Source organism: Dreissena polymorpha, chromosome 10 (assembly GCF_020536995.1).
Source record: "Dreissena polymorpha isolate Duluth1 chromosome 10, UMN_Dpol_1.0, whole genome shotgun sequence".
Lineage (NCBI taxonomy): Eukaryota > Metazoa > Mollusca > Bivalvia > Myida > Dreissenidae > Dreissena > Dreissena polymorpha.
The window spans coordinates 61,414,537-61,486,625 of NC_068364.1; the positions used below are offsets into that span (position 1 = coordinate 61,414,537).

Consider the following 72,089-nt stretch of genomic DNA (forward strand, 5'->3'; position numbering starts at 1 on the left):
CTTTTGTTTAGGCAGCCCAATGATCATGTTTTAAGTTTGTAAGAAACTAACAAACAAACACCAACAGCTTTAGAGCAAATTTGGTACAATTTGGTACAGCAAATCAAGATACAAAATTAAAACTGTTTATGGTTATAATTAATGTTTTTCTTCTATGAAGACTAGTTACTTTATTTTATCAGTGCGGTTTAATTTAATATTATCCTATTAGAAACCTTGGTTTCTTTATAGGCTGTACTAAAGAAACATATATGAATAGGTTTTCGTTCTCAGGCTTTTCCACGTTGATGGTAATGCTCGCCGGAGGAGAGCACGATTTCACCGAGCTTTGGGGTAGAACCGGTGGTTACAATGATCCAAGTAGTAACAAACACACATTGCCATTGCAAGACATAGTTCCGAATGGGAATTTCCGCAGTGCTATTGTTGACAACTGGACAAACGCACAATTTGATACGGTATTTCGCATTTTGGCGAACCACTTACAGTATAACTTAATTTCAAGATAAGTGTGAACTATTCAAACGTCCAATATGTTTCATTTTATAAACATATTTTGAATCTCATCAATAATCAAATGCATTTTCCAGCATGATACGTTCAAAGCAACGACCAACGTAGAAATAGCTAACACTTCTATTACATGCATTTTTTATCATTCAAATTGAATTTTATGATAAACGACACAGGGCGGTTTGATTTACGTATGTCGAAATGAACAGACACACAATACTGTAGGGTTATATGTCATGTTTTACAAAATGTTCTTATTTGAAACCTATATCGTCAAATGCATTATATATATATATATATATATATATATATATATATATATATATATATATATATATATATATATATATATATATATATATATATATATATATATATATATATATATATATATATAACCCGTCTCAAAAATCTACCGAGACCACTTAAGTATATTAATTAGATGTAACTGGTATAACTATATCTTGAAATGTTAAAAAACAACAACAAGGTATTGACATTAACAGCTAGAATTGTTCACAGATTGTCGTGAGTGGTACAAACATGTACGGTGACGTGTTTTGGGAAATGGGTTTCAACTTCACGGGTACAACTCAGAGTCTTACGTCCTGGATGACCGCATCGAATGTGAAGTATTCAACGCATGGTGACATTGCGAATATTCAGATTATATGGAGGTATTGTAGATGATAGTTGTACATATTACACGACCATTTTTAAAACGTTCATGATACACACAATACAGAACAACATTCACGTTGTAGTAATAACAGTATGCAAGTCTAAAAAATGCGACGGTCAGAATTAACACATAATTAATGATTGTTTGTAAAAATGAATAAACGACATAAATTCATCATTTGAATACCACCAGGGGTTACGTTTGTTTCAGTGTCTCTAACTATAACGTAAGAGTGACAACCATGACAGACACAGAATTGAATTGGTTCGCCGTTACATCGGCTCACACTTCATATAATGGAATGCCAAAAATGTTTGCACCCAGAAAAGCAAATACGGCATTTACCAAACCAACAGTTAACGACGGTAAATAAATACATGAATAATATAAATAAATAAATAAATACATAAATAAATAGATGAATGAATAAATAAATAAATAAATAAATAAATAAATAAATAAATAAATAAATATATATATATATATATATATATATATATATATATATATATATATATATATATACACAGGTGGCTAGCGTGTGGCTACGATATTAATTAGTGAAAACATCATTTTGAATGATAAATAATCATATTATAACGGAAAATCAACTTTTCTGAAAAATAAAATTTCTCTATCAAATATAAATATATATATATATATATAATATATATATATATATATATATATATATATATATATATATATATATATGTAACAAGGTATTCAACTCGATTTCACCCGAAAACAGGGTGCATCGCTTTAAACAGTCATTACTTCGACAATTTTGCAACGATTGTCACGAACCCGGTCTTATTCAACGCAGAGATGAATTTCCTTCTGGAAATGCCTGGAAATCATGTTATATGTCTACACATGCTGGGTTAAATTTTAAGAAATAAAACGATACACAATTCGCTTGACCCAGTTGACACCGATCAGACAAAATTCATGAATGAAAACTCCAGTTGTAAAGACACACCTTCGCATTGGACCAATGAAATCACTCGTGTGTTTAAAATGTCAGTAAGTTGAAATGTATGTAAACAAAGGTTTCAAACGGCGCTGGATAGTTAGTTTTGATGCATAATGCAACGGCAAGCACGGTAAGAATGTTTTTTCATACGTTTTATTGAATTATAATATCGAGGTCCGTAAACATTGCAGGGAAAATGCCTTTTACTCCGTGAAGATTTCAGTTTGAGATACTGTCTGATCGGTGCCAACTGGGTCAAGCGAATTGTGTATCGTTATATTTCTTAAAATTTGACCCAGCATGTGTTGAAATATAACAAGATTTATATATTTCCAGAAAGGAAATTCATGTCTGCGTTGAATAAGACCGGGTTCGTGAAAATCGCTTCAAAATTGTTGAAGTAATGGCAGTTTAAAGCGAAGCACCCTACTTTCGGGTGATTTCGAGTTGAATACCTTGTTATATATATATTTGATAGTGAATTGTGTTTGAGAAAAGCTGATTTTTCGATATAATATGAGTATTTATTAGTTAAAATGTTTTCACTAATTAATATCATAGCCACACGCTAACCACCTGTGTAAATAAACAGATGACATCGTTTATCGTTTTCTTAATACTTATGAAATAAACGGCATAGTACATAGAAGTACATAGATGTAACACATTCTTCTTTGAACATTAGGATATCTCGGATGCTGGGCCAGATCTGAACTCGAAATTATCCCCGGAAATTTTACGCACATATCGATGACTTCCAGCATGTGCGTGAATTATTGCTGGGCAAGATCGTCTGTCGCTTACATTTCGGTAAACCGGTCCTGTATAACAAAGTTGTAATTTAAAATAATTTACTCTACACACACACATATATATTAAATTCGTTGTCGCAACGATTGTATCATGCCACATTACCGAGCTATGCGTCGATTAATCAAGTTCATGCAGGCAACGTTTTATGGAGCCAAATTGCGTTGCCGTGTAACGTTATGATTTTATCACGGTCGAATTATTTGTCCGTTCAATGTGCTTTCATGCAAGGTTACTTTCCATCAGAGTAGATTATTTTACATGCAAAGCGACTCTTAATCAAGGTGCAGTGATTGTCCATAAAAATCGACGTCCAAAAAGAACATTTTATTTATACACTTTATGTTTATAATGTTACACCTATACATGAAATGAAGGCGTAAATTGAAATAACAGTGTCTTTCATACATGAATGCGATTGTGACGTTACGAACGCAACATATTGGCACTTGCTTAAAACTCTTTACATATTTTGATATATTTTTTAAATATTGTGTATACTTGATTGAACAATGCCTCTTAGCTTAAATGAAATAACACGTTTTACCTTTTACATTGATTCTCCACGAAATGTCAAGTTTAAACAAGGACCATTCGGCTACGTGTTATCACCATTGTATATGGAACGCCATTACTGACTTCATATGACTGCTGTCGTTGTTTGCAGTACATTAATCATTATTTTCAGTGGAATATACATTATGCGTTGTGCAATTCTCTTTACGTTCGGTACATTCGTCATTTTATGCAGTAGTTAAAGCATTACGCGAAGTAGCAACAACATTATGTTCTGCCCAAACTTCTTGACGTTATGTACATTCAACATTATGTGTAGTAGTTTTATCATTATGCGCTGTGCAAACGTCTTAAATTCGGTACATTCGTCATTACGTGCAGCAGTTACACCATTAAGTGCAGTAGTAACAACATAACGTGCTGTGCAAACTTCTTTTCGTTCGGTACATTCGTCATTTTTTATGTGTAGCGCATAATGATAAAACTACTACACATAATGTCGAAATTACGGAACGTCAAGAAGTTTGGACAGAACATAATGTTGTTACTACTTCGCGTAATGCTTTAACTACTGCATATAATGACGAATGTACCGAACGTAAAGAAAATTGCACAAAGCACACTGTATATTCCACTGAAAATAATGATTAATGTACTTCAAACAACGACACCAGTCATATGAAGTCAGTAATGGCGTTCCATAATTGTAACTGATCATTTTTATCTTATGGGCAGCGCTCTGTGAAAAGGGGCATTAATTCATGTGCGTAAAGCGTCGTCCAATATTAGCCAGTGCAGTCCGCGGGCAAATCTGGGACGACACTTTACGCACATGCATTAAACCCCTCATCCACAGAGCACGGCCCATATAAGCAGTTTATAAAACAAGAACCTTTGTTTAAAATCTTACTTTTAATTTAGAAAGTGTGTGTTATTTGTGTTTCATCTATAAAATGAGGATATATGAACCCTTATTTTCTATGCAGACAAGTTTTTTACAATTTAAATGTAATGAATTAAGTCACATTGAGAGTGCAAATAAATCTACATATCTCAGACTGATAACTAAATGATGTTATGCTTACAGCAAATAGCCGATTGCGTCTGTGCCAATGTACTCAATGAACAGCCAGTGGACGTTCCTACACAATGTACGGAGTTTTGTGCAGACTGGCTCAGCCCATGCGGCGGTTCGACCAGTACTTACGGCAGTGCTTATCACGTACAAGGTGCGAACAAATTATACTATCCGTCAATTTGTATTGTCAAAATGTATTATTTATCATGCAAAATAGTAGGTGAATTAATGATTACAAATTATTTTAATGTAAGCTTCATTATCATTTATCAAGTTTTGATGTAGTTATTCATAGATGGTTAGTGTGTGGCTATGATATAAATTAGAAAAACCATCATTTTGGCTGAAATATAATTAAAGTATAACGAAAAATAAACTTCTTTGAACAAAAAGTTCGTTGGTCACGCGAGTTGAATATTTTTTTTAATTTGGCACAGCATTTGTTAAAATGTAACAAGATAGGTACACTTCCAGAAAGAAAATGCATTTTGTTTATGGAAATCGCTGCACAACTAATTAAGTTATGTTTGTTCAAAGCGATGCACCCTGTTTTCGAGTGATTTTGAGTTGAATACCTTGTTATATATATGTGTGATAGCAAACTTTCCTTTCAGAGAAGTTGAATTTTCGTTATAATTTGATCATTTTTCGTATTTTTCAATAATTAATATCATAGCCACACGCTTTTTAATAATTAATATTATAGCCACACGCTAACCACCTGTGTAGTTATTATTTATATAGCGCGAACATTTTTCGGTTATACAAACGCTTAATTGCGTACACGCTTCCGGAAGCTTTTACTTTGAATATTATATATTAAGTTTAATGATTTCCCTAATTGTTATGCATGTATGTATATTACAAGATAAGTATTGATTTTAAGCATCAAAGGGCGTCGGGAATTTCAGTGTAAAAGGCACTCAATGAAGTTACATGAGACCATTTTTTTTCTGCTGTAAATATATTGGCCGATTATTTTTAACAAAATAGAAAAAGATACTGGTATAACCATTATCTATAATTTTGTGTTATAATCCCCAAATAACCATTATTTATGATGTTGTGTTATAACCCCCAAATAATCATTATCTATGATTTTGTGTTGTAATCACCAAATATTTCATAGTTCATTTTATTTACATTGGTTTCCTTTGTTTACTGGCATCCGTGTGCAGTTTGCATTAATGGAACAGAACTGTGTAGGTTTTAAAAAATCTGCTTCATCTTGTAAGCGTAATTTCATATTTTTCTCAACTTCAAGGGGAGATGATTCTGAACTTATTCTTACGTTGCTCATCTACGATAGGGGTTGAGTACTGATTAATATGAAAACACTGTAAAAGTTTGAAATAAAATTGAATGAAAACTGTAAATTGCAAAAAAAGCTGCATTTTACAATACTTTGAAATTCAGTTAAAGATCATAATAGATTTATTGCTCCGATATTCATCATTGTCAATAGGGTTCGAGTAATACTGATATAAAAAAACTTAACAAGTTTGGAAAGATTCAGACGAAAGTTGTGAAATCTTTTAAACAATTGGAAATTGTTTATTTTGTCAAATTTAATAGAAAAAAATTCTGGACTTATTGTCCCGATGTTTCTCATTTTTAATGAGGTAAAAATGCTCATTAATATGAAGACACTGTAAGTTTGAAAAAAAAATCTGATACAAAATGTTGACAAAATCACCTACCACAAGCAGTTTTTCACTTTTATTTTTAAATTCAAAGAGACATAACTCTGGACTTATGGTCCGATATTGCTCATATAGAGAGTTTGGGTTGGGTCCTCATTGTTAAAAAACCTGTGCAAGTTTGGGAACAATCGGATGAAAATTTTGGACTTCGAACAACGATTTCAAAATTTCTCAAATTCTAATGAAGATAACTATGGACGTAATGGTCGGATAATGCTAAAGGGCCCATACCACCTGGATAGTAATACGTGTCGCGCTTCGCGCTCTATATGTGGTTCTTAAAAAAAACTCCGAGGAGTGCTTGACTCTGGGGAAACGGGTTGCTGGGACACAGCTCCTCTTTGATAAGCGGCTGCTTCCTTTATCGCAACTCATTGTTACAATCAATAATACGTGTCGCGCTTCGCGCTCTATATGTGGTAGGGATAGAACTTAGGGCCTTTGATAGACAACCATAAAAATACATGGATAATAGATGTGTTGTTTGCATGTATTTGTTAATATAAAAACACGTGTATTTTTTTATAAGATATTTAAGTGATGTAAAAAATTTTAATTAACGTTGTCACCACGCGGCATCCATTAATTTTAATATAAATGTCTTATTGTAGTAAAATGGATTTTAAAATGTCTATATGAAATAAAGCTTTATTATATTTATTAACCTGACCCTAAAAAATGTCAGCCGCCGAACTGTTCCGTTCGTGCCGGAACCCGGGATTGAACAGGAGGCCTTAAGATGATTGTTGCGTAAACAACTTCAGTCTAACGCTCTCCCAACTGAGCTATTCCCACTGACATCGTTTAAGTACTGCTATTTGGTGAAGTTGTGTATAGCGATCGTTATTATATGTCTATTAATAAACTAATACATTGTACGTTTTCGTACCACTCCGCCTTCCAATAAACTTGCTTGCGCTATAGGTCGTCAAATATCGTACTACATTGATTCTGCACTAAATAAGCAAATTAGGAAAACCACAAAATAAATATATATTGATTATGTTTTGTTTTTATACAAAACCAGAAAGTTTCGCGTATTTGCCCAGTCCCTGTGATCTTTCCCCTGTGATCAGTTATGGATCAGTTATTAATTAAAACAATTAGCTTTGCATTATTGGCAATAAATGTTGTAATAAATGTAATAGGCATAAATGCAGTACTTATTTACACTAATTTACACAAAAAATCACCACTATGGAAGATATTCTTAAAACAAAAATATATACATTGATCCGTAAAATAACTTCTCCTCCCATAAGCGAAAATAATGCATTACATACTAGTCGCCGCTCTCCAGAGCGACGCCAATTATTATTATGTGCATTTTCATGTCCAGTACCATGTTTGATGTTTGAAGCTTTTTGGTTTCTCTGTAATACTTATCTGGTGGGGCAAAATCATGTCAGTTAAGATGATTATATAGTCGTGAAACACATTTGATATATTATTGGTTTGTCATTGTCCTCTAATATGATAATAGGTGCTACCTAATTTACGGGCAAATGCTTGGATATTTGATTACCATGTATTGTAGCAGATACATCGAAATTATTGTGTACACAACATTACAAGACTTTAAAAAAAGAAATTCATCCAAAGCATAAAATTACATTTTTTGCTTGATGATAAAAGTGTTTAATATCAACCAAGCTTTAGGATCTTATATCTTATTATTGCGTGCTTGTCTAGCCTCTGTTATTCCAAGCTGGTTTAGTGGCTTCAGCGTAGTTGATATGGTGTCCGCTTAGCGACTGTGGTGTCTTGGTATTGATCCCTAAGTGTGAGTTTTCTTTAGATTACCCTTAAGACCCAAGTACTGATCTTAGCCAGGAAACAGTTTGTTTCATTAAATGTCTCAATTCTATTAAATCTTGCTAAATTTGTTGATTCTAGCATAAACTGAACTAACATAAAATAATGCGATTTGTAGATTCAATTTTGATTATCAATGTATACTTATGTGGAACGGAAGGATAGCGTACTTGTTTTGCAATTGAAATATGTCATAAATACAGGCATCTGAAAGAATTTTACTTTCCATGGCAAAGTAGTGTCGCTTAGTTGAAATTTTGTTGCCACTAAACAACAAGCCATTGTGTAGCAATGCATAAATAACTGTCTAAACTGCATACAATTAGTTTGTAAGCAAACAAACAAAATGTTATATCATCTAGATTTTTATGCTTTTGATAGGGTGGAATATAGCAGTTGAACTGTCAGTTCGTCTTTCTGTCTGTCTTTGCGTCCGTCCGAAAACTTTAACATTGGCCATAACTTTTGCAATATTGAAGATAGCAACTTGATATTTGGCATGCATACATGTGTATCTCATAGAGTTGCACATTTTGAGTGGTGAAAGGTCAAGGTCATCCTTCAAGGTCAAAGGTCAAAAAACAAAATCAAAGGGAGTAACAAACTTTAAAGGGAGATATTTTCTATTTTATATCATTTTGCAGGTACAGATCATTTTCACAAGGGAAGTCATATTTTTTAAAGGGATATAACATTTTTTGTTATTCAAAGCCCCCCTAGGGGACATTGTGTTTCTGACAAACGCATCCCTTGTTTATTTATACATTTAAGTAACACATAAAACAAACATAGATGTATCAGTAATCATAAGAGCTTATTTAATAATGATTGTCTTTTTATGCTTAGCTGCTAGCAGAAGTATGTCAAAGATGTTAATATATTTAGTACATACATATACAAAGGTATATGGTAATGTTTGGATATTAAAACACGTTAATCACTTATTTGCATGTATACGAATAGTAACAAAATAAATCAATACTAAAACACTGTTATTAACTTACAAGAATATTTAGGTACATGTACTAACAAAGTGATGTTATCTTTTGAAAAACTGTGAAATCAATGGCTGATGTATCATAAACCATTAATACATGCGCGAACAATAAGTATAATACAGAACAGTATTCAATTTGTTTAAATCAATATCATATAAAATTGTATTACCTTTTTAAAAATACAAAATGCTGGTTTTGAACAAGCGTTTACAAATTTGATGCTACTGTTTAGAATTACACTGTCTTACTAAAATGATCAAAACACAGTGTTTTACATACTTAGTTTTTTATTGCTAGTTTAACATTGATTTGCATGCATTGGTGGACAAGCAGACTACGGGTGATTCGTATTTCTTCAACATGTTAATTGCCTTCTAATTGTTAATTTAACAACACTTTGACAATGTTTGAACATCTGATCTTCATAACAACGTAGCTGATTTTTGTGTACAGACAGACATATCGAGAATCTTCACAGTTCTATAAAAGTTCACATATGTTCCATCCAAGAAATTCAATGAACAAGATCAACATGGATTGTATCTTTCTTCCTTGGAAACTTTGATGTGAAGGATTCACTCATTTGTTGACTTCTGGAAACTGTCAGTTTTGCTCTTGAAATAGAATGGCTTGTGTGATGCCCAGCTCTTGGCAGAACAGCTTCTAAAAACGGAAAACGAAAAACCAACACAAAATTAAATCTTAAAATTTTATAAATGATGCAGACAATTGTTAATGTCCTGTTTTATTGTGGGTGCTGGCTTCGAACAATCCGGAAGATTTGTTACGAAAGATTTTGGTACGAAAATCCAACGGTATTAGATTTTTTTGGTTTTAGGCCTTAACTTTATAGTGATATGTAACCTTTTGGGATATCGGCAAAGTGCGAGCAGATGAGGTGTAAATAAGTTTAAAATTAGCTAAAATACTAACACGTTAAATCGGAATATCGTTAAATTTTGTGAATAAACGTGTTTCTGATTGGATAACAACCACAACTTATCAGAATATTGCTCATGATCACACGTAAAACTGCTTTCTGAGAGCGAATGGAAAATGCGTCACGAATTCTGTCAAGTAAACAGCAGGGTGGTTTTATTGAAATACCGCGAGAATACTGCGAGAATACTGCGAGAATACAGATGCCGATAATAATATTTCGAAAAAAAATGATTTTTTAATCAATCGTTTGTCAGGATAATAATAACAATATGATATCGAAACGATCAAAGCAAATAAATTCGAAAGAAATCGGGATTCAGGCAATACATTTTGGACGGGTTATGATGCTGAAATTGTGTGTGGAAAAGACTGCCACAATTTGTAGTGAACCAGTCTATGGCTTATACCCACTTAAGCCCGTGAAAAAGGAAACAGGAAGCGTAAACAAACGGGGATGGAAAATGTATATGTAGCGGAGAAAAACATATAATGCGAGAATATTAAGCGCGATTCGCAACACAATAATTATGTCATTTGTATACGTTTTCCTTAGGTATGAATTTACATGTGACTTAGCATTTGTCAAAGTGTTTTTGTTTTTTTCAAGGACATAAATAGCAACACGAAAATATATGTCGCGTAACGAATTTTTTTAGATGCATCCCTTGTCTATGTTTATGTCCAAATTTTCCATATGTATGAAGCGATCAACGCCCGTATACTTTTTTATCACGAACAAACATAAGCTTTTGAACATCAGTTCAGTTCCGTTTGCACAGATATGCATCACTTTGAAATTGGTTAACAACTTTGAAAATATTTACCGCATTAAAATTTATCCTGGAATCACGCAGAAAGGACATCGTCACAGTCGGATGTATAATTAAAAGATAATTGTCAGTCCCGCATAGTATTCTGTAAATTGATTGTGTTGTATTTTCTGTAATTTATTGTGAAAACAATGGCGCATGCGGATAGTGATGAAAAAGCTAGTGGTCTATGTTTATGTGGAGTTCATTTTGGGAGGAGGAATGAACTGATTAATGATGATGAATGAACTGGTGAATACAATAAGTGTTTTAATTAAGTTGTAAAGAAGTCATTTAAAAAAAATCACTTTTATGATGTCATTGTATATGTCTGTAATCGGCGTCTGTCCTCGTACGTTGTGCACAGCGAGTTGTTAGTCGTCAGCTCTCAGTTTGTTATTAGAAAATGCACGTGTAGCTCTATCTAGAATAAGGCTGGCCAGGATGTCTATCTTGACAACATTTAGGCCATGTTTGAAGCTGAGTGAAGTGGGATAAATAATTCTATCTTACCTTGGAAAAGTCAGACTTGTTAACACCCCTCCATGATAATAACGATACACCATGAAAAGGATTTTTGTTATTGGAAGTTATCATGCGGCCTTTTCAAAAAAAGATTCTTTAGACATAGATTTTTCCGCGAGCTTGTCTCGATTTATGCTTTGTTTGGTGAAACATTCGTATACAATTCAGTTTCGTTTTAGTTTGGAGCTTCTTTGTTTCCTTGCTTTAAATTGACATCAATTATTGTAATGGAAATTGCAAATATATATATTGTTTTCACTATATCTAGATTGTTTCTTGATCGGATAAACAAAAAATCGTGAATTAAGTAAATGATAATGAATTGCATGTCGAAGTTGATTTTTGTTTCAGGCCCAAAGTTGCCCGGCGAGTTGACTCCTATCGAGATGTATAACAAAAACTATTTGTCCAGCGACAACATTATCCTGGTATATCAATTAAACACGTTTAGTATACTTGTATATTGTAACAAATCGATTAAATAAGTTTTTAGTATTAAAATGATGCTGTTCTTGACTTTTATTTATATGTAAACTTAATACCATAAACTTACTCAGAAACAGTGTGCGTATATAAAGTGTGCATATATAAACTGAAACACATAACACGACTGAATGATGTTAAAAACGTTGTTAAATCAAAACAAACAATTCCAACAAACAATAATCTATATCCTTGGGTCATGTAAGAACAAGCAACTTGGAGAAGAAACAATGCCCGTACAAGCGCTTGCAAGTGTTTACGCAACATAGATTTTCTTGAAATAGTATTTGTTTGAAATTAACTTGGGGATTGGATATGTTACTTAAATACTTTCGTTGAGTACGAACTGATGATGTTCATAATGTTTTATATATTTATGACAGTTCATTTAATAAATAAAACAAGCAACACCATACGATATATCGATGATATATATGTTTAGTTTTGCACATTTATAGATAGATGAAGCTCAGATCAATTTCGGGACCGGTCCCCACATTATTACAAACATCGGAGTGCAGCATGAAAGCCTCTCACTTTTTGACGTTGCTTATAGCGATGATAACTGCAGTACTGCTACAGAGAAAAGCACCTTAATTATTATTTCTGGCACTGTACGTATATGATATACATTCATTAAATGATACTTTAAATACAACTATCATCACCACCACTACTACAACTGCAACTACTATTACTACTACTACTACTATTACTACTACTACTACTTCTACTACTACTACTACTACTACTACTACTACTACTACTACTACTACGACTACTACTACTACTACTACTACTACTACTACTACTACTACTACTACTACTACTACTACTACTACTACTACTACTACTACTACTTCTACTACTACTTCTACTTCTACTTTTATTACTTCTATTACTTCCACACTACTACTACTTCTTATACTAAGAGCTATAAGCTCACAGTCCGCTTAAAATTCGATTCTGTTGCCGTTAAATACATTTAACTTTTAAATTGTAACACTATTTGCGCAACTTAATGACTAAAACTACCGAATGGTTTCAGAACTTTGCAACAGATAACATCCTTTACAATGTGTCCAGTCTGCGAGTAGGTTGCATTCGCCTTTATGTCTCAGTGGTTATTGCTGCATTTCCGGTAACAGTTCGTCTTTACGGAGTAGAAGGTAGATACTATTTCGAAAAATGAAATTAAACATGCAATGACAACGATCATACTCTGTGTTACATGAACTTCTTACAATAGTTCTCAGTGGGTTAAATTATTTTGATGTATGCAATATTACAAATGCAACCATATACTACAGCAGTATTGGTGTCTGATGAAAGTTGAATATAATAAATAATTTTCAGTAATGGTAATAAGTGTAACTTACATGAAGTGAACTAATAGGCTGATATGATTATGTACATTTAGGGATTTGCCAATTAGATTTCGTTTTATGTAAATATGGTTATCATGTTTTAGATACCAATTATGTTGAGGTTGCTGTCATGGTTATTCAAGGAATATCGACAGTGCAAAGTATGTTTTTTTCATCAGTGTGCTTCGTTTGTAAAATCAGATAAGATTTAATTATTACATTTTATTTCGAAAACCAATAGAAAGTAAAACGTGCACTTTTTACGAACGATCCAGTACGCCGTGTATTGAAGTTATGTTTACAATTGTGCTTTTATCATCATTTTTATTTGTTCATCGCAATTCGGATTTGTAGTTATAAACATACAATAAGATAACGTGAGTCTGACATATGTTTGTAGAAACTGCTACAACCACCACCACAACAACTTCTAAAACAGTGTCTCCAACAACAACAGGGCCACCGACAACAACGGAGCCACCGACAACAACAGAGCCCCCGACAACAACAGTTCCATCGACAACAACAGTTCCCCCGACAACAACAGTTCCCCAGACAACAACAGTTCCACCGACAACAACAGTCCCCCCGACAACAACAGTTCCACCGACAACAACAGAGCCGCCGACAACAACAGTGACGTATGCATCAACAACTACCCTGTCAACAACCTCCGTGACGATATCGACCGATCAACAATCTACAGAGACTGCTACAACACCTGACATGTGTTATTGCCCGTGTAACATTTCCCTGTTCCAACTTAACATGACTGCGGAAGAGCTACAAGTAAGATGAGCAATGCGATACACGTTATTGTATAATCATAGAAAAAAATGTAATATTTCACAACCAGCGACTTTTCTAATCAACAAACTAAATTTGGGTTATTCTGCGACAAACCATGTGCTGATCCTAATGTTGTGAAAAATAGCCTGGACATTCCAAGATATTTGTCGGTAAAATGCATGTCTTAAAACGCGCAATTTAATAAATTTTGAAAAACAAATACTTCCTACGAGGTTAAGTGTAGAAAAATTATATAAGGAATACAAAATGCTATTTTATTGCTCAACAAATGCTTAAGTTTGATTAATTATGGATTCATTTTGCATTTAATGATATTATAGCTTTTAGCAATTTAGCAAAAAAAATATCTGCGATTTTTAATTAGCCGACTTCATTTTAAATTGTTTGGTGTGTTGAAGTCAGGGATAATATCAGTTGATATTCAACTGAGTTCGATAAGTATACTCATTTCAAAACTGTGTAGGTATAATGTAATGCTATCATCTACGCGTAAACACAAATTCAAGGCAGGTGGTTATATTTGCACGTTTTATTCATTCTTAGGAAAGGATCTTGCAGATTCAAAAACGCCTGTCGGTGAATGTATCGCAACTCTCTTCGACGATAAGAAAGCTAACCAGTGCGAAGGACGAACGCCCTTCAGCAATAAGCATCGGTTCCATGGGTGTACTTGTGCTGGTGTTGTTGTTCGCATCCATTATCTTCATCGACTCTGCGATGTTGTACAGGGACCTGAAAATGTTTTTTAATAATCTTCGGAACTTCGTGTGCTGCAAGCGAACACTTTCTAACTGACTTTTTTTTCATTTCTGTAACTACCTTTGGATCTTTTTAATCCCAGTTATTATCAGTTCTTTAGTGTTTTGTAAGTATTGTATGTTATTCCCTATTTTGAAGGCAACTGGCGCCTATGTATACGAGTTTCTCTTGACGTCTCCTGAGTTTCATATTTCGTATCTTTCTGATATGAATATTCTCAAAATATAAGACTCATGCTGTACAAAAAAACTTAACAAACGGGAGTATACTTACTCTTGGTGAAATGTGTAGCGTATTTAAAAGCATTCCAAATGTTAAATCAGGTATTCTACCGCATCAATAAATAGGTTTCAATACAAGTGTGAGGTTGAACGCTCTGAAACCGGTTGAAACCCCAAATGCCTTGCGTTTACCGTTCCAATGCGTTGACCCAAGCTGTATTCTTGTATGTGTGGATGTTGTCTCGTATTGGACCAACAAATTGTATATAATGAAAATGCAATACTGCTCCAGCAGCTGGAGTTTCACTTTTTTATATTCAATGAGCCCAATTAAAACAATATTTACAACAACAGAATAACGTGTAAAACACGATATTCCAGCGCAACTGTATTCATGCCGTACAGTTGATGTCAAGAAGGCACTCAGTTTAAGTTATAATGTACTAGAACCGTCATGTCACAATAATAATTATATCTGATTTACACACTAGACTTAAAATAATTTATTTAGCGTTTCTCTTATATTTAATGAAGGCTCGTAAATATACAAAAATAACAACAAATGAGGTTCAATTTTTTTCAATTGTCTTTATTTTTTCTTTATAATATATCATACATAAATTGTAGCATGTTTTTGGTAGAGCAATAAATAATTAAAAAGTATTGTAGTTTTGTGTTGGTTCCGAATGCTTTTAATAATGCACTTTTAATTTACTAGCTGCGCTGATTAATGAAAAAAATCGTTCACTTAGTGATGCAAGCATGAAACTTGGCATACATTACCTTTAGGTACCCCTTTCTTCAAAAAGCACGTTAGCCACTTGAAAAATCGAAATGGCGGCATTTTTTCAAGATGGCCGCCAATACTCTGTTTTTAGCAAGAAGTACTAGTACGGTCAACATATGAAATAATACCTTCATCCACCAAAAAATTGCTTAAAGGGTATTTTAACTGATTCTGGTAGGGTAGAAGGTCTTTTAACACATATCAAAAGTTTACCACAATCGGACCTCCGGAAATATTTTTTTTATCAAGATGGCCACCAAGATGGCCGCCAATTACCTATTAATAATCATAACTATGTAACTATACAATCAAATTTGATGAATGTGTTGTCTATACCTAAGTTTCAAGGGGCAAAGAACACATAAAGATCATCAGACATTGTTTAAGTTTACAATAGTACACACAAATCCAACATGGCGTCCAAAATGGCCGCCAAGATGGCCATCAAAACCTATAAATGATCATGACTATGTAAATATCCCCTCAAATTTGATTATTTTGGTGGCTATACATAGGTTTAAACGGGCAAAAACACATTAAGATAACCATACATTGTTTACGTTTATTATATTACACACAAATCCAACATGGCGTCCAAAATGGCCGCCCAAATGGCCACCAAAACATAATAATGGTCATAACTATCTAACTATCCACTCAAAATTTATGAATTTGATGTCTATACCTAGGTTTCAAGGGGCAAAGAACACATAAAGATCATCAGACATTGTTTAAGTTTACAATAGTACACACAAATCCAAAATGGCGTCTAAAATAGCCGCCAAGATGGCCGCCAAGATGGCCGCCAAGATGGCCGCCAAACCCTATTAATGATCATAACTATGTAAATATCCACTCAAATTTGATTATTTTGGTGGCTATACATAGGTTTCAAGGGGCAAAGAGCACATAAGAGATCATCAGACATAGTTTAAGTTCATTGCATTAAACACAAATCCAACATGGCGTCCAAAATGGCCTCCAATATGGCCACCTGAATCTATTAATGATCATACTTTTGTAACTTTCACAATTGATGATTTTGGTGTCTATACCGAAGTTTCGAGGGGCAAAGATCACATTACGATTGGCAGGCATAGTTTAAGTGTATTATGTTACACTGAAATCTCACATGGCGTTAAACGACACAATACGAAGGACCACAAGTCCTTTACTTTGGACGTGATGCTTGTTATGTGTAAGTAAATGCAATCCCCTTGGACCCTATCTGCATCATCCGAGCACAACAGTGGGATGCAGGATTTCACAGATCTGACCTATACTTCAATTCCACAACACAAAGATTCAACTGAGGCGTGCATCAAAGGGGATTCTTTTGATCTAGAGAAAATGCAGACACAGATTACAACCTTCTCTCCATACACAGATAACCCTACTCTGAGAAACAAGGTCAATAAGATAGTGGCTGGGTCAGATGTGAATGTTCATGCAGTTGAGGCGTTTGGGAAAACGATCATTAGAGAAATCATAGGAAACTCGGTCTTTGCTTATAAATTCACGAGAAAATACAGAGCCAAAGCTCTTGGGAATAGCTTGGCTGTTAAAATCGCTTCTGACCGTGCTTTTTATCCTGCTCTTCTGTTCCAGAGTTTCCTGGTGGTTTAAAAATCTGGAGATCATTCCCTTGCAGTCGTATCGCCTTTTGAACTGAGCCCCCTTCCTGCTGCCTTTTTTAAAACCAAGAATATACTGTGTACAGCAGATAAGCCTAAGATTGCTTAAGCAAGTTGAGAGTATGCTATAGACAAATCATGTGAGGCAGAGATGAACTGTATTCATGAAACAGATGCATGATGGTGGCACTTTGCTGAATCCTTGACCATGGAGAAGGGCGACTTATATAACGCAATAGCCGAGTCTTATGTAGATTCATAGAAAATGCATTACGCACAAGAGACAGTGGGATTCGATGGCTACGAAGACGGTCATTATAACAAAGACAACACGCACCGGAGACGATGAAACAAACGTGAATCATATTGTGAGTTTAGGCAAAGAAACAAAATGCTCATGTACAAAAGGAAGATGTTTTGTCTCGTGACAGAAACACGGCCGGCATGATTGCTCTGATCAGCACAACTCTGCCTTCAATGGGATGCTATATTGTTCTGTCTTCAGCGGATGCAGACGTTGAAATTGTTAAAGAAACAGTATAACGATCCCGTCGTAGCACCACACAGTTGTAGGGCGAGGAAACAGATTTGCTCATCTAGATCCTGCATTACTCCGAAAGGGACAATAAGACTATCTACTTCTGCTTTGATGTATATAAATTGTCAAAGGAACACAAAGTGTATTATATTAATCTTTTGGAAGAACTCATGCTTATTCGGGCTGTAATTAATATTCAATGATTTTCAGCAACGGTAAACAATGAAGTCTACAGAAGCTAGTAAAACCTGATCCTATTTTGAAGTCATGTGCTAGTTCATTCTCTCTTCCAAATGTCATAAATTGGAGTTTATGATTATTCAACTGCTTAATGATGATGTCTCTTAAACTATGGCGTTTTACATAACAACCATAACTTTTAAGTAACAACTTATGGACCTGTAGTCCTTCGTATTGTGTTAATGGCCATTTTGGTCGCCGTGTTGGATGTTTGTGTAACATAATTAGCTTACATTTTGTATGATGATATAAATGTGATATTTATGTGTTGTTTTCTCTCTGAAACCTGGGAATGGACACCAAATTAATCAAATTTGAGTGGACAGTAACATAGTCATATTTTATTATCGTAAATAGGTTTTGACCGCCATCTTGGCGGCCATTTTGGATTTGAGTGATATATAATAAACGTATAAAAAATGTCTGATGACGTTAATGTGTTTTTTTTTGCCCACTGAAACCTATATATAGACACTAAAATGTAGATCTGAAATTGAGTGGAAAGTAACATAGTTATGATCATTAATATGTTTTGGCGGCCATCTTAGCAGCCATTTTTGACACCATGTTGAATTTCTGTGTGACATTATTAACTTACACTTTGTCTGACGAAATAAATTCATGCGCAATCAAAGAAGTTCTTTGCAGATCTCTTTAACCCGCCTTGTAAATACAGAACATCACTATATAACATGACAGTGTCATAAAACGTGTAAAAAAATATTATTGAAGCAAAATTGCTTAGCATTGGCTACGACATAGTTTTTATTATTTTTTGCATATCGATGCGAGAATAAGTTCCTCACTTGACGGTCTAGGCCGAAAAGATACGAGTGTCTACGGAGACAGTAAGAAGAATTTTTTTCTGGTACATTTTGAAGACATTACATTTGGTATTAATAAACATATTTTAAGATATTGTTATTTTATTTTGCGTAAACGAGACATACAAAAAAAATGAAAAAACAATAAAAAAATATATTCATGATCATTCTCGGAAATATACGAAGTTACAGGATATGATATTTTACTGCGCAGATTGAGCGCGCAAAATCGAGCGCGAAAAGTTCTACGTGAGACAACTTACACAATCTGTACATCGTTCTTTATCAGGGTAAAAATCCAGTCTCACTATGATGCCGGCGGAGCCCCGGTGCGTGATCCGGGATCTACCGAGATGAACCGGGGCTCTACCGGGATAAACCGGGGCTCCATCGGGGTCGACCGGAATGAAACGGGGCTCTACCGGGATGAACCGGGAAATTATTAAAATGTTTAATATTCGGGATAAACTGGGAGTCACCGGGAAGGACCGGTAACGACCAGCGCGGCACCGGGAACAACCGGGACGGCACCGGGAACAACGGGGACGGCACCATAGCTCCACCGGGGCCCATACAGACCCCGGCAGAGCTAAAGCAACGCCTCGTAGAATGCCGTTAGAATCCCGGTATAGCTACGGTATATTAGAAAACCGGCGCTCTGCCGGAACGCCACCGGCATTCACCGGGGCTCCACCGGGCCATTACCGGCGGCGACCGGGCTGGAACCGGGGCGTTGCCGTAGCTCTGCCGGGGTCTGATGCCGGTATAGACACGGTGAGTGCCGGCGGTGTTACGGCATACCGTTGCTCTGCCTGGACGCTGTCGGTTTTTTTCGGGGCTCAACTGGGGCAGTACCGGCGACAACCGGGGCTATGCCGGGACGCTGCCGGCTTTCACCGGGGCACTACCGGCGACAACCGGTGCTCTGACGGGGCTTCACCGGGATAAACCGTAGCCAGTCCGGGTTGACCGCGACTCTGCCGGGCTGTTGACCGGCTTCAACCGGGGTGGCACCGGGAAATAGTGTGACTGCGTTAAAAAAATTCTACGAATCATCCCGGTTCTCGCCGGTCGACCGGCGTTAGCGAACCGGGATTGACCGGCAAAAGTGAGACTTGGGCTTAAGTTGATTTTCTTTTGTATACACATTACAAAGGAAGTATGAGTGTTTTCCTGATCTGTAAATTATTTAATAGAAAGCTATTTTAAGCTATTGAAAGTGATTTATTTTTACGCCAACAATACGAGTTTTTTTGCGGCCATGTTCTTCACTGCCTATGCAGACGAACCTCTACCAGATCTGAAGAGTTGAACAAAAGGTTATCGTTCCCACAACCAGTATCGTGTTGTCCTCCACCGTCTATGTACACTGTAGTATATACACAATTATTATCTTTTCTTACAGTCTCTGAGCTTCTGCACTCAACCGCTAGGGTCAATCCGTATAAATTCGGACAAAGCGAGAAATTCGGACAGAGCATCGTAAATGCATTTTACGTCACATTAAACCTCGCCCCAGGCCTTCAGCGCCTACAGCGCTTTGATCTTTTTTAAAAATTTTATTCTTGCATTGTACTGGAGCTCTTTGGTCCTGTTGTTTACATTGATCAATGTAAAGCATTTAATCACAAACTTCAAAAAGTGCCGAAATCTATGAACAATACATGTAAGTTATTAATGATTAAGGTCGAGTTTGATACTGTATCGTCTTATGTTTGTGATTACATATTGTTATTTATTAATGTTGTTTGGTTAGTGTTGTGATTCCAGTTAAGATTGTAAAAAAACCTGATGTTTATGCATATTTCTACAATCTATGTACCGGTACTTGGGTTTTGCCTTATTGCTTTACTTTATAAAATTTGACGTACACGGTAGGGATTGTAAAAACAAAATAATCTCTGTTAAAAGTGCGGTGACCCCCTTTTTATTTGTGTTTTATGATGACAATACTTAGATAAAAAAAATGAGAAGTTTCGCAGAAGTCTATTTGACAGAAAAAAATTAAATTCCATTTATGTGGTTAAATAGAAAAAATGACATTTTTGGGGGTGGCATAAAAATTATCAAAAAATTAATTTCTTAAAATTTAACAAATGTACTCCATTTTATTGGTAGTGTGTGGTTATATTAAATGGCATATGACGAATCTTAGCTTATATAATATCTACATGTTTCCAATTTCATATTAATTATTTTTACGCAATAAGAGATTTTTCAGTTTTTTTTGAAAAAGTACATGTTATATAATGGTAAATAAAATCATAACAAGGCCGGTGACCCTATGTTTTTATTTCATTTTTTATATAATATTAGTATATATATCTTCAATATAAATTTTGGACAAAATCTATTTGATTGCAGAAAATCAGCAAAACTTCAGCAACATCCCTTAAATCGTAAACCGGTCAAACGCTAATCATAAACTGAACAGCAATTTTATCCGAATAGCTTGCATTTGGAACCACCTTACCTTGAGCGAATAAGGTAAAACTTTACTAGAAACTTCCGGAAAAAAGCAAACCAATATGTAAGTGAGAAATAATGTACACCTTTTCAACGACATTAACAATACGATACTGTAAGTTTGTATGGTGTATTATGCATGTTCAAATTCTTGCCAAAGGTCAATTTTAACAAACGTTTGTTAAACATTTAAAAATATTTTTCCTTGAATGTAGAGTTCGATTAGTGAAATACACATGCAGATTTACATTCATAGGATACCAAATGCCACAGTGTCGTCTCTATTAATTAAATGATTAATGAAACTGTGTTTGACGTATACCTTGCATCAAAAGAATGTCAAAGCAATTGTTCATACCATCTTTCGCACATATTATGTCGTTATTATGAAAGATGCCGTCAATAAATTCAACCAAATATCATTTTTCTTTTATTCTCACAAGTTAGGTTTTGAATTTTGCTAGTCAAAGGAATTTTTAAATAGGTGGTCAGATACGTTTAAACACCAATTTGGATATTGCACCAGAAAAGCATTAATTGGAGTAAATACATACCAAGTAACGTATTGTCGGTCTTCTTTTCCGTTGAACACGCGGATATGATGCATGTTTGCATTATCTTGAATTGCTGTTTTTGTCTGGATTACTTTCATGTGAGAAAAAGAAAAAAAAGTAGTAAAGAAAGTAGCAGCTTTAGTACATGGCCCGCTAGGCATTATACAATAAATAAAACATGTATCATAATGTTCACTCGGTGTGTTTCGATTATGTGTTTTATCCTTATTGTCAAGACCCATATTCGCAAGAGGAAATCGATGCACATGTGGGCTCAGGATCGATACCTTGCTATCTAATGGAATTTAATGATCTAACATCATGAAATGGTTTAAGCTCTGAACACGACACCCATTAATGGATTCGTAGACGTTCACTTCCTGTGACGTTGTGGGTAAATTGCAATTGATACTTTCACTTGACATATAGATTGCTATAAACTCCATTTGGAGTATTGTTTGAATTATTAATATGACCATGTTTATTTAGTTTCGCGTCAACTGTTGTGCAACCTAGCAATTAACCATATAACCAATCGATACATTTGTTTAACGCCATCATTTTGCTTCCAAATGTATCTTAATTATCAATTTGTTTAACGCCATCATTTTGCTTCCAAGTGTATCTAAATTATCAAATATGCGTTTTTTAATTAAAGCTTTTTTTTACATATCATATATTATATCAACCTTTAGTTAGTACGCAAGTACTAGAGTTGTAAGCTTACGTTTTGAACGAACGCTGTGTTTAATTATTGAATTTGATCATTTGTAATGAAGTATTAAACTGAGACACTCACATTTATAAAACATCATAATCAATGTACGAATGTTAAAAATAGCACAATCGTCTTTCTGATAATTTAAATGATATAGAGGATATTTGTTGGATTCGGTGGATTATCGATTTTGATTCACGAGTGATTATAGAAAATAATATTTTCACGAATGGCGCATGCCACGAGTGAAAAAATATATTTTCTATGATCACGAGTAAATTAAAATCGATATTCCACCAAATCCTACAAATATTCTTTTTTATTTTATGCTTTTTTTCACAGTGTATATACAAAAGGGTTTTACTAAAGAATTTCGCTGGATAATGAAGTCATTTCGTCAAAAAATGACGTCATTGCACAGTAAACAGTGAAAATTATAAATTATTTTCACTGTTTGAAACAGTGGAATTATCAGTTTTAATTTACTGATATTTCTCTATAAACCATCAGAAAGCGTAAAATAAAATTACGATAATGCCTGTCAAATGAACTGGAATGAGCCGCATTTCCATTTAAAAAATCGTGTCATTAATTGCTAAGATGTTTATGTCTGCATAACAACTATGTGTTGCTTGAGTCTCTTATATTGTGTTACATATTATTGTGAAGACGAACATAGGTTTTCGTTTTCTAAATTTCATGATTGCTTTTTGGCAATAGTAACCTGGTTGTCATTTTTAAATTTCATGATTGCCTTTTGGCCATAGTTACCTGGCAAAACATACACTTTCGTATCTGTGATGAATTATTCCGCCAACATGTCGATCGTTTATATAAGACAATAAGACCATACGGAATTATCAATGTAAAAGCCCCTATTTCATCGATTCTTTAAGCGCTTTTTTAATCAATGTTGCAAATTTATATTAACTTTGTTGTGTGGTTTTTCTTAATAGAATATTGCATGATAACAATTACAATTTTAAATTTCAGCAGCAAATACATTTTAATGGTCTTAAATATCTATACTTTTTTTCGCAATATAAATGCTAATGGTTGATGTAAAAAGCCAAAAGGCACACTTGTTATGTTTGTTTACCTGTTGTTGTTTACATAATGTTATAACTCTTATGTTATGTATTTAAGATTTCTTAGTTTTTTATGACCTGATGCGTGATCAATATACGCGCGAAACCACTATAAACAGTGTTCATTTGGCTTATGAATAGAATTGACCAAATCAATCTCCAACCCAGTCGTATCATCAATCAATTATAATTAGATCCAAATGAAAATTAGAAAAATAATAGAAGCCTGAACTCTACAGAGAAACTCGCTTATTACCTGTGAACATCTGATTGATAACAGACCGAACGATAATTGCCTAAAATGACGGTTAAGTGGAATACGTATCATTCTGTCTGATGATTACTGCTGTCTGTAGGAAATTGACTGTGTTTCAAATATGGTCATGACACCATATCGGCGTCAAAAAGATATTATTATTGCAGCTCTGTTTAGATTGTATGTCGGTTCGTATTATTCTATTACAAAAATATGGACTTTTAATCACTGATGCAATTCATAATTGCATAAATACATAAATGTTCTTTTCATCATGTGGCAAACAATATCTGCTCGAACACTATATTTGCTCATAAGATTTTACAATAAGGAAGATGCATATGAAATAGAATTTTATACATTTTAATAGTTTTAAACCGTTCTTGAATTGTTAATGAGTCGTTCGAACATAAAGTATGCAATTTTAATCACATTTGCTTACTGAGGTAAAGCAGTTATCTTAAGTTATCGAGATGAATAAGATATTGAATTCCGAAATCTGCATGCAAGAGGGACAATGAAAACTCTGATCGTCTCCTTGCATTGCATACTCGCTGTGGATCGCTGATGATATTGGACGCGCACAATATTTTAAATTCATTTGTAAACTATATTCCATATCCGAAGGTGATGGACGCAATGAGTTGACAGTTCAATTTAACACAGAGGAGTGTTTTTTGGAATTTTGAAGTATGGCTTCACTAGGTAGGTCATCATATTGCGCATTTCCTTTTGTTTTGGCAGCCCAATAATCATTTATTAAGTTTGTTTGGAACTAACACACAAAAACTAACAGCTTAAGAACACAATTGGTTTAGGCAAATCGAGATAAAAATTACAACAGTTAATGTTTATAATTAATATTTTTCGTGTATGAAGACTAGTTACTTTATTTTATTAGTACGTGTATGCAGTTTAATTTAATATTTTCTTATTATCAACCTTGGTTTTTTATAGGATGTTAAAAGAAACATAAATGTATAGGTTTTCTTTCTCAGGCTTTTCCACGTTGATGGTAATGCTCGCCGGTGGAGAGCATGATTTCACCGAGCTTTGGGGTAAAACCGGTGGTTACAATGATCCAAGTAGCAACAAACACGCATTGCCATTGCAAGACATAGTTCTGAATGGGAATTTCCGCAGTGCTATTGTGGACAACTGGACCAACGTACAATTTGATACGGTATTTCGCATTTTGGCAAATCACTTACAGTATAACTTAATTTCAAGATAAGTGTGAACTATTCAAACGTTAAATACGTTTAATTTTATAAACATATTTTGAATCTCATCATTTATCATATGCATTTTGTAGCATGATCAAAGCAACAAACAACATAGAATTAGATAACAGTTCAGTGGCGTAGCTAGCTTTTTTTAGCTGTAGGCCCGGATATGATACATAACAAGAAATGTGTTTGTCAGAAACACTATGTCCCCTTCTGCGCCGCTTTGACTTAGTTTTTTTTACCTTTGACCTTGAAGGATGACCTTGAACGTGACCTTTTACTACTCAAAATAGTGGTAGGGGGACATAAAAACGGGGGATCTGGTGGTCCTTACCCTGATTTTTTTTTAATCCTATAACTTCTGTGATGAGATTTAAAGCAAATTTAGGCAAATAATAAGATAAGAAAATATAAGACTTTGGCCTGCTTTTCTTTGATATTGTACTGTTTTATCTCTAAGTCAAAGAACTATATTTTGTTTTTGTTCGGCATCAAGGAACCGAATCGATCCGGATTCAGTCAATGGATCAAGATACGGGAGCAAGTGCTCAATTTTAAATTTCCGCGGTCATAAACATCATTCAGAATGTTTCTTAAAAATCCAACGATAATCGATTACAAATTACTGTAGTGTTGAAAAGGAGAATAGTAGATCTACATGTAGATCTTTGTAAACTTGTAACGTGAAAAGAAGCGAGCTAGAATATCTGCACATATAAAGAACTAGAGTTGATAATTGGAAGATATGTCCTTTGAACACGACCAGGATCCATTGTCTGATGATGATGTTAATATGAAATGCAGATTTCTAACACCTCACCCCCTCACGGTCAACATTTTACATTTTTTGAAGTTGAAGCATTATTATTTTTAGCATGTTTAAAAACAATGTAGGCACAGTCCAGCTGTGCTTAATAGCAGCTACGCCCATGCAGTTGACTTCTGAGGTGTTGGCGTGATTAAAAAAAGCTTCCATTACAGTTTGAAACTTATATCGTCAAATTCTCTCTCTCTCTCTCTCTCTTGCAGAGCAAGAGCTAAATCTCACTAGAAGAAATATATGCTAGATGCTCTAGCGCGGTAGAGAGACGATATCGCTCGGCGAGAGAGCGGGATCTTCTCTCGCTCGTGATCTCTCACTCTATCCCCTCTGATCTCTCTCTCTCTCTCTCGTATGCTCTCTCGCTCTCTAGCTCTCTCTCTCTATCTACTATCTCTATCTCTATCTCTCTCTATAGCGCTCTCTCTCATCGTGTAATTCCGATAAGTGACCAATTGCATGTAAATTGTACAATAAAACATACAACAAACCCGTCACAAAAAATCTATAAAGACCACTTAAGTATATTAATGTCCGTAAATACTAGAAGTTCCTAGTATAATTTTATCTTGAACTGCTAAAAAAAATATTTCAAATAACAGCTTGAATTGTTCACAGATTGTCGTGAGTGGTACAAACATGTACGGCGACGTGTTTTGGGAAATGGGTTTCAACTTCGCGGGTACAAATCAGAGTCTTACGTCCTGGATGACCGCATCGAATGTGAAATATTCAACGCATGGTGACATTGCGAATATTCAGATTATATGGAGGTATTGTAGATGATTGTTGTACATATTACATGACCATTTTTAAAACTTTCATGATACACACAATACAGAACTACATTCACGTTGTAGCAACAACAGTATGCGAGTCTAAAAAATGCTACGGTCATAATTTACACTTAATTAATGATTGTTTGTAAAAATGAATGCTCGACATAAATACATCATTTGAATACCACCAGGGGTAACGTTTGTTTCAGTGTCTCTAACTATAACGTAAGAGTGACAACCATGATAGACACAGAATTGAATTGGTTCGCCGTTACATCGGCCCAAACTTCATATAATGGAATGCCAAAAATATTTGCACCCAGAAAAGCAAATACGGCATTTACCAAACCAACAGTTAACGACGGTAAATAAATACATAAATAATATAAATAAATAAATACATAAATAAATAAATAAATAAATAAATAAATAAATAAATAAATAAATAAATATATATATATATATATATATATATATATATATATATATATATATATATATATATATATATATATATATATATATAACACAGGTGGCTAGCGTGTGGCTATGCTATTAATTAGTGAAAACATCATTTTGAATGATAAATGATCATATTATAACGTAAAATCAACTTTTCTGAAAAATAAAATTGTCACTATCAAATATATATATAACAAGGTATTCAACTCGATATCACCCGAAAACAGGGTGCATCGCTTTAAACAGCCATTACTTCAACAATTCTGCAGCGATTGTCACGAACCCGGTCTTATTCAACGCAGAGATGAATTTCTTTTCTGGCAATATATAAATCATGTTATATGTCTACACATGCTGGGTCAAATTTTAAGGAATAAAACGATACACAATTCGCTTATCCCAGTTGACACCGATCAGACAGAGTTCATGAATGAAAACGCCAGTTTTAAAGACACACCTTCGCATTGGACCAATGAAATCACTCGTGTGTTAAAAATGTCAGTTAGTTGAAATGTATGTGAACAAAGATTTTTAAACAGCGCTGGACAGTTAGTTTTGATGCATAATGCAACGGCAAGCACGGTAAGAATGTTTTTTCATACGTTTTATTGAATTATGGTATCGAAGTCCGTAAACATTGCAGGGAAAATGCCTTTTACTCCGTGAAGATTTCAGTTTGAGATACTGTCTGATCGGTGTCAGCTAGGTCAAGCGAATTGTGTATCGTTATATTTCTTAAAATTTGACCCAGCATGTGTTGAAATATAACAAGATTTATATATTTCCAGACATATAACATGATTTCCAGACATTTCCAGAAAGGAAATTCATGTCTGCGTTGAATTAGACCGGGTTCGTGAAAATCGCTTCAAAATTGTTGAAGTAATGGCAGTTTAAAGCGAAGCACCCTGCTTTCGGGTGATTTCGAGTTAAATACCTTGTTATATATATATATTTGATAGTGAATTGTATTTTGAGAAAAGTTGATTTTTCGATATAATACGATTATTTATTATTTAAAATGTTTTCACTAATTAATATCATAGCCACACGCTAACCACCTGTATAAATAAACAGATGACAGCTATTTATCGTTTTCTTAATACTTATGAAATAAACGGCATAGCACATAGAAGTAACACATTCCTCTTTGAACATTAGGATATCTCGGATGCTGGGCCAGATCTGAACTCGAAATTATCCCCGGAAGTTTTACGCACATATCGATGACTTCCAGCATGTGCGTGAATTATTGCTGGGCAAGATCGTCTGTCGCTTACATTTCGGTAAACCGGTCCTGTATAACAAAGCTGTAATTTAAAATAATTTACTCTACACACACACATATATATTAAATTCGTTGTCGCAACGATTGTATCATGCCACATTACCGAGCTATGCGTCGATTAATCAAGTTCATGCAGGCAACGTTTTATGGAGCCAAATTGCGTTGCCGTGTAACGTTATGTTTTAACACGGTCGAATTATTTGTCCGTTTAATGTGCTTTCGTGCAAGGTTACTTTCCATCAGAGTAGATTAATTTACATGCAAAGCGACTCAAGTTGCAGTGATTGTCCGTAAAAATCGACGTCCAAAAAGAACATTGCTAGTTCTTGTCAAGATCTCCACAGCGTTGCAAACACAACACGTAATCAGTAGGTACAAACACTGCTGACCGTTTCTATGTACTGTGAGGTTTCACTACAAATTATACTTGAAGAAGTAAATTTTTAACGGACTTTCAGATGAGTGACTTTCTACAAAGTAATGCACGTTCTGGGGTTAGTAGAGGTTCTTGTGAAAACTCGCGTTTATAGCGGGAGTGTACGACTTTTATTTATACACTTTATGTTTTTAATGTTACACCTATACATGAAATGAAGGCGTAAATTGAAATAAATAATATAAAATATCTTTTTATCGTTCCATACAGCAACTGCTCTTCTCTTTTATGAAATTCATTATGGCTCCTTATTATAGCGCTGAACAGCTTTCGACAGTCAACTCGTATTTGTTTGGGAATTACTAATTTAGTCTCTAAGTCGTATGAATAAACTGCATGGACTAGTTGGGATTTCCTAATAGTGTCTTTCATACATGAATGCGATTGTGACGGAACGAACGCAACATATTGGCACTTGTTTAAAACTCTTTAAATATTTTGATATATTTTTTAAATAGTTGTGTATACTTGCTTGAGCAATGCCTCTTAGCTAAAATGAAATAACACGTTTTAGCTTTTACATTGATTCTCAACGAAATGTCAAGTTTAAACAAGGACCATTCGGCTACGTGTTATCACCATAGTAATTGATCATTTTTATCATATGGGCAGCGCTCGGTGAAAAGAGGCATTAATTCATGTGCGTAAAGCGTCGTCCAATATTAGCCTGTGCAGTCCGCGGGCTGATCTGGGACGACACTTTATGCACATGCATGAAAACCCTCATCCACAGAGCACGGCCCATATAAGCAGTTTATAAAACAAGTACCTTTGTTTAAAATCTTTCTTTTTATTTAGAAAGTGTGTGTTATTTGTGTTTCATCTATAAAATGAGGATATATGAACCCTCATTTTCTATGCAGACAAGTTTTTTACAATTTAAATGTAATGAATTAAGTCACATTGAGAATGCAAATAAATCTACATATCTCAGACTGATAACTAAATGATGTAATGATTACAGCAAATAGCCGATTGCGTCTGTGCCAATGTACTCAATGAACAGCCAGTGGACGTTCCTACACAATGTACGGAGTTCTGTGCAGACTGGCTCAGCCCATGCGGCGGTTCGACCAGTACTTACGGCAGTGCTTATCACGTACAAGGTGCGAACAAATTATACTATCCGTCAATTTGTATTGTCAAAATGTATTATTTATCATGCAAAATAGTAGGTGAATTAATGATTACAAATTATTTTAATGTAAGCTTCATTATCATTTATCAAGTTTTGATGTAGTTATTCATAGATGGTTAGTGTGTGGCTATGATATTAATTAGAAAAACCATCATTTTGGCTGAAATATAATTAAAGTATAACGAAAAATAAACTTCTTTGAACAAAAAGTTCGTTGGTCACGCGAGTTGAATATTTTTTTAATTTGGCACAGCATTTGTTAAAATGTTACAAGATAGGTACACTTCCAGAAAGGAAATTCATTTCTTCGTTGAATAATACCGAGTTTATGGAAATCGCTGCACATCTAATTAAGTTATGTTTGTTCAAAGCGATGCACCCTGTTTTCGAGTGATTTTGAGTTGAATACCTTGTTATATATATATATATATATATATATATATATATATATATATATATATATATATGATAGCAAACTTTCTTTTCAGAGAAGTTAATTTTTCGTTATAATTTGATCATTTTTCGTCTTTATTAATAATTAATATCTCACCTCCTACAAAAATGATCTTATCCGATTGGCTTAGAGCAGTCACGTGCTCATGTTGTATTTTCCATACACCCGAGTTATTTCCATACACCCCGAGTAATTTCCATACTTCTATCAACGTAAAAATGGCGTCTGTTCGATAAACTGCTAGATAAGTATGGTTATTACTAGTAAGAATAGTTCGAGAGAAGGGAGACGAGAGACGAGAAAGGAGAGAAGAGAAACAGGAGAGAGGAGAAGAGAAGAGAGAGAAGAGAGAGAAAATATAGAGAGGAGAGAGAAGAGAGGATAGAGGCTACAGGGAGAGAGCAGAGAGGAGAGAGGAAACAGGAGAGAGGAGAGAGGAGAGAGGAGAGAGCAGAGAGGAGAAACGAAAGGGTGAGAGAGGAGAGAGGAGAGGAGAGAGAGGAGAGGAGAGGAGGAGAGGAGAGAGGAGAGAGGAGAGAGGAGAGGAGAGAGAGAGGAGAGAGGAGAGGAGAGGAGAGGAGAGAGGAGAGGAGAGGGGAGAGGAGAGAGGAGAGGAGGGGAGGAGAGAGGAGAGAAGAGAGGAGAAGAGGAGAGAGAGAGGAGAGAGGAGAGAGGGGAGGAGAGAGGAGAGGGGAGAGGAGGAGAGGAGAGGAGAGAGAGGAGAGAGGAGAGAGAGAGGAGAGAGGAGAGAGGAGAGAGGAGAGGAGAGGAGGAGAGAAGAGAGGAGAGAAGAGAGGAAGAGGAGAAGGAGAGGAAAGGAGGGAGGAGAGGAGAGAGGAGAGGAGAGAGGACAGGAGAGAGGAGAGCAGAGAGGAGAGAGGAGAGAGGGGAGAGAACAGAAGAGAGAGGAGAGGAGAGAGGGAGGAGAGGGGAGAGGAGAGAGGAGAGAGAGAGGGGAGAGAGGAGGAGAAAGGAGAGGGGAGAGAGAGGGAGAGAGAGAGAGAGAGAGAGAGATATTATAGTAAGGGAGGAGATAGAAAATATAATATATTAGTTAGAATATATAATATTTTATTATATAATATATTATATACTATGTAGTGTATATATTATATATAATATTTTATATTATATTATATATTATATTATATATTACATTAAATATTATATTATATATTATATTATATATTATATTATATATATTATAATATATATATATATATATAATATATTACATTTAATACATTATATATTACATATTATATTATATTATATATTATGTATTATATACTTTAAAGGTAGTCGGTGAGATATAATCGTTACACTGTTAGTAACTGATGGTGTATGGGATATACACCCTCAGTAATTTCATACCATACTTACTGAGGGTGTATATCCCATACACCATCAGTTACTAACAGTGTTAACTTATAATATCATAGCCACACGCTTTTTAATAATTAATATTATAGCCACACGCTAACCACCTGTGTAGTTATTATTCATATAGAACATTTTTCGGTTATACAAACGCTTAATTGCGTACACGCTTCCGGAAGCTTTTACTTTGAATATTATATATTAAGTTTAATGATTTCCCTTATTGTTATGCATGTATGTGTATTACAAGATAAGTATTGATTTAAAGCATCAAAGGGCGTCGGGAATTTCAGTGTAAAAGGCACTCAATGAAGTTACATGTAACGATTTTTTCCTACTGTAAATAATAATATATTGGCCGATTACTAGTATTTTAAACAAAATAGAAAAATATACTGGTATAACCATTATCTATAATTTTGTGTTATAACCCCCGAATAACCATTATTTATGATGTTGTGTTATAACCCCCAAATAACCATTATCTATGATTTTGTGTTGTAACCTCCAATTATTTCATAGTTCATTTTATTTACATTGGTTCCTTTTTTTTACTGGCATCCGTTTGCAGTCTGCATTCATGGAACAGAACTGTGTAGGTTTTAAAAAATCAGCTTCATCTTGAAAGCGTAATTTCATATTTTTCTCAACTTCAAGGGGAGATGATTCTGAACTTATTCTTACGTTGCTCATTTACGATAGGGGTTGAGTACTCATTGATATGAAAACACTGTAAAAGTTTGAAATAAAATTGAATGAAAACTGTAAATTGCATAAAAAAGCTGCATTTCACAATACTTTGAAATTCAGTAAAATATCAAAATGGATTTATTGCTCCGATATTCATCATTGTCAATAGGGTTCGAGTTATACTGATATAAAAACATTTAACAAGTTTGGAAAGATTCAGACGAAAGTTGTGAAATCTTTGAAACAAGTGGAAATTGTTTGTTTTGTCAAATTTTAATAGGAAAAAATTCTGGACTTATTGTCCCGATGTTTCTCATTTTTAATGAGGTAAAATTTCTCATTGATATGAAGACACTGTAAGTTTGAAAAGAATCTGATGAAAAATGTTTACATAATCACCTACCACAAGTAGTTTTTCACTTTTATTTTTAAATTCAAAGAGACATATTTCTGGACTTATGGTCCGATATTGCGCATATAGAGAGTTTGGGTTGGGTCCTCATTGATAAAAAAAAAACCTGTGCAAGTTTGGGAACAATCGGATAAAAATTTTGGACTTCGAACAACGATTTCAAAATTTCTCAAATTCTAAGGAAGATAACTATGGACGTAATGGTCGGATAATGCTAAAGGGCCTATACCACCTGAATAGTAATACGTGTCGCGCTTCGCGCTCTATATGTGGTTCTTAAAAAAAAAACTCCGAGGAGTGCTTGACTCTAGGAAAACGGGTTGCTGGGACACGGCTCCTCCTTGATAAGCGGCTGCTTCCTTTATCGCAACTCATTGTTACAATCAATAAAACGTGTCGCGCTTCGCGCTCTATATGTGGTAGGGATTGTACTTAGGGCCTATGATAGACAACCATAAAAATACATGGATAATAGATGTGTTGTTTGCATGTATTTGTTAATATAAAAACACGTGTATTTTTTTATAAGATATTTTAGTGATGTAAGATATTTTAATTAGCGTTGTCACCACGCGGCATCCATTAATTTTAATATGAATGTCCAATTGTAGTAAAATGGATTTTAAAATGTCTACATGAAATAAAGCTTTATTATATTTATTAACCTCACCCTAAAAAATGTCAGCCGCCGAACTGTTCCGTTCGTGCCGGAACCCGGGATTGAACCGGGGGCCTTTAGATTATTGTTGCGTAAACAACTTCAGTCTAACGCTCTCCCAACTGAGCTATTCCCACTGACATCGTTTATGTACTGCTATTTGGTGAAGTTGTGTATGGCGATCGTTATTATATGTCTATTAATAAACGAATACATTGTACGTTTTCGTACCACTCCGCCTTCCAATAAACTTGCTTGCGCGATAGGTCGTCAAATATCGTACTGCATTGATTCTCCACTAAATCAGCAAATAAGGAAAACCACAAAATAAATATATTTTGATTAATTGTTTGTTTTTATACAAAACCAGAAAGTTTCGCGTATTTGCACAGTCCCTGTGATCTTTCCCCTGTGATCAGTTGTGGATCAGTTATTAATTAAAACAATTAGCTTTGCATTATTGGCAATAAATGTTGTAATAAATGTAATAGGCACAAATGCAGTACTTATTTACACTAATTTACACAAAATATCACCACTATGCAAGATATTCTTAAAACAAAAATATATATATTGATCCGTAAAATAACTTCTCCTCCCATAAGCGAAAAAAATGCATTACATACTAGTCGTCGCTCTCCAAAGCGACGCCTATTATTATTATGTGCATTTTCATGTCCAGTATCATGTTTGATGTTTGAAGCTTTTTGGTTTCTCTGTAATACTTATCTTGTGGGACAAAATCATGTCAGTTAAGATGATTATATAGTCGTGAAACACAGTTGATATATTATTGGTTTGTCTTTGTCCTTATACACTAATATGATTATACCTTATTTACGGGCAAATGCTTGGATATTTGATTACCATGTATTGTAACACATACATGGAAATTATTGTGTACACAACATTACAAGACTTAAAAAAAGTAATGCATCCAAAGCATTAAATTACATTTTTTGCTTGATGATAAATGTGTTTTATATCAGCCAGGCTTCAGGATCTTATATCTTATTATTGCGTGCTTGTCTAGCCTCTGTTATTCCAAGCTGGTTCAGTGGCTTCAGCGTAGTTGATATGGTGTGCGCTTAGCGACTGTGGGGTCTTAGTATTGATCCCTAAGTGTGAGTTTTATTTAGATCACCCTTAAGACCCCAAGTACTGATCTTACCGAGGAAACAGTTTGTTTCATTAAATGTCTCAATTCAATTAAATCTTGCTAAATTCGTTGATTCTAGTATAAACTGAATTAACATAAAATAATGCGATTTGTAGATTCAATTTTGATTATCAATGTATAATTATGTGGAACGGAAGGATAGCGTACTTGTTTTGCAATTGAAATATGTCATAAATACAGGCATCTGAAAGAATTTTACTTTACATGGCAAAGTAGTGTCGCTTAGTTGAAATTTTGTTGCCACTAAACAACAAGCCATTGTGTAGCAATGCATAAATAACTGTCTAAACTGCATACAATTAGTTTGTAAGCAAACAAACAAAATGTTATATCATCCAGATTTTTATGCTTCCGATAGGGTGGAATAAAGCAGTTGAACTGTCAGTTCGTCTTTCTGTCTGTCTTTGCGTCCGTCCGAAAACTTTAACATTGGCCATAACTTTTGCAATATTGAAGATAGCAACTTGATATTTGGCATGCGTACATGTGTATCTCATAGAGCTGCACATTTTGAGTGGTGAAAGGTCAAGGTCATCCTTCAAGGTCAAAGGTCAAAAAACAAAATCAAAGGGAGTAACACGCTTTAAAGGGAGATATTTTCTATTTTATATCATTTTGCAGGTACAGATCATTTTCACGCGGGAAGTCATATTTTTTAAAGGGATATAACATTTTTTGATATTCAAAGCCCCCCTAGGGGGCATTGTGTTTCTGACAAACACATCCCTTGTTTATTTATACATTTAAGTAACACATAAAACAAACATAGATGTATCAGTAATTATAAGAGCTTATTTAATTGTCAATGATTGTTTTTTTATGCTTAGCTGCTAGCAGAAGCATGTCAAAGATGTTAATATATTAAGTACATACATATACAAAGGTATATGGTAATGTTTGGATATTAAAAACACGTTAATCACTTATTTGCATGTATACGAATAGTAACAAAATAAATCAATACTAAAACACTGTTATTAACTTACAAGAATATTTAGGTACATGTACTAACAAATTGATGTTATCTTTTGAAAAACTGTGAAATCAATGGCTGATGTATCATAAACCATTAATACATGCGCGAACAATAAGTGTAATAGAACAGTATTCAATTTGTTTAAAACAATATCATATAAAATTGTATTACCTTTTTAAAAATACAAAATGCTGATTTTGAACAAGCGTTTACAAATTTGATGCTACTGTTAAGAATTACACTGTCTTACTAAAATGATCAAAACACAGTGTTTTACATACTTAGTTTTTTATTGTTAGTTGAACATTGATTTGCATGCATTGGTGGACAAGCAGACTACGGGTTATTCGTATTTCTTCAACATGTTAATTGCCTTCTAATTGTTAATTTAACAACACTTTGACAATGCTTGAACATCTGATCTTCATAACAACGTAGCTGATTTTTGTGTACAGACAGACATATCGAGAATCTTCACAGTTCTATAAAAGTTCACATATGGTCCATCCAAGAAATTCAATGAACAAGATCAACATGGATTGTATCTTTCTTCCTTGGAAACTTTGATGTGAAGGATTCACTCATTTGTTGACTTCTGGAAACTGTCAGTTTTGCTCTTGAAATAGAATGGCTTGTGTGATGCCCATCTCTTGGCAGAACAGCTTCTGAAAACGGAAAACGAAAAACCAACACAAAATTAAATCTTAAAATTTTATAAATGATGCAGACAATTGTTAATGTCCTGTTTTTTGTGGGTGTTGGTTTCGAACAATCCGGAAGATTTGTTACGAAAGATTTTGGTAAGAAATCCAACGGTATTAGATTTTTTTGGTTTTAGGCCTAAACTTTATATAGTGATATGTAACCTTTTGGGATATCGGCAAAGTGCGAGCAGATGAGGTGTAAATAAGTTTAAAATTAGCTAAAATACTAACAAGTTAAATCGGAATATCGTTAAATTTTGTGAATAAACGTGTTTCTGATGGATAACAACAACAACTTACCAGTATATTGCTCATGATCACACGTAAAACTGCTTTCTGAGAGCGAATGGAAAATGCGTCGCGAAATCTGTCAAGTAAACAGCAGGGTGGTTTTATTGAAATACCGCGAGAATACTGCGAGAATACAGATGCCGATAATAATGTTTCGAACAAAAATGATTTTTTAATCAATCGTTTGTGATAAGTCAGGATAATAATAACAATACGATATCGAAAAGATCAAAGCAAACAAATTCGAAAGAAATCGGGATTCAGGCAATACATTTTGGACGGGTTATGATGCTGAAATAGTGTGTGGAAAAGACTGCCACAATTTGTAGTGAACCAGTCTATGGCTTATACCCACTTAAGCCCGTGAAAAAGGAAACATGAAGCGTAAACAAACGGGGATGGAAAATGTATATGTAGCGGAGAAAAACATATAATGCGAGAATATTAAGCGCGATTCGCAACACAAAAATTATGTCATTTGTATACGTTTTCCTTAGGTATGAATTTACATGTGACTTAGCATTTGTCAAAGTGTTTTTGTTTTTTTCAAGGACATAAATAGCAACACGAAAATATATGTCGCGTGACGAATTTTTTTAGATGCATCCCTTGTCTATGTTTATGTCCAAATTTTCCATATGTATGAAGCGATCAACGCCCGTATACTTTTTTTATCACGAACAAACATAAGCTGTTGAACATCAGTTCAGTTCCGTTTGCACAGATATGCATCACTTTGAAATTGGTTAACAACTTTGAAATATTTACCGCATTAAAATTTATCCTGGACTCACGCAGAAAGGACATCGTCACAGTCGGATGTATAATTAAAAGATAATTGTCAGTCCCGCATAGTATTCTGTAAATTGATTGTGTTGTATTTTCTGTAATTTAATGTGAAAACAATGGCGCATGCGGATAGTGATGAAAAAGCTAGTGGTCTATGTTTATGTGGAGTTCATTTTGGCAGGAGAAATGAACTGAATAATGATGATGAATGAACTGGTGAATACAATAAGTGTTTTAATTAAGTTGTAAAGAAGTTATTTTTTAAAATCACTTTTATGATGTCATTGTATATCTGTTGTCGGCGTTAGTCGTCAGCTCTCAGTTTGTTATTAGAAAATGCACGTGTAGCTCTATCTAGAATAAGGCTGGCCAGGATGTCTATCTTGACAATATTTAGGCCATGTTTGAAGCTGAGTGAAGTGGGATAAATAATTCTATGTTACCTTGGAAAAGTCAGACTTGTTAACACCCCTCCATGATAATAACGATACACCATGAAAAGGATTTTTGTTATTGGAAGTTATCATGCGGCCTTTTCAAAAAAAGATTCTTTAGACATAGATTTTTCCGCGAGCTTTTCTCGATTTATGCTATGTTTGGTGAAACATTCGTATACAATTCAGTTTCGTTTTAATTTGGAGCTTCTTTGTTTCCTTGCTTTAAATTGACATCAATTATTGTAATGGAAATTGCAAATATATATATTGTTTTCACTATATCTAGATTGTTTCTTGATCGGATAAACAAAAAATCGTGAATTAAGTAAATGATAATGAATTGCATGTCGAAGTTGATTTTTGTTTCAGGCACAAAGTTGCCCGGCGAGTTGACTCCTATCGAGATGTATAACAAAAACTATTTGTCCAGCGACAACATTATCCTGGTATATCAATTAAACACGTTTAGTATACTTGTATATTGTAACAAATCGATGAAATAAGTTTTTAGTATTAAAATGATGCTGTTCTTGACTTTTATTTATATGTAAACTTAATACCATAAACTTACTCAGAAACAGTGTGCGTATATAAAGTGTGCATATATAAACTGAAACACATAACACGACTGAATGATGTTAAAAACGTTGTTAAATCAAAACAAACAATTCCAACAAACAATAATCTATATCCTTGGGTCATGTAAGAAAAAGCAACTTGGAGAAAAAAAAACAATGCCCGTACAAGCGCTTGCAAGTGTTTACGCAACATAGATTTTCTTCAAAAAGTATTTGTTTTAAATTAACTTGGGGATTGGATATGTTACTTAAATACTTTCGTTGAGTACGAACTGATGATGTTCATAATGTTTTATATATTTATGACAGTTCATTTTATAAATAAAACAAGCAACACCATACGATATATCGATGATATATATGTTTAGTTTTGCACATTTATAGATAGATGAAGCTCAGATCAATTTCGGGACCGGTCCCCACATTATTACAAACATCGGAGTGCAGCATGAAAGCCTCTCACTTTTTGACGTTGCTTATAGCGATGATAACTGCAGTACTGCTACAGAGAAAAGCACCTTCATTATTATTTCTGGCACTGTACGTATATGATATACATTCATTAAATGATACTTTAAATACAACTATCATCACCACCACTACTACAACTACAACTACTATTACTACTACTACTACTACAACAACTACTACTACTACTACTACTACTACTACTACTACTACTACTACTACTACTACTACTACTACTACTAATACTACTACTTCTACTACTACTTCTACTTCTACTTTTATTACTTCTATTACTTCCACACTACTACTACTTCTTATACTAAGAGCTATAAGCTCACAGTCCGCTTAAAATTCGATTCTGTTGCCGTTAAATACATTTAACTTTTAAATTGTAACACTATTTGCGCAACTTAATGACTAAAACTACCGAATGGTTTCATGAACTTTGCAACAGATAACATCCTTTACAATGTGTCCAGTCTGCGAGTAGGTTGCATTCGCCTTTATGTCTCAGTGGTTATTGCTGCATTTCCGGTAACAGTTCGTCTTTACGGAGTAGAAGGTAGATACTATTTCGAAAAATGAAATTAAACATGCAATGACAACGATCATACTCTGTGTTACATGAACTTCTTACAACAGTTCTCAGTGGATTAAATTATTTTGATGTATGCAATATTACAAATGCAACCATATAATACAGCAGTATTGGTGTCTGATGAAAGTTGAATATAATAAATAATTTTCAGTAATGGTTATAAGTGTAACTAACATGAAGTAAACTAATAGGCTGATATGATTATGTACATTTAGGGATTTGCCAATGAGACTTCGTTTTATGTAAATATGGTTATCATGTTTTCATTTACAATTATTTGATTAATTAATATGAAAAAAACTTAACTGAAAATATTTCTCACAAATAATGTATAACTATATCATGCGAACTATTCGTTTTAGATACCAATTATGTTGAGGTTGCTGTCATGGTTATTCAAGGAATATCGACAGTGCAAAGTATGTTTTTTTCATCAGTGTGCTTCGTTTGTAAAATCAGATAAGATTTAATTATTACATTTTATTTCGAAAACCAATAGGAAGTAAAACGTGCACTTTTTACGAACGATCCAGTACGCCGTGTATTGAAGTTATGTTTACAATTGTGCTTTTATCATCATTTTTATTTGTTCATCGCAATTCGGATTTGTATTTATAAGCATACAATAAGATAACGTGAGTCTGACATATGTTTGTAGAAACTGCTACAACCACCACAACAACAACTTCTAAAACAGTGTCTCCAACAACAACAGGGCCACCGACAACAACGGAGCCTCCGACAACAACAGAGCCCCCGACAACAACAGTTCCACCGACAACAACAGTTCCCCCGACAACAACAGTTCCCCCGACAACAACAGTTGACATATGTTTGTAGAAACTGCTACAACCACCACAACAACAACTTCTAAAACAGTGTCTCCAACAACAACAGTTCCACCGACAACAACAGAGCCGCCGACAACAACAGTGTCGTATGCAACAACAACTACCCTGTCAACAACCTCCGTGACGATATCGACCGATCAACAATCTACAGAGACTGCTACAACACCTGACATGTGTTATTGCCCGTGTAACATTTCCCTGTTCCAACTTAACATGACTGCGGAAGAGCTACAAGTAAGATGAGCAATGCGATACACGTTATTGTATAATCATAGAAAAAAATGTAATATTTCACAACCAGCGACTTTTCTAATCAACAAACTAAATTTGGGTTATTCTGCGACAAACCATGTGCTGATCCTAATGTTGTGAAAAATAGCCTGGACATTCCAAGATATTTGTCGGTAAAATGCATGTCTTAAAACGCACAATTTAATAAACTTTGAAAAACAAATACTTCCTACGAGGTTAAGTGTAGAAAAATTATATAAGGAGTACAAAATGCTATTTTATTGCTCAACAAATGCTTAAGTTTGATTAATTATGGATTCATTTTGCATTTAATGATATTATAGCTTTTAGCAATTTAGCAAAAAAATATCTGCGATTTTTAATTAGCCGACTTCATTTTAAATTGTTTGGTGTGTTGAAGTCAGGGATAATATCAGTTGATATTCAACTGAGTTCGATAAGTATACTCATTTCAAAACTGTGTAGGTATAATGTAACACTATCATCTACGCGTAAACACAAATTCAAGGCAGGTGGTTATATTTGCACGTTTTATTCATTCTTAGGAAAGGATCTTGCAGATTCAAAAACGCCTGTCGGTGAATGTATCGCAACTCTCTTCGACGATAAGAAAGCTAACCAGTGCGAAGGACGAACGCCCTTCAGCAATAAGCATCGGCTCCATGGGTGTACTTGTGCTGGTGTTGTTGTTCGCATCCATTATCTTCATCGACTCTGCGATGTTGTACAGGGACCTGAAAATGTTTTTTAATAATCTTCGGAACTTCGTGTGCTGCAAGCGAACACTTTCTAACTGACTTTTTTTCATTTCTGTAACTACCTTTGGATCTTTTTAATCCCAGTTATTATCAGTTCTTTAGTGTTTTGTAAGTATTGTATGTTATTCCCTATTTTGAAGGCAACTGGCGCCTATGTATACGAGTTTCTCTTGATGTCTCCTGAGTTTCATATTTCGTATCTTTCTGATATGAATATTCTAAAAATATAAGACTCATGCTGTACAAAAAAACTTAACAAACGGGAGTATACTTACTCTTGGTGAAATGTGTAGCGTATTTAAAAGCATTCCAAATGTTAGATCAGGTATTCTACCGCATCAATAAATATGTTCCAATACAAATGTGAGATTGAGCGCTCTGAAACCGGTTGAAACCCCAAATGCCTTGCGTTTACCGTTCCAATGCGTTGACCCAAGCTGTATTCTTGTATGTGTGGATGTTGTCTCGTATTGTGCTGTTTCGTACTGTTTTGGTAAGTGGTCACTTGCCTTAAATAAAGGACCAACACATTGTATATATAGAAAATGCAATCCAGCAGCTGGAGTTTTACTTGTTTATATTCAATGAGCCGAATTAAAACAATATTTACAACAACAGAATAACGTGTAAAACACGATATTCCAGCGCAACTGTATTCATGCCGTACAGTTGATGTCAAGAAGGCACTCAGTATTAGTTATAATGTACTAGAACCGTCATGTCACAAAAATAATTATATCTGATTTACACACCAGACTTAAAATAATTTATTTAGCGTTTCTCCTTTATTTAATGAAAGCTCGTAAAAACACGAAAAATCCCAAGAAATGAGGTTAATTTTTTTCAATTGTCTTTATTTTTTCTTTTAAATATATCATACATAAAGTGTAGCATGTTTTTTGGTAGAGCAATAAATAATTAAAAAGTATTGTAGTTTTGTGTTGGTTCCGAATGCTTTTAATAATACACTTTTAAGGTGATGGTTTAATTTACGACACTGTTTGATTATATCTATTTCCACATGACCGAAATCGACATGTCGGGTTGTCATTCAGTTGCTTTCATAGCAACGGGGCTAATGGTGAAATGTCATGGTAAAGATATTTGTGAATTTGTTAAAACGCTTATTATTTGTTAATAATTTCAGAAAGATACATTAACATGAATGTGACTCTTGCGTGTAATGCGAGCCATTTATAATTGTGGCATTTATATGACGCGCGTCATGCGAACATTTGTCATGCTATATGCGACCTTCATAGCCCCAGCCTAGCCAGCGCCCAAGTGTAGTCTGGTTTAAAGCTTTTCTGTCCAGGAATGAGATCACAACACCCATTGACTAGCCAGCGCCCTCGTGTAGTCGAGTTTAGTTCTACCCTGTCTTTCAGCCTAGCCAGAGCCCACGTGTTATCTGGTTTAGAGCTACCCTGTCCTCCAGCCTAGCCAGCGCCAACGTGTAATCTGGTTTAGAGCTACCCATGTCATCCAGCCTAGCCAGCGCCCACGTCTAATCTGGTTTAGAGCTAGCCTGTCTAGCCTAGCCAGCGCCCTCTTGTAGTCTGGTTGAGAGCTACCCTGTCCCAGCCTAGCCAGCGCCCTCTTGTAGTCTGGTTTAGAGCTACCCTGTCCTCAAGCCTAGCTAGCGCCCACGTGTAATCTGGTTTAGTGCTACCCTGTCCTCCAGCCTAGCCAGCACCTACGTGTGATCTGGTTTAGAGCTACCTTTTCCCAGCCTAGCGAGCGCCCTCGTGTAGTCTGGTTTAGAGCTACCCTGTCCTGACTAGCTAGTTCCCTTGTGTAGTCTGGTTTAGAGCTACCCTGTCCCAGCCTAGCCAGCGCCCTCGTGTAGTCTGGTTTAGAGCTACCCTGTCCATGCCTGCCAGCGCCCTCGTGTAGTATGATTTAGATCTACCCTGTCCAGCCTAGCCAGCGCCCTTGTGTAGTCTGGTTTAGAGCTACCCTGTCCAGCCTAGCCAGCGCCCTTGTGTAGTCTGGTATACAGCTACCCTGTCCCAGCCTAGCCAGCACCCTCTTGTAGTCTGGCTTAGAGCTTCCCTGTCCCAGCCTAGCCAGCGCCCTCGTGTAGTCTGGTTTATAGCTACCCTGTCCAGCCAAGCCTGCGCCCTCGTGTAGTCTGGTTAAAAGCTACCATGTCAAGCCTAGCCAGCGCCCAAGTCGTAATCTGGTTTAGAGCTACACTGTCCAGACTAGCTACCGCCCTCGTGAAGTCCGGTTTAGAGCTAACCTGTCCAGCCTAGACAGCGCCCTCGTGTAGTCTGGTTTAGAGTTACGCTGTCCAGACTAGCCAGCGCCCTCGTGTAGTCCGGTTTAAAGCTACCCTGTCAAGCCTAGCCAGCGCCCAAGTGTAATCTGGTTTAGAGTTACACTGTCCAGACTAGCTAGTGCCCTCGTGCAGTCTGGTTTAGAGCTACTCTGTCCCAGCCTAACCAGCGCCCTCGTGTAGTCTGGTTTAGAGCTACCCTGTCCCGGCCTAGCCATCGCCCTCGTGTAGTCTGGTTTAGAGCTACCCTGTCCCAGCCTAGCCAGATCCCTCGTGTAGCCTGGTTTAGTGCTACCCTGCCCCAGCATTGCCAGCGCCCTCGTGTAGTCTGGGTTAGAGCTATCTTGTCCAGACTTGCCAGCGCCCTCGTGTAGTCTGGTTGCGTGCTACCCTGTTCCGGCCTAGCCAGCGCCCTCGTGTAGTCTGGTTTAGAGCTCTCTTGTACAGTCTAGCCAGTGCCCTCGTGTAGTCTGGTTTAGAGCTAACCTGTCCAGCCTATCAAGCGCCCTCGTGTAGTCTTGTTACGAGCTAACCTGTCCAGACTAGCCAGCGGCCTTGTGTAGTCTGGTTTAGAGCTACCCTGTCCAGCCTAGCCAGCGCTCTCGTGAAGTCTGGTTAAGATTACCCTGTCCTCAGGCATAGCCAGCGCCCTCGTTTAGTCTGGTTTAGAGCTACCCTGTCCAGCCTTGCCAGCGCCCTCGTGTAGTCTGATTTTGAGCTACCCTGTCCAGCCTAGTCAGCGCCCTCGTGTAGTCTGGTTTAGAGCTGACCTGCCCAGAACAGCCTAGCCAGCGCCCTCGTGTAGTCTGGTTTAGAGTTACATTGTCCCAGTCTAGCCAGGGCCCTCGTGTAGTCTGGTTTAGATCTACCCTGTCCAGCCTAGCCAGCGCCCTCGTGTAATCTGTTTTAGAGCTACCCTGTCCAGCTTAGCCAGCGCCCTCGTGTAGTCTGGTTTAGAGTTACGCTGTCCAGACTAGCCAGCGCCCTCGTGTAGTCCGGTTTAAAGCTACCCTGTCAAGTCTAGCCAGCGCCCAAGTGTAATCTGGTTTAGAGTTACACTGTCCAGACTAGCTAGCGCCCTCGTGTAGTCTGGTTTAGAGCTACCCTGTCCCAGCCTAACCAGCGCCCTCGTGTAGTCTGGTTTAGAGCTACCCTGTCCCGGCCTAGCCATCGCCCTCGTGTAGTCTGGTTTAGAGCTACCCTGTCCCAGCCTAGCCAGTTCCTTCGTGTAGCCTGGTTTAGTGCTACCCTGCCCCAGCATTGCCAGCGCCCTCGTGTAGTCTGGGTTAGAGCTACCTTGTCCAGACTTGCCAGCGCCCTCGTGTAGTCTGGTTGCGTGCTACCCTGTCCCGGCCTAGCCAGCGCCCTCGTGTAGTCTGGTTAAGAGCTCTCTTGTACAGTCTAGCCAGTGCCCTCGTGTAGTCTGGTTTAGAGCTAACCTGTCCAGCCTATCCAGCGCCCTCGTGTAGTCTTGTTACGAGCTAACCTGTCCAGACTAGCCAGCGGCCTCGTGTAGTCTGGTTTAGAGCTACCCTGTACAGCCTAGCCAGCGCTCTCGTGAAGTCTGGTTAAGATTACCCTGTCCTCAGGCATAGCCAGCGCCCTCGTTTAGTCTGGTTTAGAGCTACCCTGTCCAGCCTTGCCAGCGCCCTCGTGTAGTCTGATTTTGAGCTACCCTGTCCAGCCTAGTCAGCGCCCTCGTGTAGTCTGGTTTAGAGCTGACCTGCCCAGAACAGCCTAGCCAGCGCCCTCGTGTAGTCTGGTTTAGAGCTACATTGTCCCAGTCTAGCCAGGGCCCTCGTGTAGTCTGGTTTAGATCTACCCTGTCCCAGCCTAGCCAGCGCCCTCGTTTAATCTGTTTTAGAGCTACCCTGTCCAGCTTAGCCAGCGCCCTCGTGTAGTCTGGTTTAGAACTACCATGTCCAAGCCTAGCCAGCGCCCTCCTGTAGTGTGTTAAAGAGCTACCCTGTCCAGCCTAGCCAGCGCCCTCGTGTAGTCTGGTTAAGTGCTACCCTGTCCCAGCCTAGCAAGCGCACTCGTGTAGTCTGGTTTAGAGCTTCCCTGTCCGAGCCTAGCAAGTGCCATCGTGTAGTCTGGTTTAGAGATACCCTGTCATCCAGCCTAGCCAGCGCCCTCGTGTAGTCTGGTTTAGGGATACCCTGTCATCCAGCCTAGCCAGCGCCCTCGTGTAGTCTGGTTTAGTGCTGCCCTATCCAGCCTAGCCAGCGCCCTCGTGTAGTCTGGTTAAGAAATTCTCTGTCCTCCAGCCTAGACAGCGCCCTCGTGTAGTCTGGTTTAGAACTTCTCTGTCCTCCAGCCTAGCCAGCGCCCTCGTGTTGTCTGGTTTAGAACGTCTGTGTCCTCCAGCCTAGCCAGCGCCCTCGTGTAGTCTGGTTTAGAGCTACCCTGTCTAGCTTATCCAGCGCCCTTTTGTAGTCTGGTTTAGAGCTACCCTGTCCAGCCTAGCCAGCGCCCTCGTGTAGTCTGGTTTAGAGCTACCCTGTCCAGCCTAGCCAGCGCCCTCGTGTAGTCTGGTTTAGAGCTACCCTGTCCAGCCTAGCCAGCGCCCTCGTTTAGTCTCTTTTATAGCTACTCTGTCCAGCCTAGTCAGCGCCCTCGTGTAGTCTGGTTTAGAGGTACCCTGCCCAGCCTAGTCAGCGCCCTCTTGTAGTCTTGTTAAGAGCTACCCTGTCCTCCACCCTAGCCAGCGTCCTCGTGTAGTCTGGTTTAGAGCGTCCCAGCCCAGCCAGCGCCCTCGTGTAGTCTGGTTTAGAGCGTCCCTGTCCAAGCCTAGCCAGCGCCCTCGTGTAGTCTGGTTTAGAGCTGCCCTGTCCAAACTAGCCAGCGCCCTCGTGTAGTCTGGTTTAGAGCTACCCTGTCCAGCCTAGCCAGCGCCTTCTTGTAGTCTGGTTTAAGGCTACCCTGTCCATCCTAGCCTGCGCCCTCGTGTAATCTGGTTTAGAGCTATCCTGTCATCCAACCAGCGCCCTCGTGTAGTTTGGTTTAGAGCTACCCTGTCCAGCCTAGTCAGCGCCATCGTGTAGTCCGGTTTAGAGCTACTCTGTCCAGCCTAGTCAGTGCCTTCGTGTAGTCTGGTTTAGAGCTTCCCTGTCCTCCAGCCTAGCCAGCGCCCTCATGTAATCTGGTTTAGAGCTACCTTGTCCCAGACTAGCCAGCGCCTTCGTGTAATCTGGTTTATTGCTACTCAGTCCAGCTTAGACAGCGCACTCGTGTAGTCTGGTTTAGAGCTAGCCTGTTCCAGACTAGCCAGCGCTCCCGTGTAGTCTGGTTTAGAGCTACCCTGCCCAGAAATAGCATTACAACACCCGTATACATATTTTTCAAGAATTTGACAATAAATTACAGATTAAAGAAATAATCAATCTGATGTCAAATGTGTTTAATAAATCACTTTGTTAATAAAAACAAGAGGGCCATGATGGCCCTTAGGGCCATCATGGCCCTGTATCGCTTCACTGTTTTTTTGTGCGAAAAAAAGCGTGCAATGCGTACCGGTAAAGTACAATCTAGCCCGAGAAGTGTAGTAACTCGTGGTCGTTTACTAATCCGTTTTCGCGACACCACAACAAAAACGAAACTCACTTTTAACTTTGATAATTTCAACAACACAAAATGTGGAGATACCTCGAAGGGGTAAAGGAGCCGGCACCCAAAACAAGAAAACTAATACGGAGCTGTTGGAGAGTCGTAGGTGTTATGAGAAGGAAGAAAGAAATCGTCGTTTTCAAGATGACTGGACATATATCTGGCCTTGGTTATCACATGATGTTGAAAAACACACAATGGTTTGCACGATCTGTCAAAAATACGACAATGAGGAGCCATTTGCCACAGGGGGGAATGAAAACTTTAAAAAACCAGCCGTCAGAAAACATAAAGGCCACAAAAATGCTCTGCGGTACAAGGCAGAAACTGCCCCTACCAATAGTACAACAGGTAGCAAAACCATTGGTATGTTAAATAAGGCGACAATAAATAAGCTACGTATACTCTTTAGAAATGCCCATTATGTAGCCAAATTAGGCAGGCCATACACTGACTATGTACAAATGTGCAAGCTAGATAAAAGTAAAGATATTGAAGTTGGCAATACCTTCTTAACAGACAAATGTTGTCAGAAATTTATCAAAAATATAGCTGACACACACAGGTTAACCAGGATGAATTCCCGAAGGAGTCACCGTTCATCGCCATCATAAGTGATGGGTCCACTGATACAGCATCAAAGGAAGCCGAGATAGTTTTCGTACGGGCGGCTGCCAAGAGAGAGATTAAACGGGTGCTAGACACATATTGTCTCTACATTCTTTTAAATTAAAAGGGATAATATGTTCCCAGCACCTATCCTTTTGTCATACTTTAGTTTAATCCTATTAGTTTTAACTTTATTTTTCAATATAAATAAACACGTACTATATGATACAGCCACTGAGTCAGACAATATAATACAATGAACATATAATGAGAGGATTGGACAACAAGTTACAATAACAATTACATATCAAGTCATTTTATCATATCAAGTATAAAATATTACAAAAAACACGTACCATTAAGTAGATATGTAACTCTTATCACAATCTAAGGTCAATATAAAAGTAAATTAAATTTAACCACTCAAAATTAAGGCTTTGTTGTAACCTGTTTTGAATGCTTTTTTTAAATAACAGTTTCAACTTAAGTCACGTATCAGATGGTTTTATCAATCATGTCACTATATACCAAATTTGGTTGCCCTATGCCATACGGTTATGGGCAAGAAGATTTTTAAGTTTGCACAAAATAGGCCTTATTTAATCGTATGTTCATTTTTGTGACTCCCGGGGCAGGGTCAAATTTGACCCCAGGGGAATAATTTGAACAAACAAAGTAGAGAACTATTAGATGTCACTACTGTAATGACCCAGTCCGGTCATTATACGCCTATTTGTTTAATGTTTATACTTACGTGGAATGCAGTTTCCAGAGTGATACTACTAATAATTATACTAATATTAATGATGATGAAGATGATAATAATAATGATGATGATGATAATAATAATAATAATTGCACTTACCTCGTTGTTTACGTAAGACTGGCTATGCCCATTGTTTACATCACTTTAACACTGTAATCCATTTCTTTTCCATTACTTTTCCATTATAACGAATTATAAAGTGCATGAATAGAACACCAAGTATGACATTAACTGTTACCATTTGTTCCTTTTGTTTATAAGCAGGCCATATTTATACATTCGTATGTAAATGTTATGAATAAATCTGACCTGTAATGACCGCTAGGATGCCGAATTTGCCAGCATCATGGTGGATTCTGACAGCTCAGGCTGACAGATTGTGATTGGTTGATTTTACGAGCTGTCGGAATTCTAATGGCTGATTGGGATGATGCTGGCAGGCTGTCATATGGCAAATGGTCAGTTAAGGTAACGTGGGCACTTTTGAGAAAATATATAAGGGCGGTAGAATTCAAAATTGACAGCACAACTTCCATCTTGGTAGCTCCACTTGACTGGGCAGTAAAGTGAGTAAAACATCTTGGGTAACTATAAATAACTTGAAACGTATTTTCGAGAGAGTGTCCACCCAAACGTGTCTATATTTGAAATAACATTTTAAACCTTCAAAATAAATATATATTTAAACTGCCACCAGCCTTGTTGTACGAATAGTCCAGTAAGTTTAGCTGAAAAAAGGGTCGAACCTAGAACTAATTGCAACAGAATTTCTTTTTGCATTTTCAACAACATATATGTATATAGTAACTGTGTTAAAACGTCCTCATGTGTACCCGCTTCCGTTTACAAGATTTGTTTGTTCTATACAAGAGGGTGATACAGTTATTGCAAAATTCATGTTATCTTACTGGTTTAGTAAAATAAGTCAACAACAACGAGTGACAATGAAATAACTATTTATTTTGCATCACAACAGCAACATGTATTTAACTTAATTAAATTTTACTAATTTGTATTTGCCATATACGTATTTTTTATTTGAAATTGTTATATCCGGGGTAAAATTACTCCACCCACTAATAGATTTTCTTTTTTTTTCAAACAGTGTACTATTTACATAGGTTAGACCACTGAATAAATGTTTGCAACAAAAAGGATATAAATAAAAAATATTTACCCAATGATATATGAATATACATGTATATTATATTATTGGCACATATCAATATGATGTTATATATTTATTTGGCTTAAAAAAACATTGATTAATAAGGTTATGAAAAATAGCACCTACACAACTAGTTACATAGTCAATAACAAGCGGTTTTAATTTTAAATGTATTATCTTTGCAAACTAAAAATTTGCTCTGACATATTTTGTCAGGCTTATACAAAATTTTCAAGTGATAGAAATATATGTGTATTTTTGACAGCAACAAATCAAAGGTTCAAACCGCATCATGTTATACATATTCTTGTACAGATGTATACAAACAATATTCAAACATATACATTACCATAAAACGATCAATTTTACTGAACTACATGCATATGAGGAAAAACAAGTAACATAAATCAATAAACTCTAACTGACATAAAATCAGTTGCATTTTGGTACCAAATCATTGTTTGCTTAGCATAATCAGTATACAAATTCTTGAACTTGTATACCTATCACAGCAGTAAAGATTAGAGAAACTTGGTATCTATGTACACTTATATACCGGCAATCAAGCAAATATTTCATTCCATACAAGTCTCATTTTTATCTATGTCAAGTTCTGTAGGTTTTACGGAATTTGAACACAACACTCCCCTGCATCCACCACAACAGTAAGAACATTCTACACCATGTTTTCTACAGGTGCATTTTTTCGTATCGAAGTTCAGCTTACAGTTGCAGTGAATGTTGGAAAGCAATTTATCAGGTGCCGGTGGCAGTGAAGATTTCAGAGGAAGCATCTTTCCCTGGACAACTTGCACCCATAATTAAGAGGGTTCAGCGAGTTGTCGCCAATCCACACCTTTGTCTGAAAGTAAACCCTTAAAGAATGGAACTTCACTGCCGCTGAGGTGGGTGGAAGAGATATTACTTCTAAATGACATGTGCTGCTAGCTTCTTTAACAGAAAACTTTTTGAAACGCAATTCGTCAAGCGAAATCGGGTTTTCTGTTCCGTACAGCATGGCAATGAGCTGCTCACCATTTTCTTAAAAAGTTTCGATATCAGTAGCTTCATTAAAAGCGAGGCATTGTCTTTTAAACAGTTCACTTTTCGACAACATCTTCAATGCAGATGACTTGCTTATGCCAAACATTCTTCATTGTAGATTTCATGAATAATGTTTGCGATGGTTTGTCTCAATGTCACAATATCGCTTTTCCCATCTGAATTGCTTATAACAACACTCTCGCCAAAATGTTTAGTATTTATTTTTCCATATATTTTGCAGAATATGCATTTTCTTTCCCACAAATGTCTGACATTTTGTTTACAAGATCAACAATCAACATATTTTGTCCCGATTCTATCATCTTAATCACATGTTCAAAAGCACCAATCTGGCCTGTGTTTTCTGGTCTTCCAAGAGTTCTCTGTCGTTTGGCACTTCATGTAGATTCACTGGTATCGTTACGGTAGCATTTTTGGAATACCAGTAACCTTCTCCAGTCCTGAAGTTCACACTACACGACTGGCAGTATATGGCTTCTGCTGCAGGAAGGTCAATGACGTGGGACAGACGAGCCAAAATTGCTGTTGACCACTCATCTTTCCTTTTATTGCAAACATCTACAATAGATTCATGAAAGTGTAAACTTCTAACAGAAATCATGTTTCACTATATCTCTTGTTTGTTTGTAAAGAAAATTTTGCGTGATTTGCACAAATCAAATTGAGTTTCAGAGCGTAACACACGTGACCCATTGTTAGTGACAGATATATACTGCTCCTTGACAGGCCGTGTGAAATCTTTTCTACACAGAACATGGACGAAGTCCCCCGGTGCAGCATTCAACTGAAGTCCTCTCTTGCTTATGTCCAAAAGCGTTTGACGTCCCTTTGGACCGAGACGGGCTGTTGGGGGTACTGTCATCAATGCATTCATGACTAATACTGCATATATCCATGATCTGCATGATTAAAAAGAAGTATTCTATTTTTTCTAATTTAAGTAGGCATTTTTATTGTCATTGTGTAAGACACTATTGTCCTCCACTACATTAATTACATTTAAGCATCCGAAGATTTAAACGGAAACGCTGATGATAATATAATTGTTAATGTTTAAAGGAATCATATTACCATTATAATACATAGAGAATACATGGTTACTTTTCTTTCTTACGATAACAAATTGTTATCGGACAAAGATGATATCGGCATCTGGGAGCATGTTTTATAACGGGAACGTGGAAATAGCAATGTTACATTTTTTATAAAGAAAGATATTTAATTTGATTAGCATATTTTAAAACGCCATCATAAAAATAAAAAAGTGTTTATAGCCAAACTAAAAGCATTAGTGAATTAAACTGAATATTTAATGTCATAACATGTTGAGCATAAAATAATAATCTTAAATACAAAACAACAACAATTTAAATGTATTGGAATAGATCTACCTTTGTGTCATATGGACTAAATGTTTCCTTCTTCACATATTGGAACAGTATGGTCTAGACAATAATCTTCCAATCTATGATGCACAATCCATCTGCAAAAAAGAAGCGATTAAATTTAATTATTAGTGTCATTTTTGTTAAATTCAAAATAGATGCTTATGCTGAAATAAGACACGAATGGAACAGTATGGTCTAGACAATAATCTGCCAATCTATGATGCAAAATCCATCTGCAAAAAAGAAGCGAATAAATTTAGTTATAAGTGTCATTTTTGTTAAATTCAAAATAGATGCTTATGCTGAAATAAGACCCGAATGGCCTTCCGTAGAAAAAAAAATTGTGCACGAGCGGTTACTTTGTAAGCGAAAAAATCCTTTTGGAAGCAAATAATTTTTTAGTCATTCAATGTGTTAACTAAACTGCAACTTTAAAAAAAATTCATTTTTTAAACATGTAACATCATTTTACTATATAAACCACAGATAAATGAACATCTATCTTGTATGAAGGTCACGCTTTTTTAAAATTTCAACAATATATTTCTCAAAGTACTTTACTTCTTATATATCAAACACTTTTTAATACGGGCAAAAGCCCGCAAAGCAGGCGTTGACCGTTCATACATATGGAAATTTAGACATAAAATTACATAGAATACAACATATGGATGCGTTTCAAAAAAATTTGCCACGCGACATATATTTTCGCGATGCTATTTATAACTTTAACAAATCAAAAACACTTTGACATATGCTAAATCACATGTAAATACATACCTCAGGAAAAATTATATCAATGACATCATAATTGTGAAGCGAATCGCACTTAATATTCTCGCATTATTTGTTTGAACGCAACCGTTCCAGAATTAAGTCATTACTCAATTATCTCCCCTGAATACTCTTCAGTGGGTATAAGCCGAAGACTGGTTCACTACATATAGTGACAGTCTTTACCGAACACAATTTACGTCAACATAACCCGTCTTAAATATATTGCCGAATCTCAGATTTCTTTCGAATTTATTTGCTTTGATCTTTTCGATATCTTATTGTTATCATTATCCTGACAACTCACAAACGCTTGTTAAATAATTATTTGTTTTTAACATTATAGTTGGCATCTCTAATCTTCCAGTATTCTCGTGGTATTTCAATAACGACTACCTACTGTTTATTTGTCAGAATTCGTGACGCATTTTCCATTCGCTCTCAGAAAGAATTTTTACGTGTGATCATGAGCAATATTCTGGTAAGTTGTCGTTGTTATCCATCAGAAACAAATTTATTCACAAAATTTAAAGATATTCAGATCTAACATTTTAGTCTTTTAGCTTTAATTTTTAACGTATTTACGCCTCGTCTGCTCGCACTTTACCGATATCCCGAAAGGTTACATATCACTATAATAAGTTTAGGCCTAAAGCCACAAAATCCAATACCGTTGGATTTTCGTACCACAATCTTACGTAAAAAATCATCCAGATTTGAAATAAACAAAAAAACAAGACATTTATAAATTGTCTGCATTATTGACCAAATTTTAAGATATTTGTTGGTTTTCCGTTTTTAGAAGCTGTTCTGCCAAGGCAAGAGCTGGGCATCACACAAGCCATTCTATCCATCAAAACTGAAAGTTTTGGTTTACAGAAATCAACAAAGGAGGGATTCCTGAACTATCAAAATTTCCAAGCTATACACACAGTTATTATCTGTGGTGATCTTTATTGGTTCTGTTGGTTTACTTGGATGGGACATGTGTGAACTTTTATAGAACTTTGAAAAAATGTCTATATCTGTCTATCTATAAACACAATTCAGCTATGGCATAATTATTATAATAAGATCAGATGTGGAAACAATGTCAAAGAGTTGTTAAATTAACAATTTGAAGGCAATTATGCTGAAAAAATATTTAAGTTCCCATCCATATTTAGTCTGTTTATCGACAAGTGTCTGCCAATAAATGTCAAACTAGTCATACAAAAATTACCACAAGTATGTAAAAGCACTAAGTACCTGTTGTGATCATTTTTAGTAAGATAGTGTAATTTTAAACAGTAGTGTAATTCTAAACTGAAGCAAATAGCTTGTTTAGTAAATGCATAATGCATTTAATATTATTTCTATTCTATTGTGTAATTAATAAAATTGGTTGTTACTTGTGAATCCATGATAAATGTTTTATGGCTAGTACAAAACCAGCATTGTCAATTTTGTAAAAGGTAATGAAATAACATCACTTTGTAATTTCATATACGTAAATATTCTTGTACTGTAGGTTGATGACAGTGTTTTAGTATTACTTATTTTGTAACTATTATTTTATGTGCAAATAAATGATGTGAAGTGTTTTGTATCTCCTCACAATACCACATACCTTTTTATATATGTACTGTGTTATGTGTTATTTGAATGTTAAAATAAAAAAATATGGATGATATAACATGATGCATTCTAATATTTGCATTCAAATTGTTACTATAGAGCTTAGTGTATGCATTGTAAGAATTGCTACAAAATGGCTAGCTTTTTAGTGGCGACACAATTTAAACTTTTCAACAATAGTTTGCGAAAGAAAATTAGAAACCTGCAAGATACCTGTATTTATTAAATATTTTAATTGCAAAACAAGTATGTTGTTATGCTGTTACAATCCTGTCAAATTTGACAATCAAAATTGATTTGACACATCACATGATTTTGATTATGTTACATCAGTGTACTGTATGCTTAATGCAACTGCTTTAGCAAGCTGTTAAGTTGAATTGAGACATTTGATGAAACAAACTGTTTCCTGGGTAGGACAAGTCTTAAGTGTCTGTAACATATACCATGACGTCGAATGTCTACAAGACCTACTAGGTAGAACGAGAAATGTACTTCGACGTACAATTACAGGTTATTATACATAATTATCCCGTCATCGTTTGGTAACTGTTTGGATACCGTTGGGAATTTCCTACACAGTAATGCGCTGGACGGTCGTGATAATCTGCCCCGCATGATCAATAAATACTCACAATATGCTGAATAATTTTAAAAAGGTAACAATTGAATCTTCTTCAAATTTGTATATAATCTATTTCAATGCATAAAATATTTGAAACTTCTATGTGTTGTTTTTTTGCCATTCTGATATTTTTATTCATTTTGTCCTCAATTAAAAAAGAGATTTTAAACATTTATTATGAATAAATCTGAAGGAAAAGCGGCTCAAGAGACAAGTGTTTTGATTGGCTGTTCAGAAATTTTGTACATCGAAGTACAAACATGTATGTCGAAGTACAAATTGTACTTCGACGTACAAATATGTACTTCGAAGTGTATTTTATATTTGTATGTCGACGTACAATTATTGTACTTCGACGTACATTTCTCTTTTTACCTTGTAGGTCTTCTTAACTTTCAACCCAAATGGTACGCCATAGTGTGTCTTTAGGGTTATCTAAAGAATGCTCCCACTTAAGGGATCAATACAGATACCTCCCAGTGACTAAGACAGTTAGGAGACACCCCATCCACTATACCACAGCCACGGAACCAGCTTTAAATTCCTGCGGCTAGAAAACAAAAAAAAATATAAGATGCTAGATCTTAAAGCTAGGAACATGTAACTCGTTTTATGATTGATTTTTTTTTTATGCATTACTTAATTATTGCAACAATTATAATATTTTGAACACAATCATGTCCATTTATTTATTTAAAATACATGGTTATCAAAATAACTTAAAAAGCTTTTGCCCGTAAATTAGGTAGCACCTTTAATCATATTATATAATGATTTACATACCTTTTAGGTGTTTCCGACGAGTAATTTAATGAAATAAAAGAAAAATGGCAAATGTTCTTAGATAAAACAGTATAGATGGTCCTGCTTCCGGTTCCGGTTAATGGACATCTGTTTTTAGATTAATTCAAAGGATTAGTTCTGATTTTGTGTGGATTTCAAATCGGCTTGGTGAACGCCATCTTGAAACTCTATACGATCGCGATTAACGTCAGGTGAAAATCGCTAGTTCAGGGTATAATATCAGTTAATATGAAACGCTAACGTGGTTTTCACTGGAAATTGATATCTTTGCTACGTCGAAAGGCAGTGACAATTTCGAGCAAGGTGGACGCCATCTTGAACGTTTGTGTAATCGGGATTTACATTAGACAAGTAAGTTACTACGCAAAACTGAATGAAACAGGGTAAAACTTATCGCATTAAGAAGGAACGGTGTAGTTTATTTATACCCTTATTCATAGTGCTGGTATTACAGTGGAAAGTACTTTTAGACAACAGTGTAATATATTGCATCATTCGAGCATGGTCGGTGGTGGCCGCCATTTTGGAAATTATACCCGTCAACAGGCAAACTAAGTTTACTACCATATACTTCATGAAAGTGACTTTAAGTGTACCGAGAACGAGGGTGCGGTGCAGAACTCTCTTGCTTACGCTGATAATAACAGTGTTATTGTGGGACTTTGCAACATCTAAAATGTCTCAAGACCAACAGCAAGGCAAAAGGAACAGAAGCACGAAGGGAAATTCAGTTAACCCAACTAGTCTACGGAAGGCTGGGTTTGTAAACTTTGTAAGAAGAAGTACACAGAAGATTCAGCAAAAATTGTGCAATGTGAGTATTGTAGTGAATTTTACTTCTCATCATGCCTCATATTATCAAACACGGACTACGAAAGCTTTAAGAATCCGCAGCTCCATTGGTTTTGCCCAAGTTGCGACGAAAAGGTTATGCGAAATGTGAAGCAAGAAAGGGACATAGAGGAACGTTGTGCTGCATACATGAAAAAAAATGGAAACCAGAATAGTAAAACTAGTAGAGGAAATGCTGAAAAAAGTGGACTATGAGCAAATAACCAAAATTGTGGAAACAGTGATCAGTGCAAACCCTCAACAAGGGAAGGGGCCAGTAAACTCGAGATTGAGTTAGTGGACAAAAAAATATCAGAAATTAGAAAGTCAGTAGAGGACCAGGCATACGAGATCAGGGATAGCGCCAATAGGGAAAGAAACATTATTATACATGGTTTAAAAGAAAACGATGAAAAGGACCCAACAACAAGGAAAATTAACGACACAAAAATGATCGACAACTTAATGGATTTTCTGGGGATAGAACATGAAGGATATGACAGCGTAATTAGACTGGGGAAAATAAGTGAAATATCTGAGAAACCAAGACCAACAAGAGTAATATTTAGAAACACTGAAAACAAGAAAACAATGCTGAAAAACCTATATAAACTCAAAAACATGGACTTTACGAATGTTCTGAGCAAAATTGGGATGACCCATGACATGACAAAGGCGGAAAGGGAACAGAATAAGGAGCTCATTGACTTAGCCAAGGAGAAAACAAGCAATGACAACTCGGGAAAATTCCACTTCCTTGTGCGGGGCCCACCTTGGGCAAGAAAAATTGTAAAAGTCGCAAAAAAGGATTAGAAGCACAAGGAACTGTTCATTTGTTCAATACTGTTACTGTTACTAATTTTGAGGATAAGCATCCTAAAAATGTTGTTAATTGTGAGGATAAGCATCCTAAAAATGTTGTTAGTTGTGAGGATAAGCATCCTAATGTAAATATGTTTGGTTCTTCAAGTTCTTTTGGTGACAAGCATTTTAAAAACGTAAATAAGTTGAAACCTGTTAGTCAACATGGTGATAAGTATAAAAATCGTAATCTGAAATGTGTGTATTCTAACGCAGACAGTTTTATAAACAAACTAGATGAGTTTAAAACTAGATTCATGTCAGATAAGCCGGACTATCATTATGATAACAGAAGCTTTACCGAAAAACAGCAGATTTGAAATTACGAAAAGTGAAATTTCGCTAGACGGATACGATATGTTTCCTGAAAACTTTCCAATTAAAAATTCTGGGGGTATAGTGATCTATGTAAATAGTGAACTGAACGCGGTAGAAATTGACATAAATCAAAGATTTAGTGAATACTGTTGTATCAAGATTAATCTTAAAGATAACGATAAATTATTAGTAGTATGTGTTTATAGAAGCCCATCTGCAGATATAGAAATTTACGATTTATTGAACGCATTACTAAGACACATTTAAAGGCAATCATACGTCTAATATTGAGGTAATAATTGCATATGTATTAAACATGTGAATAAGAACACATTAGTGAAACATTAATTACCATGGAAATACTTGGATAAACCAATATTATAATGTAACCAAACTAACTATCCCGCTATTTATAGATTGTTAACTTTGCATTGGAATGCATCGGAAATCGACAGCAGAACGACTGCATACTGTTTGGCTTTGCATCTTATGTTACTAGTACATGTAGCAACCAGACATAGACATATACTGAAGCCAACGAAATCATTTAATGAATAAATTTCTATAAGTAGATATTTTGCCCGAAGGCAAATACTACTATAATTGAAATAAATGAAACATAATAATTGTTTAACAAACATGGAGATAAGCCTATTATACACACGGTAATGTGAGTGTAAATTGTAATACATTTGTTTGCATACCATGAGTTGATAATGCGTTTAGACAACTTTGTGTTTATGGACAGACAGACATACAGACAAACAGACATACATACAGACATACAGACATACATACATACAGACATACATACAAACATACATACAGACATACATACAGGCAGGCAGGCAGGCACGCACGCAGGCACGCAGACACGCACGCAGGCAGGCAGACAAGCAGGCAGGCAGACAAGCAGGCAGGCAGACAGACAGACTAGACAGACTCGGTATTCGGAAAGAGGCTAAAATTATTTATTTTGCTTATTTGTTTAGTTTTGCATGCAATCGATTATGATGATGTTGGTTTATCGTTGTGTTTAGCTCACCTGAGCAAGACTTACTCACAGTTGGCTGTAATGATTACCGTTTGTCCTTCATTTTCGTCCGTAATGAGTGGTGCGTTTTCAATATTTACGGTATGAAAGGCTGCATGTGTTCAAAAGTCACAAGGTCACAAGGTCAAATTAAGGAAATGCTTATGAACAATACCAATGCCACATATGTTGCCAAAACTAAATGAAACTTGATCAGAACATTTTTTTCCAATGATATATACATGTGGTGGAAAGTGTACTCACATGTGTTAACAATGCTTTGACCACTTGAGACTTCGTTTCGAATTATTTCCACATATTATTAGTGCTTACGTTCTCATGAAGTTTCATTGGACAATAAATGCTGCATTTGCAGTGTTCACATGTGTTTACTTGATCATAGAAAGCTCATGTTCATGAGTATCAGAGCTTCATATGTATTATATTACAAATAAAAAAAAGGAAATCAAACGAAAATCATAACTTTTCAATGTTATTTAAAAGTGCATTCATTATTTTTCACTACTGGTATGTCGATCTATAGAGCCTCCTTGGGGAACATTGTGCGTTGACGATCATTGTATAAAATGTCCATTTGTTACTCACAGAAGTGTAAGAAGCAACGTGCCCACAATGCTTCTCATGACGCCAGAAGTGTCACCTATATAATACATACACCTATATAATACATAAATACGATTAACAGAAGTAAGAATGGTCATCAATGGCATTGGATTGCACCCTTATAACAATTCATGTTGTAATAAATGACGACATAATCTTAATTCAGTATATCCGTTGTCGAACGTATGATGATACAAGATGGAATATGCCTGTTAATTAAGAAATACACATTATCGTTTGGCATGACTATGTCATGAAATTAAAGTATTTAAGCGGTTTCACGGAATTATCGAAAAATATGAAAAATATGAAATAATAAAACAAACAATTAAAAGGTAAACATCTGAATATTATGATAACCTGCACAGCTATTTGTAATTATGCATATTGTATTTGCATTGACATTTGTATAAACTAATATCGCTGAAAAAACGGTATCGAATTTATTTCAAAATAATTATAAATGAGGAAATGTATTATTTTTAAATAGGATAATACGCAATCCTCCGGTTGAGTATAACAAAAAACACAAAACGTGCAACACGAACAAGATGAAGATATTACACATCAAAGAATATGAACTTAGAGTCTTGCAAATTCAGGGTCAATTATTGTTGCATATTAATGAATAAAAGAGATAAAGGGAACGACAGTAGTGAAGAAAGGTGAACCTTTGTGGGGCATATTTAAAGAGCGGTTAATGAACAAATGTTGACTGTTAATTGAACCAAGATCAACCGCCACTTATTTTCACAAAAGATTTTCATTATACTGTTGTCAAATTAAAACTATACATATAAATGTATTCGTAAAAGATTAATTTCTGTTAACATTTCTTTTTAAATAAATCGTCTGAATACTTTTTCTTACGAAAACCATGTTTTTGGTTTGCCCTAGTTAATAGCATCATAACACTATGTACGCGTTTAATATATAGAAAAAGTCAGAACCACTGATTTCTGAAATTAAAACACCTGATAGACCGCACACGTTATTCGATATACAATATAAGAACATAACATAACAGAAAACATTGTATTACATATAAACTTTACCGTTTATAGTGTTTAACAAAATAATAATACAATATACATGAATATTGTCAGTGGCTATATCAGAAATATTATAGAGTAGTTATGGATGATCTTTACAGATACTTGAACAAAACTCGTTTTATATCGCAGTGCATGTTATCAGTGTATATATATACATATATAACCTTTTTAATACAAGAATGTATTTATAATCATGAAGGCAAAACATCAATTGTAATTTGGAGGAGCATAAAATAATACAATGCGAATCCAAACCACATATGCTTTAAGTAGTAAGGGCACAATTACGAATTCTAATTCTAATTAGTGTACATGTATAATATATATCAGCATATAGTGTTTAATCAGAAAATACAAAAATTAATTTAAATTTCGAAATAAAAAAATAATTATAATTGCGAAGGAGCAGGTTTTATACGTTTGAATCACAATTACATATTTAAGTATTGGCACAGTACCTGATTATTTATATACAATGACGTGCACCTTCCTCGGGATCCATTCGTACCTTACTTGAAAAGAAAAAGTTTCCACATTCTGGCAGAGATAAACTTGAAAAGCACATATTGAACGCTGACATACATATTCACATATGACGGCGAACAGATTACATTTAACAAGCAAATAATTGTATGATTGCAAAGAAGTTATTCAAAGTTTTGAAACCATATAAACGTATATGTAGTTCAATAATGTTAGATATAAAGCAACTACCTGCGCAAACAATTGAGTTATGTTTTCATATTGTTTTTAAATGAATATTCTTAGAGGGACAATAAGTGCTAACTTGAACGAGATCCGAACAAACACTTGCATCATTAACCCCAAAGAGTGGGTTTTGTAATTCTGTATTATACTTTTCTATCGTGTCAACTCTTTAATTCAATTTGTTGGGTACATTTTTGATCAAATTTGATCATAAGTATGTTGTGAATCGTAAACTGATCATACGGAATTTTATCCGAATAGATAGCATCCGAAAAGATATCATCCGTATAGCTAGTATCGGAACAACCTTCCTATGAGTTTAATTAATGTAAAACTTTACTAGAAACTTCCGGAAAAAAACAAACACATGTTAGTGAGAAAGAATGTACACTTTTTCATCAGATTAACAATACGACACTTAAAATTTGTAGAGTGTATTATGTATATTCAACTTCATGGCAAAGGTAGGTCGACTTTACCAAACTCTCGATAATCATTTAAAATTATTTTTCATTGTAGGTAAATTTAAGTTCGATTAGTGAAATATACATACAGGATTACATACATAGGATACCAAATGTCATTGTGTCGTGTCTATTTTAAATGATTAATGAAGTTGTGTTTGACGTATACCTTGCATCAACAGAATGTCAAAACAATTGTTCGTACCATCTTTCGCACATATTATATCAGGGGGGGGGGGGGCATGCGTTTTTGTGTTTTTCGTAAAGGAGGTGCGGATATTTCGACCCGGTAAGCCAGTTTATATTTATATTTCTTTTAAATGAATAAGCCCTTTCGGCTCTACGGTGTTTGTGCTCCGGTTGTTTTTTGTTGCAATGTCGTAGACGTCGGAATAAAAAAGTTATTAAGGAAAAACCGGTCCACAAATTTGTAGTTAAATTTCTTGACCTTAGAGATGTTGGATGTTCGAATATCATTTTCTCTTATAATAAACAGTATTTGTGAATGTTTACAGTAAAATATAACATAACTCACGATTATTTTATCATAGTGAAGCCTTTGTATGCCTTTAAACTCATTTAATACCGCATTATAACGGGTTAACTCCCATTTTCGGAACTACCTTTCTTTTAAGCACATTTTGGGACCTGACTTCCAAATGATAAACAGCTCTTTCCTCTGTTAGAAGGTTTTATGCGAAATAACTGTCGTGAATAAATTCCACATTGGTGCGAATGGTTTTAGAAAACATTTTCACTTGAGGAAATCAAAATTTATCTTTTCTTTTTTTATTAATTGTTAAATTAATAATTTTTATTATTATTTGTTTTCTCGCATACTTAACGCTAACATTTAGTGCGTGTAATATAAGACATTCGACGGTATTATTAACACATTGTAATTCTTACCTGTTTAATTTTAACACATCTGGACATACTTATGTTTGAATATGCCTCAAACGGAATACTATGCTTACTTAACGGAATACTATGCTTACTATTTCCAGATATCAAGACGCCCGTTATATATGTTGAGAATGCCAGGATTAAAAAAGACGGCGTAACGGAGTGTGTACCGCTAGAAAGCGAAAGGTACATGAAAACCCGCCAATCAAACAAAAAAGATAACGTCGAAGTACCACGCTAGTTAAACACACAAAACAATCACATATACATGCACTATAAGTGTAATGAAAAACAGAAAAGGGTAAAGCCTGTTCGATACTAGTATAAGGTTGCTGTAACCAAATTCTACAATTAGTGCGATTCTGAATGCTGGAGCAATTCGGAATACCTGACACCTGCTTAGAAGATGCATATCGGTGGATGCTGTTTTTATGCAAACTTAAATATAAATTGTTTATGAAATACAACGAAATTTGACGCGTTTTACCATAACGATACTGATACATGTTAGTGACTTTGATGTCGCACATTTTGACGACCTTCTTTTATACCAGTTCTGAGTTGGTCACTATATTATAATCGCAAAAAGTGAATTTGTAGTGGGTAGAAAAATTTGTACAAATGCAATACACAATATGATTTCAGTAGAAGTGATCAATATATACATGTATTTTTTGTTCTCTTTAATACCTTTGTGAATATATATAATTTAAGACTGTTATATTGAGGGAATAAAGTAGTGGTGCACTGAAAAAGATTATTTCGTGTGTTCCTAACATTGCCTTCTTATCTTAAGTAATGTTAGTATGTCAAATGCATAACGAATTCATTCCGACCCAAATCTTTTTTTATCATGTATGTAAGTGCTGAATACAAGTGCATACAAAATGTATGCAGAGACATCGTAGAAAGAAATTACGCAACACAGATATTGGTTTATTTTCATACAAAAGTGAGAAACTAGAATCATGACATATACGGAACAAAACGTGTAATTAAGTAGCACTCATAGCAATTATATGTCAGACTTGTCTATGTAGAAATTAATACAATAAAACACAAAAACACTAAATACATCAGCTGTACATTTTTTGTTTGCTTCGTTTGTTTTATTTGCTGTCTTAGTCCGGCTCTGTTGAAGGACTCTTTCTTGCATATTTTACATTTAAACGCATGTGGTCCATCAATGGGGAATGGTATCCCAGTCCTCTGCTAATGTTAAATTTCTAATTACATATACTAAAACGAAAGATGCACTTATTATTAAGCTTTAACCTTCATCATCTGAAAAGACAGTAAAAGAAAGGTTAAAGAACATTTCATATCAGAAAAAGGTCGACACGTCATAAAATACATTTAATTAATTAACATATTACTAAAAGGGCTGATAAACATTATATTATCTCGTACATCAGCCGACCAACAACCCATCTTCTTTAAAATATGTGAATTGAGTCAGTTGATCGGCAGGTTTTCGTACGGCATTTGTATAATTATACAATAAAATGATTAAGAAAACACTTATATTGCACCACATAAAACGCTATAAAACTATAATATTGAACTACACATATAAACTGTATTATAGATATGTTAATAAATATTATTACTTCTGTTTATTTTCTGTACATTAGTCTGAGTTTGAGTTATCACAATAAACACACCAATCATGGAAATTTAAATAAAACATAGATGCTTTTTAAGTAGATTATCAACTAATTGTACTCTTTTTTAATATACCTTTGGACTGCTAATGGACTAAAAATAGGTGAAGTGGTTCAGTCGGTTGGTAGGCTACTCCTACAGAATTATTATACATCTAAAGTAAGTCACATGATTGAGAAAACACGTATATTGCACGTATGTTACTTGCTGTACAACTATAACATCGCTGCACACTTATACACTTTATTTAAGATTGGACGGAATTTCGTGTCAAGCTCTTAAACATAGGAAAGAGCTTTTGGTCATTTGGAAGTCATGTCCCAAATTGTGCTTAAAAGGAAGTAAGTTCCAAAAAGGGGGGTTAAACCAACCGTTTTTGGCAATAAATTAGTTATAGGAGATAAAACGGCGTCGGGAAAATGAAATGATTTTAGCTATATTTTACCGTACACGTGCGTCAATTCTGTGTATTATAGGAGAAAATGAATGATAGTTGTACATCCCATTTCTCGAACGTCAAGTAATGAGACAACAATTTTTTTGACGGTTTTCCTTCAATAACTTTTTTATCCCGACGTCTACGATCTTGAAACAAAACACCGAAGGAAGTACAAACACCGGAGAGCCGAAAGGGCGTATTCATTTTAAATAATTATAAATACAAAGGGGCTTACCGGGTGAAAATATTCCCTATTCCTTCAAGAAAACCCAAGAAACGACGCCATCTTTTAAGTTAAGTTCAACTAACCTCACTTAAACCCGGTAAGCTCCCGTATACGCATGCCCCCCTCCATGTGTATCGTTATTATAAAATATGAAAGACAATAAATTAAACCAAGTATCATTTATTTTTTATTCGCACACGTTATGTTTGAATTTTGCTAGTCAAAGGAATTCCCGGAATCGTTTTTTTAAATAGGTATTCAGATACGTTTAAACACCACTTTGGATATTGTATCAGAAAAGCATTAATTGGAGTAAATACGTACACAGCAACACACTTTCTTCTTATCCATTGATCACGCAGATATGGTGCATGTTTGCAATAGATTGAATTGCTGTGTTTGTCTGGATTTCTTTCATGTGAGTAATAGCAAAGAAAGTCGCAACGTCAATACCTGGCCCGCTAGGCATTATGCAATCAATAAAAACATGTGTCATAATGTACACTCGGTGCGTTTTGATTATGTGTTTTATCTTTATTGTCAAGATCCATGTTCGCAAGAGGAAATCACTGCAAATGCTGCACCTTACTATTGAATGAAATTTCATGATCCAATATCATATAATGGTTTCAGATCTGCACACAACACCCACTAATGGACTCGTAGATGTTTTCTTCATGTGACGTTGTGGGCCAATTGCAATTCATACTTTCACTTCAAATGTAGATTGCTATAAAATCCATTTGGAGTATTGTTTGAATTATTAATATGACCATGTTTATTTTGTTTCGCGTGAACTGTTGTGCAACCTAGCAATTAAACATATAACCAATCGATACATTTGTTTAAATCCATCAGTTTGCTTCCAAATGTATCTATTTAATCAAATATGCGTTATTAATTAAAGCATTTTTGAACATATTGTTTATTATATCAACCTTTAATTAGTACGCACCTACTAGAGATGTATGTTTACGTTTTGAACGAACGTTGTTTGTAAGTATTGAATATGAAAATTTGTAATGGAGTATTTAACTGAGACACTCAAGTTTATAAAACATCACAATCAAAGTACGAGTTTAAAAAATGGCATACCATCGTCTTTATGATATAATTAATTATAATTACGATAACGCCTGTCCAATCAACGGGAATGAGCCGCATTTACATAAATAACTCCTTTCATTAATTGCTAAGATATTTCTGTCTGCATAACAATAATGTGTTGTTAAGGTAGTACACCTGTAATGGGGAATGTTCCAAAACCCATTAAAAGTATTATTTTTATAACCTTCATACCACATGCTTTCCATGCAAACATTTTTTTCGTGATTTTTTCTGTATGATGACCCATAATTTGAATTTTCTTATAAATTATATTACCCCTGGGGATAAATAAATTCACTAAACTCATATTTTTTAGCATTTGTTGTTAACAATGTTTGTATATTTAGTACAGGATATGATTGTAGATGATAAAATAATATAATACAAGACAATCGAGTGATAAAAATAATGAAAAAAATCTTAAATATTATGTAAGGTCCTTCAAAACTACAAGCTCAACCCGTGTATGCAAAAATCAACCACACAAAATTTTCTTCTTTTTTTTATAAGTTGTATGTTATTTCTTTGGAATTTGAGCATTTATATTTTAGCAGAGACATATGATCAGCTTAAATCAAAGTAAAAAAGCAATTTACCCGTGTATATTTTGCACAATTCACTAAAATCTAATAGGACTATAAGAAATATTTTTCAAGAAATTCAAAACCACATAATGGCAAATTGTCAAAATATGCAAAATAAACAGAGTCATTTACCAATTAAGTTAACACCTTCAATGTTCTAAGATCTACTCTCTTTATACATAAATTTAATACATTATGCAGTTATGCGAAATCTGCCAATGTAGGGATGGCGTTGGTAAGGTGGAGGTGGGGGTTGGGGGTGGGGGTGGAGACATAAGTAGGTCTGAACATTGAAAAAAAGAGTTGCATACTAAGTATTTTTCTCTGTTAACCAAGATCTTTAACATCGCTAGATTTAAATTCAAATGACCACCTACCTAACAATTAAGCTTATATTCATTTAATAACAATGTACAAACAAAAATATTAATGCAAAATTTCATAACGAACCTAATAAGCGTATACTTATAAGTTCCTTTGACATGGACAGGGCTTTCTACACTATATCCTGCAGTTAGTTACAAATACTCAAGCACATTTGGTGAAACTTGGCATGCATATAAAAGGCAGTGTAGAGATGAAGTGCAACCCTTCATTTTTTACCTTATGTGATTGACCAGGCCACTGTTACTAAAAATAGAAACAAAAAACACGCAAAATGGATCTTACGATAAGTACTGAGGGTGCTTTGATGAAATTTTGTGCGCTTATAAAGGGCATTATGGAAATTTTGCAGTATCATATTTCTTACTTTTAAAGTTAGTTGAAATCACTGTAACTTAAAAATAAGTAAAGAAATGCACACTTATGACTTATGTAATTACTGAAAAACTATTGAAGGTACTGAAATAAAACATGTAATTGAAATTTTCTTTCAAATTATTCATACATCTTTTTAGAACAACTTCATGTAATACTTTTTAGAATAAGTGACTCTAGGCAAGCCTTCAGCATTTTTTAAAATAAAAAACATCACGTATTGCATCCTCTCCACCCCTGTTATTAAACATTGTCATATACACAAGTTTAAGCCCTTACCCAGCAATATTTTCAGCGGCGTAGGCCTTTTCATTACACTTCATGAAATGAGTGGGCTCAATGTTGGACAGTTCTGGGCTTGAGCAATTTGGAAAGCAATTGTTTTGACACAGCCAATGGGGAAAAGCTGTGGGTCATTAGATCTTTTAAAGAAAAATTCACAAATTGGAGCAACTTTATAGGTGCTACCACATCTGTCATAGCATCGTGTGCATTGTATGTTTCACCAAGCAATTGTAAAACTAAATCAACTTGCTTCAAGGACTGCTTTGGATATAATAGAGAATCGATAAAAGCGCAGTTATACAAAATATCAATTGCACTTACATTTACTAAGATTGAAACAAAAATTGTTAAATCAAAACGACGACCATTATGAACAACTAAGCACACACTTCGAAACTTTTTTCAAGCCAATGTATAATTCTTTCGACAACCACTTATATTGACACTGGCTGCACAACTTATCCAATGAATGTCATTGTCCCCACACTGCATTGCTGCACAACTTATCTAATGAATGTCATTGTCCCATCAGTCATTGAAATGCCTGTAACTTGTAAAGCCTTTTGACTTATTGGAACAGTTGGCGTAACGAATGTTGCGAACTGACTACCAGACTGGACTTCCACCGATGCATATGAGTAACCTGCGGGAGTTCCCTTCCTTCAACTGGAAACATAGTTGACATTGCAATCTAGTAAAATATTGACATGCAATATCAAATTAAGAATGCAACTTAACATAATATATTGGAATTTTATTAGGTTAATAATCATACTGCTGATCTACCAGCCATAAAATGTGTGAACTGATGATCTACCAGCCAAGAAATTAATTTTAATATAGAAGAACAAAACCATGATGTTTTAAGAAGACTATTGTTATTTTTGACATATTATTTTTGCTATTATTCTAGGATTGGGATTTTTTTTTGGCTAATTGGGCAAAAATACTCGTATTTTGAATTGGGAATGGGTCAGACATTCTGACCCGCAGGGTTTGTATAAAAAGGCCTGCCAAACGTTGCCTAACTAACACTTATGAGATTGGCGGTCAACATAGATAATTGGATTTACAACACATTTTATATAGTTTGATGTTTTCCATGTAATGATGCAAAAATTTATTGTTAACGCTGATAATCCAAATAATAGATTCTTACGTCATTTCATTTAAGATAGCATCGCTAGCTGCAATCCTAGCTGATTCAGTCGCAGCTTGCCTTTTCACCTCACCAGCTGGCTGTTCCATTATTTTTAAGTTGGTGTCCGATATTGTTTTGAGGTTTAATGTGGACAGGCTCACAGCATATTGTTCACACGGGATGGTCCACCCAGGCTGTCCACGATTGCTAAATGCAGAAACAAATATAACTGTAGCAAAGTTACAAGTAAGTACACGATCTAAAAAAATACACAGTCATTTACTTCTGGTTACTGTATCTCGATGTTTACAGCAAATAGTCTAGAGCATAGACAAAGAGTTAGACCATAATAAAAAGATAATAATGCCCGTAATTTACATCTTTGAACTAAATGTGTACATTAATGATTTCCGTATGTGTATTTTATATAAACGCTCTGATCATATATCTGTGACCTGACCTGTTTCAAGTTTTGTGTTGACAACTAAGCAGGTATTCCACTTTTCCAGGTCCATTTTCCCAATTGTCTTTGACTGTGTGGATTTTACCATACGCTGCAGAGTTTACCAACTGGCAGTCAATGTTACTGCACTCTACGTACAGATTATTTTCTTTTTTGCTACTTCTTTTTTACTCGTTATCCGTCTTTTCTGTTACGATTCACGATTGTTGTTTTTTATGTTGTCGCGAAAATATATTACTTCAGGTTCATTTTCTACACAATTTTGACGTCGTTATATATTGTACTATGCATATCATCGATTCAATCTATTATTGAATTATATAAAACATGATTTTATTTAAGATTTATACTTTGTTAATAATAAACCGAACAAAACGGACATCTCACGACTTCAGTTACGATATTTACCGAGATTAGCCGACGTCAACCGATCTTAAAAAAACGCGGGAAATGATTACAGTTGTACTACCTTAAGTGTGTAATATTGTGTTATATACGCCCTGTCCAGACGAACACATGTTGTCATTTTTAAATTTCATTATTGCATTTTGTCTATAGTTACGTTGCAAAACCTACGATTTCGTATCTGTGATCAATTATTCCGGCAACATGTCGATCGTTCATAAGACAATAAGACCGAACGAGTTATCAAAGCAACAGCCCCTATTCCATCGATTCTTGAAGCGCGTTTTTCAATCGATGTTGTATGTTTATATTAAACTATGTTGTGTTGTTTTTCTTGATAGAATATTGCAGGCCCACAATAACAATTCTATATTTCAGCAGCGAATACATTTTTGTGGTTTTTAAGTAGATCTATCTGTACATTTGTTTTCGGAAAAAAATGCCAATGGTTGATGTCAAAAGACAAAAGGCACACTTGTTAATTTTGTTTACCTGTTGTTGTTTACATAATGTTATTACTCTGTTATGTTTTTCATATTTTTTTATGACCTTATGTGTGATCAATATACGCGTGAAACCACCATGAATATTGTTAATGTGGCTTACCTATTAATAAAAATGACCAAATCAATATCCAACCCAGTTATATCATCCATCAATTATATTAAAATCCACATGAAAATAAGATAAATACTGAAAGCATGAACTCTACAGAGAAACTCAATTATTTCCCGTGAATATCTGGTTGATAACATACTGAACAATAATTGCCTAAATGACGGTAAAGTGGAAACCTTCTGTCTGATGATTACTGCTGTCTGCGGGAAATTGACTGTTTCAGATATGGTAATGACACCAGATCGGCGTCAAAAAGATATAAAGATTGCAGGTCTGTATTGATTGTATAGCGGTTGGTAATATTCCATTCAAAAATCGACTTTTAATCACTGAATGCAATTCATAATTTGGATACATAAATGTTCTTTACATCATGTGGCAAACAATAACTGCTGGAACAATATATGTCCACATTAGATTTTACAATAAGAAAGATTCATTGGAAACAGTATTTTATACATTTTAAATAGTTTTAAACCGTTCTTGAATCGTTAATTAGTCGTTCGAATATCAAGTATGCAATTTTACATATGCTTACTTATAATAGCGAGGTGAATAAGATATTGATTTCCGAAATGTGTATGCAAGTGGGATAATGACATATCTGATCGCCTCCTTGCATCGCATACTCGCTGTGGATCGCTGATGATATTGGACGCGTACAATATTTTAAATTTGTTAACTATATTCCATATTCAAAGGTGATGGACACAATGAGTTAACAGTTCAATTTAACACAGAAGTGTTTTGGAATTTTGAAGTATGGCTTCACTAGGTAGGTCATCATATTTAATTTTTCCTTTTGTTTTTGGCAGCCCTATGATCATGTTTTAAGTTTGAAATGAACTAACAACCAAACACCAACAGCTTTAGAGCAAATTTGGTGCAATTTGGTACAGCAAATCAAGATACAAAATTAAAACTGTTTATGGTTATAATTAATGTTTTTCTTCTATGAAGCCTAGTTACTGTATTTTATCAGTGCGGTTTAATTTAATATTATCCTATAAGGAACCTTGGTTTTTTATAGGCTGTACTAAAAAAACCATATATGAATAGGTTTTCGTTCTCAGGCTTTTCCACGTTGATGGTAATGCTCGCCGGAGGAGAGTACAATTTCACCGAGCTTTGGAGTAGAACCGGTGGTTACAATG

At 35.2% G+C, this 72,089-nt stretch overlaps 1 protein-coding gene and 1 long non-coding RNA gene across 3 annotated transcripts; both read left to right on the forward strand.

The window, feature by feature from the left end:
• Positions 1-278: 278 nt before the first annotated feature.
• Positions 279-15,628, forward strand: LOC127847718 (uncharacterized). Its single transcript, XM_052379813.1, has 11 exons — positions 279-458; positions 1,036-1,190; positions 1,406-1,560; positions 2,857-2,981; positions 4,585-4,726; positions 11,719-11,795; positions 12,309-12,464; positions 12,899-13,019; positions 13,322-13,378; positions 13,618-14,006; positions 14,571-15,628. The coding sequence occupies exons 1-11, from the start codon at positions 288-290 to the stop codon at positions 14,820-14,822; spliced, it is 1,800 nt and encodes a 599-aa protein (XP_052235773.1). The 5' UTR covers positions 279-287; the 3' UTR covers positions 14,823-15,628.
• A 24,096-nt stretch (positions 15,629-39,724) lies between these two features.
• Positions 39,725-40,775, forward strand: LOC127847732 (uncharacterized). 2 transcript variants are annotated; one of them, XR_008034145.1, is made up of 3 exons: positions 39,725-39,843; positions 40,242-40,298; positions 40,720-40,775. It is a non-coding gene; the product is annotated as an uncharacterized LOC127847732 (long non-coding RNA). The 2 variants fall into 2 exon arrangements; XR_008034144.1 differs by lacking the exon at positions 40,720-40,775 and adding an exon at positions 40,538-40,678.
• Positions 40,776-72,089: the final 31,314 nt, after the last annotated feature.

What these genes read in the sequence shown, in the direction of transcription:
- LOC127847718 (XM_052379813.1), top strand. Translation starts at nt 288, where the DNA reads ATGGTAATGCTCGCCGGAGGAGAGCACGATTTCACCGAGCTTTGGGGT. An exon ending in AATATTCAGATTATATGGAG is followed by an intron (nt 1,191 to 1,405) that starts GTATTGTAGATG and finishes CGTTTGTTTCAG; the next exon opens with TGTCTCTAACTATAACGTAA. An exon ending in CAAACCAACAGTTAACGACG is followed by an intron (nt 1,561 to 2,856) that starts GTAAATAAATAC and finishes TTTGAACATTAG; the next exon opens with GATATCTCGGATGCTGGGCC.